The sequence below is a fragment of the Triticum aestivum genome, chromosome 1A (assembly GCF_018294505.1).
Source record: "Triticum aestivum cultivar Chinese Spring chromosome 1A, IWGSC CS RefSeq v2.1, whole genome shotgun sequence".
Classification (NCBI taxonomy): domain Eukaryota; kingdom Viridiplantae; phylum Streptophyta; class Magnoliopsida; order Poales; family Poaceae; genus Triticum; species Triticum aestivum.
In genome coordinates, this window is record NC_057794.1 from 426,627,362 (window position 1) to 426,699,450 (window position 72,089).

General features: G+C 44.9%; 1 long non-coding RNA gene across 13 annotated transcripts; it reads left to right on the plus strand.

The window, feature by feature from the left end:
• Window positions 1-24,185: 24,185 nt before the first annotated feature.
• On the plus strand, window positions 24,186-30,435 carry LOC123053853 (uncharacterized). 13 transcript variants are annotated; one of them, XR_006425948.1, is made up of 11 exons: window positions 24,186-24,483; window positions 24,557-24,663; window positions 24,787-24,866; window positions 24,958-24,980; window positions 25,232-25,303; window positions 25,425-25,544; window positions 25,646-25,765; window positions 25,857-25,897; window positions 26,513-29,286; window positions 29,396-29,500; window positions 29,985-30,435. It is a non-coding gene; the product is annotated as an uncharacterized lncRNA (long non-coding RNA). The 13 variants fall into 13 exon arrangements; XR_006425915.1 differs by having other exon boundaries at window positions 24,189-24,483; window positions 25,857-28,460; window positions 29,158-29,286; XR_006425958.1 differs by having other exon boundaries at window positions 25,857-29,286; window positions 29,396-29,514.
• Window positions 30,436-72,089: the final 41,654 nt, after the last annotated feature.

A 72,089-nucleotide genomic window follows, 5' to 3' on the forward strand; every position in this document is an offset into this window, starting at 1 on the left:
CGTCATGGGCCGACCAATGTGGCGTAGGAGAGAACCGAACGAAGGGACTCACCTCGACCCGCCGGACCTCACACGGTGACACACCCTCTGCCCCCACATCTCGTTATCTTCTCACACCCACACATACCAACACAGACACCACACACACACACAAAATATTCTCCTGGTGCCTCTATCCACTCCCCCTTGCATATACACACTCAAGGGAATCTCTCGCCGTGACGTCATATTTGTCTCTCTCTCTAGACCACTCTCATTTCTCGTGCTATCTATCCCACGCCCCCCTACCGGCCCCTCTATACATGCCTCTCTCGAATACGTAATACACACACATACCTCTCTAGGCCCTGCCAAATGCATCAACTACACATTCACACATGTTACATTATGTACCCCATTGATCTAAAAAGCCCTCTCTTCACGTTTATTTCGCATACAACATTCCTTTTGAATAAACTATGGCCAAAAAATTATTTTAGAATTTCTACATATATAGACCATTACAAAGTTATATGGAGGAGTATGAACGCTAATTTGCATTGCATGGTGCCCACAATGATATTTATTCCACTTTGTGAATTTTTATATTTTTATACTATATATAAAGTTAGTCATAATAAAGAGAAACGAAGAGCATCTCTCTCTCCATCGCATACCCCCCCTCTATGCCCCTTTCACATACGCACACAAACTATCTCCAGGTCCTCTAAAAGTAAGCCCCCAGCACATTCACGCATGTTTCATCTTTCTCTCGTCATATATACAGTGATGATCATTGTATTTGAAGCGAAAGCACGATACGTACATTGGACTTCAGAATCCACTCATTACGGTCACCATTTACATTTTGTGATTATTATACAGTCACTGGCTCACCGTACAACTCTATATTTGCTCTAGACATGACTAGTTGACCAGTTAAACGCTCCACGTGGCACCTCTAGTGTTGCATCATATTATCTCACTACCATTGGGCCCACCTGTCGGCTTGTATCTACTCTACATCTATGCTCTTATAAAATACACTCTTATAAAAAACAGAGTTGGTGTGTTGGTGTGCCTGCCATCCTGCAATATAGTCCGTCCGATTTACATCTGACGGATAGGAAAGAAACTATGGCAATTTTGCAAAAAGTTACCCACACACCTCTTCACATTTGCAAATAAGGCCTTCCGTCGTTCATCATTTTCTCTCACAAGATAAACTAGTCATACAAATGCATCTTGATGTTACGTGCAACGCATGGGCATCTTGCTAGTAAGAATGAAAACAAACGACAAAAAAATATTGGACGGTGGTTCGAAGTCATGACCGCGGGCACAGCGAACAAGGTGGCCTTGCATTGGTATGATGAGCCGTCTGTTTTAACACACACGAGCTGGTGTGGTGATTATACACACACGCACGCATGCACACGAACTGCATGCACACAACTCTCACACGAACACATGCACCCATGCACGCACGCACACAACGCTCACACGTACACACGCAGCCACGCACGCACGCACCACTCACACGCACACATGCATGCATGCATGCACACACCAGTACACCACACGACCAACACACACTCTCACGCTCAAGTGCTCAACCTACACGTGCATGCCCACACATCAGGCCCTGACAGACACATACATAACCAGGTGATTCCCGCGCACGTGTTGGAGTCTTGTCGCGCCTGCGTAAATTATTGTTTATCTAATCTTTTCCCTATGCAAACTGACAGGTGGGACCCACAAGGAACATGGTCAATTTACCTGGTCAACATGGTGCCACGCAGACTATTTGGCCGGTTAATAGAGTGCAATCCGATGCTGATCTGTGAGCAAGTGACTGTATAATCACCGCAAAACATATATAGTGAATGTAATTAGCTTATTCTGAAGTTCGGTGAACGTATTACGCTTTTCTCTCTGTAGACCCTCCAAAACTACATCTCTACACATTCTCGCATGTTACATCTAACAACTATGTGATACGTCTCCAACGTATCTATAATTTTTGATTGTTCCATGCTATTATATTATCAACCTTGGATGTTTTATATGCATTTATATGCTATTTTATATTATTTTTGGGACTAACCTATTAACCCAGAGCCCAGTGCCAGTTTCTGTTTTTTCCTTGTTTTAGAGTATCGTAGAAAAGGAAAATCAAACGGAGTCCAATTGACCTGAAACTTCACGAAACTTATTTTTGGACCAGAAGAAGCCCATGGAGTATTGGAGTTGGACCAGAAGAGTCCTGGGTTGCCCACGAGGGTGGGGGCGCGCCCACCCCCCTTGGGCGCGCCCCCTACCTCGTGGACAGCCCGGAGGTCCACCGACGTACTTCTTCCTCCCATATATACACATATACCCTAAAAACTTTGAGGAGCACAATAGACCGGGAGTTTCACCGCCAGAAGCCTCCGTAGCCACCGAAAACCAATCTAGACCCGTTCCGACACCCTGCCGGAGGGGGAATCCCTCTTCGGTGGCCATCTTCATCATCCTGGTGCTCTCCATGACAAGGAGGGAGTAGTTCTCCCTTGGGGATGAGGGTATGTACCAGTAGCTATGTGTTTGATCTCTCTCTCTCTCTCTCTCGTGTTCTTGAGGTGATACGATCTTGATGTATCGCGAGCTTTGCTATTATAGTTGGATCTTATGATGTTTCTCCCCCTCTACTCTCTTGTGATGAATTGAGTTTTCCCTTTGAAGTTATCTTATCAGATTGAGTCTTTAAGGATTTGAGAACACTTGATGTATGTCTTGCGTGGGATACCCGTGGTGACAATGGGGTATTCTATTGATCCACTTGATGTATGTTTTGGTCATCAACTTGCGGGTTCCGTGACCTTGGGAATCTATGCATAGGGGTTGGCACACGTTTTCGTCTTGACTCTCCGATAGAAACTTTGGGGCACTCTTTGAAGTTCTATGTGTTGGTTGAATAGATGAATCTGAGATTGTGTGATGCATATCGTATAATCATACCAATGGATACTTGAGGTGACATTGGAGTATCTAGGTGGCATTAGGGTTTTGGTTGATTTGTGTCTTAAGGTGTTATTCTAGTACGAACTCTAGGGCTATTTGTGACACTTATAGGAATAGCCCAACAGATTGATTGGAAAGAATAACTTTGAGGTGGTTTCGTACCCTACCATAATCTCTTCATTTGGTCTCCACTATTAGTGACTTTGGAGTGACTCTTTGTTGCATGTTGAGGGATAGTTATGTGATCCAATTATGTTATTATTGTTGAGAGAACTTGCACTAGTGAAAGTATGAACCCTAGGCCTTGTTTCCTAGTATTGCAATACCGTTTGTGCTCACTTTTATCATTAGTTACCTTGCTTTTTTATATTTTCAGATTACAAAAACCTTTATCTACCATCCATATACCACTTGTATCACCATCTCTTCGCCGAACTAGTGCACCTATACAATTTACCATTGTATTGGGTGTGTTGGGGTCCAAGAGACTCTTTGTTATTTGGTTGCAGGGTTGCTTGAGAGAGACCATCTTTATCCTACGCCTCCTACGGATTGATAAACCTTAGGTCATCCACTTGAGGGAAATTTGCTACTGTCCTACAAACCTCTACACTTGGAGGCCCAACAACGTCTACAAGAAGAAGGTTGTGTAGTAGACATCAAGCTCTTTTCTGGCGCCGTTGCCGGGGAGGTTAGCGCTTGAATGTATATCTTTTGATCTTGCAATCGAGTCTTTTAGTTTCTTGTTTTATCACTAGTTTAGTTTATAAAAGAAAATTACAAAAAAATGGAATTAAGTTTGCCTCATATGCTTCATCTTTTTAATATCTTTCGTGAGTATGATGGAAAGGAAAATTGTGCCAAAGTGTCAGAAGAAGAATGCATTAAAATGTTTGGCACTAAATATCTGAATGATGAGCATGATTGCAATGTTGTTAGTATGAACTCCTTGAATATCCATAGTACTAATGATGATTGCACTAGTTATGATGAAAATGTCTCCTATAAACATGTCAATTTTCGTGGAGTGCATTGGGTTTGCAAGTACATACCAAATAGGGAAGATAGATATTGCAAGAGGCATAAGCATTTAAAAACTAAATGGTTGCAAGAAAGGCTAGATGTTTGTGCTGAAAATTTAAATTTTCTTGGCCGTACTTGTGAACTTTGCAATGAACGTGGTCATTTAACCATCCGATAAAAATTGTTTCACGATCTATTCGTTTCCAAAAATTGTGATGACTTGATTTCTCTTGGACATCATAATGAACTTAGTTTGCTTATGAGTTACGAAGAAATGAAATGTATAACTAACTATCTTCCAGTATTTGCCCGTGATAAACTTCTTGGCTTTGATCTAGAGGAAATTTATATGTATTGTGCGGTGAATTGTATTGAAAATCCTTATATTGCCAACTACATAAAGAAAAGAAAAGACATAGAAGATGAAGAGAATACTAATGAAAGGGAAGAGACTTCCCCATACCCTCCTATTATTTCTTATGATGAATCAGGTAATGAGGAGGAGCCTCCTATTCAACCAATCTCGTTAATAAGGAGCTCCAAAAAGAGGATTGAACCCACACATGATGTGGTGAAGAAGACGAAAAGAAAAAGGAAGAGAGGTAAAAAGATATCTCTCCCAAATAATGTTGCTCCTATTACTATTGTGCCTCATGAAAATATAATTGTGGAAGATAATGATACTTCTTATGATCTTGAAAATCTTTTTGGCACTTGCTTGAAAGAATATGATAATTGTTATACTATTGGTGCTATCCGTACTATTAATGATGAGAGTGATTATGCTTATGATATGAAAAGGCCCAAGCTCGGGGATGCTATGCTTGATGAAGATGATGTTTTCGAGAATATATTTGCTGCAATTAATGTTTGTCCCAAGCTTGAGGAAGCTATGTTTAATGAAGATGATATTTTTAGTCTCCCAAGTTTTGATATGCAAATTTATAATGATGATAGCATGCCTCCAACTTATGATGATTATATTGATGAAAGTGGGTTTGGAAAAGTGTCAACTTTAGGAAGTAATGATCCCACTATTTTGGAGGATGTTGAATCTTATTATGATAATTATGAAAGTGGATTTGGAGAGGTCATGAATTTATTTAGTGATGATTCGACTATCGTGGAAGAGGTTTCAATCGATTATGATGAGAACAAAGTTGCTACTTATGATGATTATTGTGATGACACGTATGCTATAAAAAGTAGTGATGATTATATTTCTAAAACTTGTCATGATTATGATTACCCCTTTTCTAAAAATTACTCTTTTAATGTGGAAACAATTTATAGTATTCAAGTCTCTTATCATACTCCCACTATCCCGAATGAGAAGAATTCTGCTTATGTGGAGAGTAGTAAATTTTCTATGCTTGCAGATCATGAAAAGAATGCTCTATGTGATGGTTATATTGTTAAATTCATTCATGATGCTACTGAAAATTATTATGAGTGAGTAATATATGCTTGTAGGAATTGCAATAATATGAAGTTTCCTCTCTATGTGCTTAAAGTTTTGAAGTTATGCTTGTTTTACCTTCCTATGCAAGTTGATTCTTGTTCCCACAAGTTGTTTGCTCACAAAATCCCTATGCATAGTAAGTGGGTTAGACTTAAATGTGCTAGTCATATTCTTCATGATGCTCTCTTTATGTTACAATTCTTATCTTTTATGTGAGCATCGTTGAAATCGTCATGCCTAGCTAGGGGCGTTAAACGATAGCGCTTGTTGGGAGGCAACCCAATTTTTATTCCTTGCTTTTTGTTCCTGTTTAGTAATAAATAATTCATCTAGACTCTGTTTAGATGTGGTTTTATGCTTTTAATTAGTGTTTGTGCCAAGTAGAACCATTGGGAAGACTTGGGGAAAGTCTTTTTGATCTTGCTGTAAAAACAGAAACTTTAGCGCTCACGAGAATTGCTGCCATTTTTATTTGGAAAGTGCTATTTAGTTAATTATTTTTGTGGATGATTAATAGAGAAATTCCTCACGTCCAGCAATTTATTTAAGAATTTTTGGGGTTCCAAAAGTATACGTTTTATACAGATTACTACAGACTATCCTTTTTTTGATAGATTCTATTTTCTATGTGTTGTTTGCTTATTTTGATGAATCTATGAGTAGTATCGGAGGGTATGAACCATAGATAAGTTGGAATACAGTAGATATTACACCAATATGAATTTAGAATGAGTTCACAACAATACCTAAGTGGTGATTCATTTTCTTATACTAACGGAGCTTACGAGTTTTCTGTTAAGTTTTGTGTTGTGAAGTTTTAAAGTTTTGGGTAAAAATTCGATGGACTATAGAATAAGGAGTGGCAAGAGCCTAAGCTTGGGGATGCCCAAGGCACCCCAAGGTAATATTCAAGGACAACCAATAGCCTAAGCTTGGGGATGCCCCATAAGGCATCCCCTCTTTCGTCTTCGTTCATCGGTAACTTTACTTGGAGCTATATTTTTATTTACCACATTGTTGGGGATATAGCTATCAGTTATAACCCGCCCAGGAGGGGCCGGGTCAGTCCCAATGACGGGTCACAAAGGAAGCCCAGAAAATAGTCAAGACGATAGTTTATTAAAGTTTATAGAAGGCCTAAGCCCAGAGGCGGCTTAAGGCCCAATATTGTAAACCGCCATATGTACAGAAAGACTTGTAAGAAAAGGCATGTAAAAGAAGCCACCGAGCCAGACAAGCTTTATAAGCCGGCCGAGACTTTGTAGGCCGCCGGGCGTCAACCCATGTATATAAGGGGACGACCTAGTGGAGGCTTAGGGCAAGAAACAAGAGATCGATAACCAAGCCAGCGAACTAGCCTCTTGGTGATCAAAACCCCAACAATATCAACACAACTAGACGTAGGCTTTTACCTTCATCGTAAGGGGCCGAACTAGTATAAAACCTCTCGTGTCCTTTGTCTCGATTAATCCCTTTAAGCTTCCTGGTTGCGATGGCCCTACGACTAAGTCCTTCTGCTAGGACATCTACCGTGAGAATTCCACGACAGTTGGCGCCCACCGTGGGGCCAGCGCATGGTGGATTTGAGTTCTTGAAGGGCAACTTCGAAGGGCTCAAGGGATACGTTGTGGGCCGGATGACCAAGAGTCGTCGCGGCAAGCTCTACATCGACGATGAAGGATGGGGCCCCGAGGTTGGCTCAATTGAGTACGGGTACCGGGTCCCCTTTGGCGGGATTCATGTCTCCATTGGCCGGATCGTTGAATCAGGCCCTAAGCCGGACATCTGCACCAACATCATCGAGACGGCTCAGCGTGTGAGACCCGCCCAGGCTCGACCTGCCATAAACCATGCTTTTGTGGGTTGCATCCATGCAGGTGAATACTCGGAAGGATCAGTGGATGGTGGTGAGACGGCCATCTGTTCGAACGCACGTCATCAACAGGCAAGACAGACTTGTTGTATCAGCTGCTGGAGGGCATGCTTGGGGGCTGTTCCGATGGCAGCAGTATTCCGGACACCTTTGAGCCACCAAATCGAGATGGAGTTTTCATGGCAGGCACCCAGCCTGGGCAGAACTCCACGGCTGCGGCAGCGATGGCCACCGGGTCAGCAGCGGCCGGGTCAGGAGACCCCGCGTGCTCCCCGGCTCAGATACTAATGGACCTCACGGATAAGCTGATGACCCTGTTGACTGCCGTGGTGGAACCGGCGGATAAAGTTCAACATGATGCGCAGGTGGCACGGGTGCGTGAAGAGATGGCACAGGCCAAGGAAAACTTAGCGGCCTAAGAGGTCAGGTTGGCCGTGGAGCGGGCGGCTTTGGACGCTCGTGCTCAGCAGCTTCAAGGAGAAACGTTCCGGCTCTCGGTGGATCTAAATGCGTCAAACTAGGTCATGAGGAGAAGGCACCAGAAAACTCAATCACGTCTACCTCTGACGCTCGATCCTAGAAACCTTTTCCATACACCTGGGGCCGGTCCAAGTAATCCGCCGGAGGCAAATCGGATCACGACACCCGGAGCACCGGTTCAGCCACGGGCCATGGAACCGCCTCGCATGCATACCGCTCCGCCTCATTATGCACCAACCCCGCCGGGTCACTTCTGCAATCCTTTGGAAAACCTCATTGTTGCGTCGGCTCGTTTGGCGGCTCTACTAATGGAAGGTGACTCTCCGGCAGCAGTCGAGACACGAAGGGTGAGGGAGCTTCTTCAGATAGCTCTGGCGCAGCAGGATGCGTACTCTTACAGTCGAGACAGAATCCATTCAACCCCTTGCCCGAGCTGGAGCCCGAGCTATAGCAGGCATATGGACTCAGCTGAGATGTCAAGCAACGCTCAACGCCGCAACCAGCCGCGCAGGCAAGAGCCGGTGCAGGCGGGGGCCCTTAACTTAGCGGATCAGGAGAGGATTCGACAAGAAGCTGAGCGGGCGATTCAACTGGCAGCTGCGCAGGCGGCTCATCAGACTTTTCCGGCTTATCCAGCAACCCCCGTTGAGGCAGGAGTAGCCACAAGGACCGGAGGCGTTCCTTGCTTGGTGCCGGCTATACGTAATGAACGCTTACCTAAGGACTTCAAGGGACCTCGTAAAGTGCCTAACTACACAGCCGATTTGCAGCCTGGGGCATGGATTGAGAGTTATGAGATGGCAATGGAGCTTTTGGAGGTCAGCGATGCAGTGATGGCTAAGTACTTCACCATGATGTTGGATGGAACGGCTCGCACTTGGTAGAAAGGGTTGCCACCCAAATCCAACGGCTCATGGGCGGAGTTGAAGGCCCGGTTCATTCAAAACTTCAAGGACACATGTAAGCAAACTATGTCAATCGTTGACCTGTGTAACACCCATGATGCGGCTATATCTCCCACGTGTCGGAGCATGACTTAGAGGCATAACCGCATTGTAGGCAATGTCGCAAGAGGGGTAATCTTTACACATCCCGTGTACTGAATAAGAAAAGAGGTACATAGTTGGCTTACAATCGCCACTTCACACAATATATAAATATATCATTACAATCATCCAGATACAATCAAGGTCCAACTACGGAACCAAAAGAAAGACAACCCCAAATGCATAATGTCCCCAATCGCCCCAACTGGGCTCCACTACTGATCGTCTGGAAAGGAAACGTAGTATCATCCTGAGTCCTCATCGAACTCCCACTTGAGCTCATTCGCATCTCCTGGAATGGTATCATCGGTCCCTACATCTGGTTTTGAAGTAATCTGTGAGTCACGGGGACTCAACAATCTCACACCCTCGCGATCAAGACTATTTAAGCTTATGGGTAGGGAAAAGGTATGAGGTGGAGCTGCAGCAATCACTAGCTTATATGGTGGCTATCATACGCAAATGAGAGCGAGAAGAGAAGGCAAAGCATGTTTGAGAATGTATGATCAAGAAGTGATCCAAGTCTACTTACATTCAAGCATAACCCGAGACCATGTTCTCTTCCCAGTTTCTGCCAAAAGAGACCATCATGGCTACACACGCTGTTGATCCATTTTAATTAAGTAGAGTTTCAGGTTTTCTACAACTGGACATTAAGAAATTCCCATCTGCCCATAACCGCGGGCACGGCTTTCGAAAGATCAAATCCCTGCAGGGGTGTCCCAACTTAGCCCATCACAAGCTCTCACGGTCAACGAAGGATATTCCTTCTCCCAGGACGACCCGATCAGACTCAGATTCCCGGTTACAAGACATCTCGACAATGGTAAAACTAAACCAGCAAAGCCACCCAAATGTGCCGACAAATCCCGATAGGAGCTGCATATATCTCGTTCTCAGGGCACACCGGATTGTCCAAACTTCTGGTAGGCCATCCCAGAGTTGCCCCTGGTGGCCACTGGCGGCTGACAAGTTGGACCAACACTCAGAGGAGCACTGGCCCGGGGGGGTTAAAATAAAGATGACCCATGAGTCCGCGGAACCCAAGGGAAAAAGGCTAGGTGGCAAATGGTAAAACCAAGGTTGGGCCTTGCTGGAGGAGTTTTATTCAAGGCAAACTGTTAAGGGGTTCCCCTTATAACCCAACCGTGTAAGGAACGCAAAATCAAGGAACATAACACCGGTATGACGGAAACTAGGGCGGCAAGAGTGGAACAAAACACCAGGCATAAGGCTGAGCCTTCCACCCTTTACCAAGTATATAGATGCATTAAATTAAACAAGATATAATAATGATATCGCAACAATAAACACGTTCCAACAAGGAACAAACTCCAATCTTCACCTACAACTAACAACGCTATAAGAGGGGCTGAGCAAAGCGGTAACATAGCGAAACAACGGTTTGCTAGGACAAGGTGGGTTAGAGGTTTGACATGGCAATATGGGAGGCATGATAAGCAATTGGTAGGTATCGTAGCATAGGCATAGCAATAGAGCGAGCAACTAGCAAGCAAAGATAGAAGTGATTTCGAGGGTATGGTCATCTTGCCTGCAAAGTTCTCCGAGTTGACGTAAGCTTGATCCTCATAAGCATACTCAATGGGTTCCTCGATCACGTACTCGTCTCCCAGCTCTACCCAAAGCAAGAACACAAGCAAATGGAGACACAATCAACCACGGTGCAATGCGCAAGCAACATGATGCCAAACATGGCATGATATGTGGGATGTGATATGCACTGCATATGCGTGCTCCAGACGGGAAAGATTGAACCAGGCCTCAACATGGCAAACCAAGAGTGCCGCTAGATAGATGAGTTGATTTCGGTCGAAATCGATATAAAGATCACCAGAATCGGATGCACGGTTTGCAAAACAATAATGGCACAAAGCTGCGATTAACAACACGAGGCCATCTAAATGCATCAAGAAAAATAAGCTACTGCACTCTAACATAGCAACAAAGCACATGGCAGAGATCCATTCAAGATGCTTGACAAAAGATGAACACTGAGCTACGGCTAATTCACACAATAGCAGGTTCAAACAAGCATGGCAAAAGTGCAAAAGATATCAGGTTCACAGACTTGGTGAAAATTACAACATGACAGGATTTAACATCAGGAAGCAATGTTCAGAGCAACATAGCAACATGCTAACATATCATGGCAAAGCAAGGGATGGCATGAAACTACACAAAGCATACAACAAAAGTCCCTTACTGACCATAAGCCAAAAGGGATCAAAAAATACAATGGCACCCATGTAAACATAGCAAGTTCGTTAATAGATTCAGACTTGGCAGAAAACTGGAACATGGCAAAAGAGAGTTACGTAGGCATGTTTGCGAGCTCGATGCACTCACCACAAGGCATTGCATGAAAAGCTAAGCATACACCTAGCAAGTAGACATGATAAATAAGCTAACCATGGCAAGAACACTCTCATAGCATGCATGGATCAACTACAACAACCTCGTCAAAATTGATTAGCACGTAAACAATTTGCCAGGAACATTTTATAGCAAAAGTAGAGCAAGATTGAGTCATGCTAGGGTACTCCATAATTGCAAACAAAGACATGGACGGATATAGCATAACAATATCTCAAAAACATCCTTACTGAACATGCTGAAAAGAGGCATGGATCACTCTGTAGCAACATGAATACATGGCATAAAAATAACATCAGGAAAATGAGTTAGAAGAATTCTAAGTCCCTGAAATCAGCAACATCACGAGAGCTACTTTGCATGCTTGTGCTAGTTACCACAAAGATCACAAAAATACATGGCATACACCCCTGTAAAGATGGCATGGCACACAACAAAACACATGTAGGGCTCAAAATCATAGGAGGCACACATTAAACATGGCAAAAATGACAAATGTCCATAATCTGATAAGAATCTGAGACTAACATCATATAGCACTCTTGCAACAATATTTAGGGCATCAAGATGAACTCAAACGAACATGGTGCAATGGAATAAAATGAAGTGCACATCTAGACGAACAATTTGATATGCTACCCGCCCAAAACGGAGCCACTGATGCAAAGATATGACATGATGAAGTTAGCTAAAAATACTGGGACTTAGGCAGAAAATGGGTCAACCTCTAGGGTTTACTGTAGCGGTGGATCTAGATCGGGCACGGTTGACGAGGTTGGACGGGGAGCTCGCCGGAGTCGGCGCCGGAGCTCGGGGAAGAGGGCCGGCGAGGTCGCCGGAGCGGGGGACGCCGGATCCGGTCACCGGAGTCGTCGGGGCGGCGCGGTGCTGCTCCGGGCAGTGCGAGGCAGCGCTCCGCGGCAGCGAGGGTGGCGACTGTGGTCGGGGTCAGCGACGAGCGGAGAGGAGGCGGCGGTCGGCGGCGGAGGAAGCGATAGGCGGCGGCGCGGGCGACTGGGCCTCGGGGGCCAGCCTCGGGCCTGGCGGGCTGGGCGGCGGAGAGGCGCGGCGACGGCCACGTGCCGGCTTGCGGTTCGTCGGTGGCGGCGGCGCGAACGTGTCTAGCCCGATCGGACGCGTTCGGCGGCAGGAGGAGGAAGAGGCTAGGGTTAGGGGTGGAAATGATCCGGGATTTTCAGGGGAGATGCCTATTTATACATAGAAGGAGCTAGGAGGCTCCAAATTGAGCACGGTTTTCAGCCACGCGATCGTGATCGAATGACCGAGATGATGGAGGGGTTTAGGAGGGTTTTGGGCCACTTTGGAGAGGTGTTGGGCTGCAACACACACGAGGCCTTTTCGGTTCCTCGGTTAACCGTTGGAGTATCCAACAAAGTCCAAATGGCACGAAACTTGACAGGCGGTCTACCCGTAGTAAACCAAGGCCGCTTGGTAAGTGTCGGTCCAATCCGATAACGTTTAACACCCGCACACGAAAAATGGCAAAAGGGGACGCCGAAGGACATAGGAGTGCCGGAATGCAAAACGGACAACGGGGAGAATGCTCAGATGCATGAGACGAGCACGTATGCAAATGCGATGCACATGATGACATGATATGAGATGCGTGACAAGACAAAATGCAAAACAAAGATGAAACCCAACAATGAGGAAATACCATAACTTAGTGCCAGAAATGGCAATAGTTGGGATACAAATATGGCAGGTTACATATGGGGCGTTACAACACTCCACCACTACGAAAGGATCTCGTCCCGAGATCTAGGACTGGAATAACTCCGGATATTCGGAACGAAGGTGGTCCTCGCGTTCCCAGGTGGCTTCACGGTCGGAATGATGTGACCACTTCACTTTCAGGAATTTGATAGACTTGTTGCGAGTCTTGCGCTCAGTTTCTTCAAGAATAGCAACGGGATGCTCATGATAAGACATGTCTTCTTGGAGATCAATCTCTTCAAAGTTGATGGTGCGGTCAGGAGTCTTGAAACACTTGCGGAGTTGAGACACGTGAAACACGTCATGCACATTTGCAAAGTTGGATGGAAGCTCAAGTTGATAGGCGAGATCGCCTCTTTTGCCAATGATCTTGGAAGGACCCACGTATCTAGGGGCAAGCTTCCCTTTGATACCGAAGCGACGAGTACCTTTCATCGGAGAGACGCGGAGGTAGACATGGTCTCCGATCTCGAAAGCCAAGTCACGATGCTTGCTATCATAGTAACTCTTCTGGCGCGATTGCCCGGCTTTGAGATTTTCATGAATGACTTTGCACATTTCTTCAGCCTCTGTGATCAAGTCATTGCCAAGAAGTTGGCGTTCACCAGTCTCTGACCAGTTAAGAGGAGTACGTCACTTTCTGCCATAGAGAATCTTGAATGGGGCCTTGCCCGAACTCGCTTGGAAGTTGTTGTTGTAGGAGAACTCGGCATATGGAAGACAATCTTCCCACTTCATACTGAAAGAAATGACACATGCCCTGAGCATATCTTCAAGAATTTGATTGACTTGCTCAACTTGGCCACTAGTTTGAGGATGAAAATTTGTGCTGAAGCGAATGTTGGTGCCCATGGCCTTCTGAAAAGAATCCCAGAACTTGGAGGTAAAGATGCTTCCATGATTTGAAGATATCAACTGCAGAATGTCGTGTAGAGAGACAATCCTGGAGGTATATAGCTCTGCCAACTGAGCTGCTGTGATAGATTCTTTGATAGGGAGAAAATGAGCCACTTTAGTGAGCTTGTCTGTGACAACGAAGATAGCATCATTGCCACGCTTGGACTTTGGGAATCCAGTCACGAAGTCCATCTCAATATGGTCAAACTTCCATTCTGGAATGGCAAGAAGTTGGAGGAGACCAGCTGGCCGTTGGTGTTCTGCCTTCACTCTTCTGCAGACATCACATTCATTCACGAACTGAGCAATCTTGTGCTTCATTCAAGTCCACCAATACGACTGCTTGAGGTCATGGTACATCTTTGTACTTCCTGGGTGAATAGAGAGGAGTGAATTGTGAGCTTCGTTCATAATGACTTTACGAAGGTCACCCTTAGGAACAACAATGTGATCCTCAAAGAATAGAGCATCCTTGTCATCAAGGCGATGACACTTGTACTTGGGTTGGCTCTTGGCAATCCCAATCTTCACCTTCTTCACCATAGCATCAAGAAGTTGAGCTTCATGAATCTGATCTTCCAAAGTAGGAGAAACTTGGAGGTTGGCAAGAAATCCTTGAGGAACAACTTGGAGATTAAGTTTGCGGAAAGCTTCACCAAGCTCTGGTTGGTAGGGCTTGAGAATCAAATTGTTGCAGTAAGCCTTCCTGCTCAATGCGTCAGCAATGACAGTTCCTGGAGTGTATTCGATACTCGGATTATACTCTTGAATCATTTCGACCCAACGAGTCTGCCTGAGGTTGAGGTTGGGCTGAGTGAAGATGTACTTGAGACTCTTATGATCAGTGAAGATGTCCACTTTTCTTCCCAACAAGAGATGTCTCCATGTTAAAAGAGCATGGACAACTGCCGCCAACTCGAGGTCATGAGTGGGGTGGTTCTTTTCGTTGGGCTTCAACTAGCGAGAGGTATAGGCCACAACTTTCTTCTCTTGCATCAACACTGCACCGAGACCTTGAAGGGAAGCATCACAGAAAACCTCGAATGGTTTGGATTCATCAGGGGGAGTCGGAACTGGAGCTGTGACTAACTTCTCTTTGAGGGTGTTGAAAGCGATGTCACATTCAGGCGTCCAGACATACTTCACATGCTTCTGGAGAAGGTTGGAAAGAGGCTTCACGATCTTTGAGAAGTTCTCAATGAACCTTCGACAATAGCTTGCGAGCCCAAGGAAACTGCGGAGTTGCTTCACATTCTGAGGCGGTTCCCAATTCACAATTGCAGACACCTTCTCAGGATTAACAACTATGCCCTTGGCGGAGATGATATGCCCAAGGTAGAGAACCTCATCAAGCCAAAACTCGCACTTTGAAAACTTCGCATAGAACTGATGTTCTTTGAGTTTATCCAGCACCAATCTCAAATGCTTGGCATGATCCTCCTTGTTCTTGGAAAAGACCAGAATGTCATCGAGATAGACCAAGACGAAGTCATTCGTGTAGGGGTTGAAGATGAAGTTCATCATGAGAGAGAATGTTGGAGGAGCGTTGACAAGGCCGAAAGACATGACAGTGTATTCATAAGAACCATAGCTTGTTCTAAATGCTGTCTTGGGTATATCTTCTTCATGAATGTGAATCTGATGATAGCCCATACGGAGGTCAAGCTTGGAGAATACTTGAGCACCTTTGAGTTGTTCGAAAAGCTCATTGATGTTGGGAAGTGGTTACTTGTTATTTATGGTCTTCTTGTTCAATGGACGGTAGTCGACACAAAGTCGGTCCGTTCCATCCTTCTTCTTGACAAAAAGAACACCACAACCCCATGGAGAAGAACTTGGTCGGTTGAGACCCATACGCTCTTGAATATCGAGTTGTTTCTTCAGCTCCTTCAACTCTTCAGGTCCAAGCTTGTAAGGACGTTTGCAAACAGGTTCCGTGCCAGGCTCAAGATCAATGACGAATTCAACTGGCCGGTGAGGAGGCATCCCTGGAAGCTCTTCTGGAAAGACGTCTTGATATTCACAAACGACTGGAATCTGAGAAATGGCATCCAACTCGCCCTTCTCATTGAGAGAAAATAGTCGAATGGTATCATCACGAGCGACAAAGACGATCACATCCTCAGACGAGTGTGTCAATTGAATCTGCCTGGCAGCACAATCAAGCTGAGCCTTATGCTTAGAAAGCCAGTCCATTCCGAGAATAAGATCAATATCTGAGTTACCAAGGACCATTCAAGAAGACAGAAACTTATAGTCGCCCAACGTGATAGAAACATCCGGCACCACATAGCTTGCATGCAAGCATTTACCCAGTGAGACAACTGCTAACGGACTATGCAAATCTTGGAAAGCCAACTCATGCTTAGATGCAAATGGTCTTGAGATGAAACAATGCGATGCACCAGTGTCAAAAAGAACTTTTGCAGGGATATCGTTAACAGGAAGGTTACCCATGATCACTTCTGACGAGTCCTCTGCCTGAGCTGCATTCATCATGTTGACCTTTGCGAACTTGGGATTATGCTTGACCACTGCGGTGCTGGCAGATCTCATAGGAGGAGGAGGAAGACGCCTCTGGTTGAACCATTTGTTTGCATAGTGACCCTTTGTTGGGGAACGTAGTAATTTCAAAAAAATTCCTACGCACACGCAAGATCATGGTGATGCATAGCAACGAGGGGAGAGTGTGATCTACATACCTTGTAGATCGATAACGGAAGCGTTTGGTTGATGTAGTCGTACGTCTCCACGGCCCGACCGATCAAGCACCGAAACTACGGCACCTCCGAGTTCTAGCACACGTTCAGCTCGATGACGATCCCCGGACTCCGATCCAGCAAAGTGTCGGGGAAGAGTTCCGTCAGCACGACGGCGTGGTGACGATCTTGATGTACTACTGCAGCAGGGCTTCGCCTAAACTCCGCTACAATATTATCGAGGACTATGGTGGAAGGGGGCACCGCACACGGCTAAGAATATGATCACGTGGATCAACTTGTGTGTCTCTGGGGTGCCCCTGCCTCCGTATATAAAGGACCAAGAGGGGGAGGCCGGCCGGCCACATATGGCGCGCCAGGAGGAGTCCTACTCCCTCCGGGAGTAGGACTTCTCCCCCAATCCTAGTTGGAATAGGACTCGCGAGGTGGAAAAGAGAGAGAGAGAAGGAGGAGGGAGCCGGCCCCCTCTCTCCTTGTCCTATTCGGACTAGGGGGGAGGGGCGCGCGGCCCAAGCCCTGGCTGCCTCTCCTCTTCTTCCACTATGGCCCATTAAGGCCCATATAGCTCCCGGGGGGGTTCCGGTAACCTCCCGGTACTCCGGTAAAATCCCGATTTCACCCGGAACACTTTCGATATCCAAACATAGGCTTCCAATATATCAATCTTTATGTCTCGACCATTTCGAGACTCCTCGTCATGTCCGTGATCACATCCAGGACTCCGAACAAACTTCGGTACATCAAAATGCATAAACTCATAATATAATTGTCATCGTAACCTTAAGCGTGCGGACCCTACGGGTTCGAGAACTATGTAGACATGACCGAGACATGTCTCCGGTCAATAACCAATAGCGGAACCTGGATGCTCATATTGGCTCCTACATTTTCTACGAAGATCTTTATCGGTCAGACCGCATAACAACATACGTTGTTCCCTTTGTCATCGGTATGTTACTTGCCCGAGATTCGATCATCGGTATTCCAATACCTAGTTCAATCTCATTACCGGCAAGTCTCTTTACTCGTTCTGTAATACATCATCCCGCAACTAACTCATTAGTTGCAATGCTTGCAAGGCTTAAGTGATGTGCATTACTGAGAGGGCCCAGAGATACCTCTCCGACAATCGGAGTGACAAATCCTAATCTCGAAATACGCCAACCCAACATGTACCTTTGGAGACACCTGTAGAGCTCCTTTATAATCACCCAGTTACGTTGTGACGTTTGGTAGCACACAAAGTGTTCCTCCGGCACACGGGAGTTGCATAATCTCATAGTCATAGGAACATGTATAAGTCATGAAGAAAGCAATAGCAACATACTAAACGATCGGGTGCTAAGCTAATGGAATGGGTCATGTCAATCAGATCATTCACTTAATGATGTGATCCCGTTAATCAAATAACAACTCATTGTTCATGGTTAGGAAACATAACCATCTTTGATTAACGAGCTAGTCAAGTAGAGGCATACTAGTGACACTTTGTTTGTCTATGTATTCACACATGTATTAAGTTTCTGGTTAATACAATTCTAGCATGAATAATAAACATTTATCATGATATAAGGAAATAAATAATAACTTTATTATTGCCTCTAGGGCATATTTCCTTCACCCTTCTGCTGACACTTGTTGCACGTGACCTCTGAGAGAGGACGGTGATACGGAGCACTTGATCTTGGGGCATGAGATGAAGCCTTGTTCTGAAAGCCTGGGTTGGGTGGGTGGGAAGATCCATTTCCACCTTTGCTCTTCTGCTGATAAGGCTGACGGAACGGAGGAGGAGGAGGCAACCAATACTTTTGCTGCTTAGTTGCCACTTGAGTTGAGGAAGAAGAAGGAGTTGCATCCCTGACTCTCTTCTTGGAAGCATCACACTTGAGCTGAGCAGTCTCTTGCTTTAGTGCCATGTTGTAGAACTCATCGTACTTCTTCGGCTCAAAAAGCACAAGGGCTAGTTGCAGATCTTCTATGAGGCCACCTCTGAACTAATAAATCATGCTCTTCTCGTTAGGGACGTCTTGCTTAGCAAAACGAGCGAGCTTCTGGAACATGATGTTGTACTGGTAAACAGACAAGCTGCCTTGCTTCAGATTGCGGAACTCCTCACGCTTGCTCTCAACAACACTCTGAGGAATGTTGTGAGCTTTGAAGTCTTGACGGAATTCATCCCAGGTAATCACACGACCTCCTCTGGAATCTTTGTATTGCTGATACCACTCTGCCGCTTGGTCTTTGAGTTGGAACGAGGCAAACTTGACAAAGTCCTCAGGCCTGATGTTGCTGCACTCGAAATGTTTGCAGATATCCACGAGCCAATCATCAGCGTCTGTGGCCTCGACACAGTTACTGAAGGTCTTTGGCTGGTTTGCGAGGAACTGGTTGAGTGTACCAAACTGATTTTGGTTGTTGCCATTGCCTTGATTTCCTTGGTTGCGCTCTTGCAAGAGTTGCATAATCAGCTGTGTGTTGGCGTTGGTAGCGGCCATCACAGCTTGCCATGCCTCCGGAGGTTGAGGTGGTGGCGGCGGTTCCGGATTCTGATGCATTGGAGGAGCCATCCTGAAGAGGGTGACATCCGTTAGCATCTTGAAAGACATATATTCAAGCTGAATCAAATGGATCGAAATAGCAACATATAGCCTTAACATCCGAACAAGAATGAACGAATGCATTCCAAATTAAATGGTCACACTTCCATAAATTGAGAAGCCACTTAGATAGAGGTAGATGAATAAAACAACAAGGTACGGACATGAACAAATACTTGGTGAGGATTACCCAATCACAAACCAAATATCTACGGAAGAAATACTAGAGCTACATGAATTCCCACCTATGATACTCCCGAAATTTTCCCGGTTATGCAATCAGGTGTTGGGGATACAGGGGAAGCATAATATCTCACCCAAAACTAGCAAATCCTACATCCAGCTGTATCCATCCTTCAACACATAACCAAGAAACCTTCAGAAATCATTTACCTCAACCTTCAAAAAGCATCCGTTATACGAGTTATGGCAATACTCCCGAACTCCCGCCCTAGTACTGGGTGGCGTCGAGGTTATATCACCAACAACTGCATAAAGGAGATTTTCAATGTCGGCGAAACTCGGGTATTCCAGAACTGCAATGATAAAATTGTGACGACAACACCTCGGAGCTCAACTCCCCGGGACATTGGCACAACCCCTAAATGTCAGGAGGCACCAAGAACAATGTTCTCGTCACAAAACCATCGGAACGATTCCAAGATACCCGCGTGATCCTAAATTTTTTTAGTGAAATTTGAGAAGAGAAGAGTCAAAACTCTATGTCAGGATGCCTCACTAGAGTGACGAAGGGACTGAGGAGTAAAAAAGAATCCTACTCTTCGATATATATAATCCTAAAAGACTCAAAACATTTTTCTAGACTCAACAACGCCAACGATTCGATCAAGCAGGGGGCTCCTAAGTCGGGGAAGGCTCTGATTACCAGCTTGTAACACCCACGATGTGGCTATATCTCCCACGTGTCAGAGCACGACTTAGAGGCATAACCGCATTATAGGCAATGTCGTAAGAGGGGTAATCTTTACACATCCCATGTAGTGAATAAGAAAAGAGGTACATAGTTGGCTTACAATCGCCACTTCAAACAATACATAAATATAGCATTACAATCATCCAGATACAATCAAGGTTCGACTATGGAACCAAAATAAAGACAACCCCAAATGCATAATGTCCCCGATCGCCCCAACTGGGCTCCACTACTGATCGTCTGGAAAGGAAACATAGTATCGTCCTGAGTCCTCATCGAACTCCCACTTGAGCTCAGTCGCATCTCCTGGAATAGTATCATTGGTCCCTGCATCTGGTTTTGAAGTAATCTGTGAGTCACGGGGACTCAGCAATCTCACACCCTCGCGATCAAGACTATTTAAGCTTATGGGTAGGGAAAAGGTATGAGGTGGAGCTGCAGCAAGCACTAGCTTATATGGTGGCTAACATATGCAAATGAGAGCGAGAAGAGAAGGAAAAGCACGTTCGAGAATGTATGATCAAGAAGTGATCCAAGTCTAATTACGTTCAAGCATAACCCGAGACCGTGTGCTCTTATCGGACTCCGCCGAAAAGAGACCATCACGGCTACACACGTCGTTGATCCATTTTAATTAAGTAGAGTTTCAGGTTTTCTACAACCAGACATTAACAAATTCCCATCCGCCCATAACCGCGGGCACGACTTTCGAAAGATCAAATCCCTGCAGGGGTGTCCCAACTTAGCCCATCACAAGCTCTCACGGTCAACGAAGGATATTCCTTCTCCCAGGATGACCCGATCAGACTCGGATTCCCGTTTACAAGACATCTCGACAATGGTAAAACTAAACCAGCAAAGCCACCCGAATGTGCTGACAAATCCCGATAGGAGCTGCACATATCTCGTTCTCAGGGCACACCGGATTGTCCAAACTTTCGGTAGGCCAGCCCAGAGTTGCCCCTGGTGGCCACCGATGGCTGACAAGTTGGACCAGCACTCAGAGGAGCACTGGCCCGGAGGGTTTAAAATAAAGATGACCCTTGAGTCCGCGGAACCCAAGGGAAAAAGGCTAGGTGGCAAATGGTAAAACCAAGGTTGGGCCTTACTGGAGGAGTTTTATTCAAGGCGAACTGTCAAGGGGTTCCCATTATAACCCAACCGTGTAAGGAACGCAAAATCAAGGAACATAACACCGGTATGACGGAAATTAGGGAGAGAAGAGTGGAACAAAACACCAGGCATAAGGCCGAGCCTTCCACCCTTTACCAAGTATATAGATGCATTAAAGTAAACAAGATATAATAATGATATCCCAACAATAAACACGTTCCAACAAGGAACAAACTCCAATCTTCACCTGAAACTAACAACGCTATAAGAGGGGCTGAGCAAAGCGGTCGCCAAACAACGGTTTGCTAGGACAAGGTGGGTTAGAGGTTTGACATGGCAATATGGGAGGCATGATAAGCAATTGGTAGGTATCATAGCATAGGTATAGCAATAGAGCGAGCAACTAGCAAGCAAAGATAGAAATGATTTCGAGGGTATGGTCATCTTGCCTGCAAAGTTCTCCGAGTTGACGTAAGCCTGATGCTCGTAAGCGTACTCAACGGGTTCCTCAATCACGTACTCGTCTCCCGGCTCTACCCAAAGCAAGAACATAAGCAAAGGGAGAAACAATCAACCACGGTGCAATGCGCAAACAACATGATGCAAAACATGGCATGATATGCGGGATGTGATATGCAATGCATATGCGTGCTCTAGACGGGAAAGATTGAACCATGCCTCAACTTGGCAAACCAAGAGTGCCACTGGAAAGATGAGTTGATTTCGGTCAAAATCGATATAAAGATCACCAGAATCGGATGCACGATTTGCAAATGGCAAGCAAAACAATAATGGCACAAAGCTGCGATTAACAACAAGAGGCCATCTAAATGCATCAAGAAAAATAAGCTACTGCACTCTAACATAGCAACAAAGCACATGGCAGAGATCCACTCAAGATGCTTGACAAAATATGAACACTGAGCTACGGCTAATTCACACAATAACAGGTTCAAACAAGCATGACAAAAGTGCAAAAGATATCAGGTTCACAGACTTAGTGAAAATAACAACATGACATGATTTAACATCAGGAAGCAATGTTTAGAGCAAGATAACAACATGCTAGAGGAACATATCATGGCAAAACAAGGCATGGCATGAAACTACACAAAGCATACAACAGAAGTCCTTTACTGACCATAAGCCAAAAGGGATCAGGAAATACAATGGCACCCATGTAAACATAGCAAGTTCTTTAACATATTCAGACTTAGCAGAAAACTGGAACATGGCAAGACAGAGTTACGTAGGCATGTTTGCGAGCACGATGCACTCACCACAAGGCATTGCATGACAATCTAAGCATACACCCAGCAAGTAGACATGATAAATAAGCTAACCATGGCAAGAACACTCTCATAGCATGCATGGATCAACTACAACAACCTCGGCAAGATTGATTAACACATAAACAATCTGCAAGGAACATTTTATAGCAAAAGTAGAGCAAGATTGAATCATGCTAGGGTACTCCATAATTGCAAACAAAGACATTGATGGATATAACATAACAATATCTCAAAAACATCCTTACTGAACATGCTCAAAAGAGGCATGGATCATTCTGTAGCAACATGAATACATGGCATAAAAATAACATCAGGAAATGACAGAAGAATTCTAAGTCACTGAAATCAGCAACATCACGAGAGCTACTTTGCATGCTTGTGCTAGTCACCACAAAGATCACAAAAATACATGGCATACACCCCTGTAAAGATGGCATGACATACAACAGAACACATGTAGAGCTCAAGATCATACGAGGCACACATTAAACATGGCAAAAATGACAAATGTCCATAATCTGATAAGAATCTGAGACTAACATCACATAGCACTCTTGCAACAACATTTATGGCATCAAGATGAACTCAAATGAACATGGTGCAATGGAATGAAATGAAGTGCACATCCAGACGAACAATTTGATATGCTACACGCCCAAAACGGAGCCACAAATGCAAAGATATGACATGATGAAGTTAGCTAAAAATACTAGGGACTTAGGCAGAAAACGGGTCAACCTCTAGGGTTTACTGTAGCGGCGGATCTAGATCGGGCACGGGTGACGAGGTTGGACGGGGAGCTCGCCGAAGTTGGCGCCAGAGCTCGGAGAAGAGGGTCGGCGAGGTCGCTGGAGCGGGGGACGCCGGATCCGGCCACCAGAGTCGTCGGGGCGGCGCGAGGCGGCGGCGAGGGTGGCCGCCGTGGTCGGGGTCGGCGGCGAGCGGAGAGGAGGGGACGGTCGGTGGCGGACGGCGGCTGGGGAGGCTCGGCCGGCGGCGCGGGCGACTGGGCCTCAGGGGCCAGCCTCGGGCCTGGCGCGGCGACGGCCACATGGCGGCTTGCGGTTCGTCGGTGGCGGCGGCGCGGACGTGTCCGGCCCGATCAGATGCGTCCGGCGGTGAGAGGAGGAAGAGGCTAGGGTTAGGGATGGAAATGATCCGGGATTTTCGGGGGAGATGCCTATTTTAACCTATAAGAATGCTGGGCGACTCCCCATCAGGAAGCTCCCCCGATTTGCTCCTTCGTTGGCCGTTCGATCTGCCAGATTTCGGTCAACCGAGTCGTCCAGACCGTTACATCTTTACTGCACATTTTACCTTGCTATTATTTTTTCTCCTCCATGACTGATGGGCTCTCAGCACCTGTCTATTGGCTGGGTGAGACTTCCCCGCGTGAACCTTTCCCTACGCGCCACGCGTCGTGGGTTGCCTGGCTCGTCTGCAGTTGATTTTTTTTTTTTGAGGGGGACGTCTGCAGTTGATGGAAAGGATGAATCGTCGCATGCACACCCGCCGGTACCCTTTCGCACTATGACGAGTGGCCCGAGTTGGCTGATGGTCCTATTCGTCAGTGGTTTCTTTATTGGCTGGGTCAGCCCGTTGAACATGCGAGAGCGCTTTGGGCCAGGCCGCACTTCCCGCGCCGCGCGCGACGTGCCTGACTCCTTTCGCCCAGACGCCCAGCCCCACAGCCGCCGCAGCACTCCGCCCCCATCCTCCTGTCCTCCACCATGAGCGCCTCCTCCTCCGCCTCCCCGCCGCGGCCTCTTCCTTCCTTGGTCGGCAGCCACTGCATCTCCTCACCGTGGGGAGTGACAGTAGCGGCAGGGAGCCTCCCATCCCCTCGAGCCGCCGGTGCCGGATCCCGCTTCCGCCGTCCCCTTCGCGCAGTCCTCCGCGCCCGCCGGCCAACTACATGTGCATCACCCTGGTAAGTACCAGCCCATGCTCTGTTCTTATTCTCCGGCGAGATTTTCTCAGCTATGTTTCTTCTCCGGCTTGAGGGAGTGGATTTCCATCACTGGATTCTTGGATAAAACGAGGAGATGCAAGATAGTCCACAACCGCATGGGCCAAACCTACAGGCTATAGCTGGATTGGCCTTGTTAAGGTGCGTATAAAAATACAACGTCGAAAAAGTAGTTGATAGTTATTAGTTGATTCTCTAATCTGATCGAAATATTCTCACGAATGTTTCTTTAGTGATAATATATTAAGATCTGGAACATTGTAGAGCAACGAGTGACAAAAGTATTAGATGAGATCTGGAACAATGCAGCTAACTCTTGGTTGACTGGACTTATGAGGCGCAAGGTGATCTTCTTCGCCTGTAACAGGATGTATTTCTCTTTCATATTATTGAATACATTGTTAAGGATTGAATGTTCTATTTGGTACTGTCCAGATGAGTTCGTCCTATGCTAGAAGGTGAGCTGATCCCAACCTAGGCCTCATGATGCTCCTGTCCTGCATAAGTTTTTACTCTCCTCAGATTTTAGGTTGGGTGTATTAACATATATGCCACACACTAAATTTACATCTTAGTGTAAGAGTAAATAGGGATAAATCATTGCACCTTGTTAAAAAATTACAACGACAGAGAAGAAAGGAGTAGTTGATAAGGTTGTTGTGGTGTTTCTTTGTAAATAATGACATGCTAACTTGCTTGTTTAATTTAGGTGTGTGGGATATAGGAGATACAAGGAGAGATATTTCAGTTGCAATCCAGCTTTATTTCATTGTGAAACATGGTAGGCATGCATAGCGTGCTAGTCTTTTACTCTACAGTCCTGCGCCGCTGGTCAATTTTGATAGTTAGAATACATATATTGTACACTTTTACATTTGATAACCTGAATTCTTCAATGACAGAGAGAGCTACATGGAGGTTTCACTGAGGGAGATGGGGTTGATGGAGAAGAAGAGGAAACAGAGGCGGGTGTTCTTGCGGCGCTCGGCTGGTTCCAAGACCGTGAGGGGAAGGACTTCATGGTGCGTGCGTGCTTTGCCTTCGAACCAAATCGAACCCAATAGAAAAACACACGCACATGCATCTTTTCCTTGTCCCTGATGTTGTGTTGTGATTGTTGTAGCCTCTGGAGGGGAAAGAGCAGAGGATTCGGGAGAAGAAGCAACCAGAGAAGCCGGAGAACACGGCCCCTGTCCTGTATATCAGCCACATCCCCCATGCTTCTATGAGTACCAGATGCAAGGTATGTCTCTATCAGTAGAGCTTGGAGAAGTGCAGGTGATGCAAGGGGTCTGTTCCTAATGTCATTTTTGTTGGTTTGGATGGGTTTGCAGGTTTCTCAGTAGCTTGGGGCTATTAAGAAGATGGTCAGTTGGTCAGTATTGCCCGGAACTGCAAGATATCCTATACTGCATTATTACAAGATATCTGGCGATTTGTGTGTGTTTTCTGCAAGCCTCTAACATGCTGTTTGGTCATATATATGTAGACATGAAAATCTAAGCATTCAGATAGTTATAAGTACATATATTTCAGTTGCAACTAAACTGTACATGACGATGAATGAATATTAACTAAGTCATTCACACAAATAAAAAAGTATCACGGCAAGAGTGAATATCCAATTAAAAGTTCATGAAGTCAGACAGATAAAAAAGCTGATTCTTAAACACGAACAAATAGATAGAATCTCGCACAATTGCGACACCTTCGCCTTATCGTTGTTACCTTTTCTGCTTCCCTTCTCTTTATTCCCCTTAGTTCTGTTTATCCTACCCCTAGATCAAATATCATTTGGCGGGTGGATGTTAACTTCATTAGTAATGGTGCAACCAATAAATTCTTCAAACTCTTGTGGTACAGTTTATTGTTTTGCTGGGACATTCAGTTCGTTGCTTTCCATCTCTAGAGAGCACGCCTCATTCTGATTGTTTAGTTTGAATTAGCACATTGAGGACAAAACATCTCGTTTGTTTTCCATCTACTGCAGAACCTACTGGACAGAACAAAGTCGAGGGAAGAAGTATGCGAGTCAAGTATCTGTGATGACCAACTGATGAAAATCACATTTGAGTGGCCCAGTCGTTTGATCTGCTCCAACACTACCGTTCCGGCTTTCAGATTGAGTAACCTGTACCCACGTCTACTGCAAACCTACTAGACAGAATAAAATCGAGGGAATAAGTATATAAACTCGTTAGTTAATCAAGATGAATAGATTTGCCTATCTGCAGACAGCTCTGAATCAGTTTTTACCCTTTCTTTTCTAGAAAGATAAGAACAATACCCAGTACGATCCTCTTCTTCTGTACCAGCTTCACTGAGGCAGGGGCGGAGCCAGGATTTGAACATAGGGGGGGCCAAGCTAAGTTGACAAGAAAAATATCTAGTGCAGAAAAAAAACCCGTATAGGTGGTGCTTCGGTGCTATAAAAAGATCATTACATTTGAATTAGTTTAAATTTGCCTCCATGATTGCTAGTAAAAAATCTTAATATTAATAATTTCATCAGAAGGGGTCTTGGCTGCAAATTATATTATTATTTTTATGAGAAGGGGTTTCCCTCCGCCACATTTTATAAGAGAAATGAGGCATCTACTAATTATTTATCAATGTAGATTATCATGCCATGACAAAGCAAGCCGTCTCACATTTTACTTCTAAGACGGGTGTTCACAGTTTTAGTAGTAAAAAAAACACTTGCCGTTGAAATTGGGAGAGTTATAACTAGATGCAGCAACATGCTTCGAAATGAATTAATCTTGATGCTTGATGGTGTTTTTCTCTTCATAGCCGTTGAACTGAAGTTTCAGAATTTGTTGTACTGTATAAGTTCGTCATATGAAATATTTGCACCACATATAGGAACTAGTATACGATAATTTGCATCACGATGATTTCTTGAACAAGTAAAATATAAAAAATCTCACGGCATCACTGATCACCCAAAGAGAATAAATGAAATCTATAAATTACACACATACAAAAAAAGAATTGAGAATGATTAGAATATACTGTAGGATCTTAACCTTGGCAAGTTTAGTACGATTGGCTCGAGCCTAATGAATCAACGAGTGAAGCAACTACGTCGCCGTTTGAATCCAATCTGATCCTAAGTTGAGCAGGGAGGGCCAGGGGCACGCAGGCGGCAGGGGAGCGGATGGCAGCGGTGCAAGGGCTAATCCCACGCACACGCTAATCACGGGAGAGCGCCACGACCTACGAAACTACGGACGTGGCCATCTGGCCATTAATGGGCTTTCTCATGGGCTCTTTGCCGTTTTCCAGAATTTACCTTGAGGTGATAGGAGGGGCCAGGTACAAGTGTTCACCGTTGTTATCGCTAATTACCTCGTGGTGGCTGGTGACTGCTTGCTTGATCGTTAGGGGGGGCCAGGCCCCTGCTCGCCCCCCCTTGGCTCCGCCACTGCACTGAGGAGCCAATTAGTACAAAAATGTCTTTTGAATTTCATAGTTTTGGTCATGATGCCATCATACCGCATGCATGGTGCTTATGCAACTATAAGTCTATAACTACAGAAATGTACCTTTCTTTGCCTACAGCTAAATATGACCCGTCTTAGATGGTTTGGAAGAACTAATATATGTACTCTCCCTTTTGCCTACTTTTGGGTATGAATAGTTCAACTGATTTTTGGTGATTCAGATTATAGTATCCAGCTTTCCTGGCTCTATTTTGTGCATCTAAATTTTTTGTGTGCAAATATGTTCCTGAAAAGACATGAGTTGTATAGTTCAGCATCCTGCTTTGTGGTAGGTTGATAATATTCCATTTTTATGATTACCCTGCTTTAGATTATTCTTGTGTGCCTTGTGCAGCCTTTCCATTCTAGGCATCATTTCTCAATTGTTTGGGGTCCAATTCTACAAATGCTTGGATGTGTTGGTTCGGCCTTCTGTTAATCTCCAGATGATAGGTCAGGCAGGCAAGTTAATTCTCTAGTTTCTCATGATACTTCTAAAATCTATTGCATAGTAGGATACGTGCCTGAAATGTGTGCACACTTACAATTTCGGTTGTGGAGTTAAATTATAAATCGATTTGATACGATAGATATGTATAGAAAAAGCTTTCAACCAAGCAGACTATTCTTTTAGTATATAAATAGTATGGCTATATACACTGAGTGCAAAAGCTATTTGTTCGCCACTTAAGCTTATATATTTTCTTTAGCTATCGTCCTTTGACATTTTCTTTATGCAATGGTTGGTTGATCAAGCCGAGGACTTCCCTGCGGTGCTTGGTTGGACCATGTTTCATTCAGCTAATAAAATAGTATATATGTGTGTGTGATTGGTTCATCAATTTTCAGAAACATTTGTTGCCCAGTAGCTTCCAAATAGCAGTTTTGCTTTCTTTGTTGCACCTATATACTTGCACCTTACAACAACCATCATGTTCGCAAATCGTCTCTATTAATGTCCTTTCTTTACTCATTTAGGACTTATGAGTTGATTAATATGTCACTCTCAATAAAGTGTTTTCTTTAAATGAGGAATGACATATATAATTGGTTCTATTATAATAGCTAGCATTCATCTTTTCCAAATAAATTGTACTGCCTTTTGCTTTATCTCTTGGTATATTTTTCATTGCTAACAATTGATCTGTAGAGATGCTATTCTGTCAAGATTTTCTGCTATCAAATAATTCATGGCCAGCTACAATGTTTACCCTTTTATGTAACTATTGAGACCCTCTCAGCTGTGCGATGTAATCTCAGCTCTCAGGCGCTAGATTATGTATGTACTTGCCTCTCGTTATGGCGCTCACAATGCTTCATGTTTGTTTACCTTTCTCATTTCGGTGCTGTCCTGTAATAAAACAAGATATTTACTCAAATCCTTGCAGGAATAACTAAGCCTTTCAAGGATGTTGCTTGAAGATGGAGGGATCTTTCCCTACAAGTTTGTTCTTTTTGTTGTTACAGCAAAGACTACTTCCTGGGTTGTCGAGGTGAGCTGTATGATGTAAGCACTTATGGAGGAGAAAAAATTACTTAGAATTTGACTTCTCCTGCATTTATAGGCTAATCAAGTGACCTTTTGTCAACTTTTATGCAATCTGGCTCTCCAAATTTTGTGCTTGCTCTGAACTCTCAAAATTTGTGCTTTGTTGTCCTGTGTTGATTAGTCAAATCCTGGTTTTGTCTTAAAGACTATACCCAGCCATGTCCTAGGTTTTTCATTTTGTATGAATTTCATGTTTCACTGGAATATGAGAATACACCAACTGGAAGAACTGTTGAGCAACACATTTTCATGGGATTTTATATGTTGTGATGTCTGATTTTTATCTCTCTTCTAGTTTACATAAAGAAGCCTAGGTAAGTACTCAAGAATTTTGTTTTCGTCTATATTGACAGACTTTAGGTATTTTTTTAGAATGATTCTGAAACGAGGTCACTCCTACTGATCTTGCTCTTCGTGTCCGGTGGCAGGATGCTAGGTCAAGAATGCAGGGTGGGCGAAAGAAAATTGTGAATGCTTTTATCTCCGTGGTCATTTGGAGCATATGGAGGGACAAGATAGCGGGCTTTAATAGTGTCTTCGCGCTGCTCCAGAGAGTCATCGATCCTGATACTAGGCAGTAGGCTCGTGTGAGCTTGGGTCATTTGATCATCCCCGATTGTGTAAAGACTCCTCTGGAATATATGCAATCCTATTGCATGGTTTAAAAAAGAATGATTCTGAAACGGGTGTAAAGCAGTGTACGTGCTTGGCAACAGCTAAACCTACTAATATATGGAATTTTTTTCAAAGCACACATGGTGTTAGTGGGTCTCTGCTCCAGTTGGCGCAACGGGTGGTATCATGCCCATGCCTATATGACACGATATACTTCTTTGTAATGTAATCAGTTGTGCATGTCAATGGAAGTGGTTTAAAGCATGTAAGCTGATGCATCTTGTGCTTGCTTGTCACTATTTGTACTAGGCAAGGTCTACAATAGATTATATATTCATTCAAACATGTACTTGGTTTGCTTCCTTTTCCTGCTTGAACATATGTAAGTTCTTATTATCTTTACATGCTTATTTGGTGAGGAAGCCATCACCATCTAATTCATTCATATTATTTCCTTTTTAGTTGTAGTGATGCAAGGTATACCCTCCCTTGGAGAAAGAAAGATATTATGTGATCGCGTGATTGAATAGTAGGTAGCTAAGGAGACGAGCCATTAGTTTGAGTTCAGGAAGAGGTGACAGCGCATGGGAGCTTGGTAGTAAGAAAATGTGGTTTGAGGTGCTTTCACATTTTCCTGAAATTTCTCATTAGTATGTAGAGTTCAAGTAAACCATAACGAACCTGGAGGTTTATCTTATCTATGTTTGTACCCATGCAAATTTTGAATTGTTTACTTTGATGGTTTATCGACTGTTAGAATATAGTAGGTTGTGTTCAACGTGCTCACAAAATTGAATAGAATCCATTCGATGTCGAATTCAGATTAAATCTATGGACTAGCTCATTCAGGTATTACAGGGGAAAACAACATTTGTTTTCTGGATTCAGTTTTGGTTCTTTTTGTAAATATGGTCGAATAGTGATCTTAATGAAACATTGCATTTTTTCCATACAAGTCGCTGGTATAATTTGTACCTAGCAAATAAATTTGTGTCACTATCTATTTCATCAGGTAAAAACACCAACATGTTGTTTGAGATGCATGTATCAGTTGTAGCCAAGATGTGCGTATGATGATGTATTGCTGACCATGGAGCCAACTTAGAGACTTGAGACGTTGCCACTTGCTCCTACCACCATGCAAGTGGTTGATGCTTTAGTGTTGAACTGTTGATGAATCCCTCTTTTCTCTTTAATCTATGTGATGATGTCCCTTGCCATAAATACTTGTTATGTAGATTCAATAGAAATGATGATTTAGCCATGTTTGATAGTTATAAAACAAATGTCATAGATGATAGCTATTACTGTTATGGAGACGTTTCAAACTATTGTTCATCTACTATTCAACGTTTGATGCTCCTTCATTATTTTTATATAGAGGGGCTAAAGCTCCGATCATACATGTTTGCTCAAACCTAAAGCTCCTAACTAATGAAAATATTTTGAAAGCACTCATGATTTTAAAGGTACATATATTTTTAAACAAAAGCCTATGTATTTTTTGCTCAAACACATAGTCACTGAAGATGCAAATATTTTCAATACGAACATGGTTACAAATGGGTCTTTGCGAACATGGTAGCAAATATATTGTGCTATCAAATTAAAATGTGTATATACATCTCATTGTAGATAACAATCCACCATGTTTCCTATTAAAGGGGATTAAACCATGGATATGCTTTTCATCGCGCACATGGATTTAGCGTGCCTCTGCGCCATTTGGCGCAACGGGTCCACTAGTTTATACATAGAAGGAGCTAGGAGGCTCCAAATTAAGCACGGTTTTTGGCCACGCGATCGTGATCGAACGACCGAGATGATGGAGGGGGTTTAGGAGGGTTTTGGGCCACTTTGGAGAGGTTTTGGGCCACTCTGGGGAGGTGTTGGGCTGCAACACACACGAGGCCTTTTCGGTTCCTTGGTTAACCGTTGGAGTATCAAACAAAGTCCAAATGGGACGAAACTTGATAGACGGTCTACCCGTAATAAACCAAGGCCGGTTGGTAAGTCTCGGTCCAATCCGATAATGTTTAACACCCGCACACGAAAAATGGCAAAAGGGGACGCCGGAGGACATAGGAGTGCCGGAATGCAAAACAGACAACGGGGAGAATGCTCGGATGCATGAGACGAGCACGTATGCAAATGCGATGCACATGATGACATGATATGAGATGCATGACAAGACAAAATGCAAAACGAAGACGAAACCCAACAACAAGGAAATATCATAACTTAGTGCCGGAAATGGCAAGAGTTGGGATACAAATATGGCAGGTTACATATGGGGCATTACAACCTGACTAATTGTAAACAAGAGGAAGGTGAGTCCACAACCCATTGGGTGCGCTGGGTCAAGGAGATAATTCATTCATCTGATAAGATGCATGCCGGCTCGGCAGTCTTAATGTTGGAGAAAAATTTCCGTTTTGAACCTCTGAAGAAAAAGCTGAGGCGGCTTAAACGTGACTGCAATGACATGGGCCAGTTGATGGCAGCTCTCGTCAAGTATGCTGATTCTGATAGTACCAAGGACCCTGTGTCTGATGAAGAAAAGACAGGGAAGGGAAAAAAGAATGGCAACGGCAAGGGTCACCAGCATAATCCGGCAAATCAAGGAGGTAATAAACGTAAGACTGACGAATTTGTGGCTAACACCAATGCGCAGGGCAACAATCAACGGCGCAAGGGTAGGCAACCCCCTCGGTCGGGCGGGTCAGGTCCCACCCTTGAGCAACTATTGAATGAACCTTGTCCAAGACATGACACCCGGGAGAAGCCAGCCACCCATCTGTGGAAGGACTGTACAATCATGAAGGCGTTTAAAAATTCAAATGCTTTTGATGGAAGTCACGGCCCTGGCGGCGGTTTAGGCGGAGGCGGCTTTCATGGCCCGGGTGCCGGTTCAGGTGGAGGCGGTTTTCACGGTCAGTGTCATACGGGTAACCAAGGAGGTTACAATCCACAACCCGGCCAAGGTAATCAGCAGCAATCCGGATATCAGAGCAACCAAAAACAGTTGAATAGTGGGCAATATCATGTATTTACCACTAGCTTGTGCAAAAGGAACCAAAAGCTTCACAAGAGGGCTGTCAATGCCGTTGAGCCGGCGATTCCACGTTACTTACGGTGGTCAGAACAACCTATTGTGTGGAGTAGAGAGGATCACCCTCCCCGGGTTGATAATCCGGGTCACTTGGCCTTGGTAGTAGCGCCTCAGGTTGGTGGATATAAATTCACTAAAGTACTCATGGATGGAGGCAGTAGCATCAACATCCTTTACTATGAGACGTTTCGTCAGATGGGGTTGACTGATAAGAGTCTTAAGCAATCCAACACTATTTTTCATGGTGTGGTACCTGGCAAGTCGGCATACCCAATTGGTAAGATTGAACTGGAAGTAGCCTTTGGGGATGAATATGATTCCAGAGCGGAGAAATTAACCTTTGAGGTGGTTAAGATCAAAAGCCCATATCAGGCTTTGTCTGGACGGCCGGCTTATGCCAAGTTCATGGCTCGGCCGTGTTATGTGTATCTGCAGCTCAAGATGCCGGGTTATAAGGGCACCATTATAGTACATGGAAGCCGGAAAATAGCTCTGGAGTGTGAAGAAGGAGATGCTGCATATGCCGAGTCTGTTTGTGCAACAGAGGAGCAAAAGTTTTATAAAGATAATGTTGACCTGGCAGACATGATGTCACTAAAGAAGCCAACAACGGAGCATGAACCGGTGTTGAAATTCAAGTCAGCTAATGACACTAAGACGGTTGATTTTGTGCCAATGACTCATCCAAGCAGTTCATCATTAGTGCCAATTTGGATCCAAAATAGGAAAGCGCGCTCATCGAGTTCATCCGTGAGAACCAAGACATCTTTGCATGGAAACCTTCTGACATGCCTGGTGTCCCGAGAGAACTCGCTGAGCACACTCTCAATATTGATCCAAAGTTTAAGCCGGTCAGACAATTTCTCTGACGGTTTAACGAGGAAAGGTGTAAAGCTATTGAAGAGGTGGCCCGGCTATTGGCGGCCGGGTTCATTGTGGAAGTCTTTCACCCAGAGTGGTTGGCCAACCCGGTGCTTGTACTAAAAAAGAACGGCACCTGGCGTATGTGTGTGGATTACACCGATTTAAACAAGGCTTGTCCAGCCGACCCTTTTGATCTCCCCTGTATTGATCAGATCATTGATGCTATGGAGGGTTGTGCACGTTTGAGTTTTCTGGATGCTTATTCAGGTTATCATCAGATCAAGATGGCAATCAAGGACCAGGAGAAGACAACTTTCATCACTCCATTTGGAGCCTTTTGCTGTGTGTCTATGCCCTTCGGGCTTAAGAGTGCCCATGCAACTTATCAACAGTGTATGCAGAATTGACTTCACAATCAGATTGGGCGTAATGTTCATGCTTATGTGGATGACACAGTGGTAAAGTCCAGGAAGGAGGAAACCTTGGTCACAGATCTGAAAGAGACATTTGATAACCTCCGGGTCTACAAAATGATGCTTAACCCGGCCAAGTGTGTTTTTGGAGTCCCAGCTAGCAAGCTCTTGGGTTTTTTGGTGTCCAACTGAGGTATTGAAGCTAACCCAGAGAAAATTAAGGCAATCACATCCCTGGCCAGGCCAACATGCATCAATGACGTTCAACGGCTAGAGGGTTGTGTTGCTGCTTTGAGCCGGTTCATAAGCCGGTTAGGGGAGAAGGCGATGCATTTGTATCAGATGATGAAGAAAACAGATGATTTCGTTTGGAGCGATGCCGCGAACTCTATTTTTGAGGATCCGAAGAAACAGCTTGCTGAGCCGCCGGTCCTAGCTGCTCCAGTTGAGAAAGAGCCACTATTGTTATATGTAGCCGCCAACTCACGGGATGTTAGTGTGGCAATTGTGGTGGAACATAAGGATGTTGGCAAGGAACATCCGGTTCAACGGCCAGTTTACTACGTCAGTGAGGTGTTGATTGAATCTAAACAAAGATATCCACATTGGCAGAAGCTCGTGTATGGGGTGTTCATGGCGAGCCGGAAGCTCAAACATTACTTTCAGGGTCACCCAATCACTGTGGTTAGCTCTGCTCCTTTGGGAGACATCATTCAAAATAGAGAAGCCACTAGACGAGTCACCAAGTGTGCCATTGAGCTTGGGTCTCATGGGTTGAAGTATGTACCACATACTGCGATCAAGTCTCAAGCACTGGTTGACTTTATTAATGACTGGACAGAGATGCAGATGCCGGAGGAGAAACCAGACAACACATATTGGCCTATTCACTTTGATGGGTCCAGACAGTTGGAAGGCTCGGGGGCTGGAGTTGTTTTAACGTCCCCTCGAGGTGAAAATTTTTGTTATGTGTTGTGGCTGATGTTTCCTTGCACTAACAACGCAGCGGAATATGAAGCGTTGCTCCATGGTCTTCGAATGGCTAAAGAGTTGAGCCTGAGCCGGGTCCGGTGTCTTGGCGACTCAGATTTGGTAGCTCAACAGGTGTTAGGCAAGTGGGATTCCAAAGATCCTCCCATGGCGGCTTATCGCCGTGAAGTTGACGTTGTTGCAGGGCACTTTAAAGGTTATTAGGTGGAGCACATTGACCGTAGGAAGAACGAAGCGGCCAATGCTTTAAGCCGGTTGGGATCTCAGCGCAAGCCGGTGCCACCTAACACCTTTTTGGATATTTTGCATAACCCGTCTGTTATGTTGCCTATAGAATAAGATCTAGCCGTTCTTGTCCCGGAGGCGCAGTTGGTGGCGGCTCTTCACGTCATTCCAGATTGGACAGTGCCGTTCTTGGCTTACATGACCCGGGGCGAGCTGCCAGCGGATAAGACCCTGGCCCGACAGATAACCCGGCGGTCTAAGTCAATGACGATTTCTGACGGAGAACTATACCATCGCAGCGTCTCTGGAGCGTTTCAGCGGTGTGTTTCCCCTGAAGAAGGCCAAGAAATACTTCGGAGATCCATGAAGGCGATTATGGTCATCACGCCGGGTAAAAATCTTTGGTGGCCAAATCTTTTCGTCATGGCTTTTACTGGTTGACGGCTCACGCTAATGCAGAAGATTTGGTTAGTAGATGTGATGGATGTCAAAAATTCACACGACGAGCACATGTGTCGGCTCAAGAGCTGCGGATGATTCCAATCACTTGGCCGTTTGCGGTCTGGGGGCTTGACATGGCTGGACCTTTCAAAAGGTCTAAGGATAAAAAGACACATCTTTTAGTGGCAGTTGACAAATTCACAAAGTGGGTTGAGTCAGAACCAGTGAGTAAGTGTGATGCGGACACAGCGGTTCAGTTCGTGAAAAAGGTGATCTTCCGTTTTGGTTTTCCACATAGCATTATCACTGACAATGGCACTAATCTGTCCCAAGGGGCTATGGAGGAGTTCTGTCAGCGCAAGCATATCCGGCTTGATGTTTCTTCAGTAGCTCATCCTCAATCCAATGGTCAGGCTGAGAGAGCAAATCAGGAAGTCTTAAAAGGCCTCAAGCCCCGGCTTATGGTTCCCTTGCAGCAAACGCCGGGTTGTTGGGTAGAGGAGTTACCCTCGGTGCTGTGGAGTATCAACACCACCCCTAACAGCTCTACAGGTTATACACCTTTCTTCATGGTTTATGGAGCGGAAGCAGTGTTGCCTAGTGACATCCATCATGACTCGCCCCGTGTGGCGGCTTATATTGAAGCTAACAATGAACAAGCCAGACAGGATGCACTTGACTTGTTAGATGAGGAAAGGGACTTAGCAGCGGCTCGATCAACAATTTATCAACAGGACCTGCGCCGTTATCACAGCCGCCGGGTTAAGTCCAGGACTTTTCAAGAAGGTGACCTGGTGCTCCGGCTCATCCAGGATCTGTCAGATGCACACAAGCTATCCCCACCTTGGGAAGGACCCTTTGTGGTCAGCAAAAACTTAAACAACAGGTCATATTACCTCATTGACGTTCGAGAGCATAAAGACTCACGTAAGTCAGAAGAGGAGACCCGCCGGCCGTGGAACATTGCTCAACTTCGGCCATACTACACCTGAGCCACCGGCTCTGATCATGTACATACTTTGAGGTTGTATATACTATGATAAGTAATAAAGTAGGATCATCGGTCTCTTTTCTTTTCAAAGATAACGCATCTTTACTATCTTTACTACTATTTTCAAATGACTATTAAGGAGCTGATCATATTTGAATCAAGTCTAACCTTTTTTGGTCCGGCTTATGATCGTATTCGAATCAGGGTCGTTAAAAACCTCTCAAGGTCACTTGGGGGCTCCCTATTCAAACATAGGTCATATTTGAACCAAAGAGAACATAACTGTCGTAACCCTCTTGATCGGCTCAAAGCCAAACTCACTAGGGGGCTTCTTGATCGTATTCGAATCATAGCTTAACCCCTTTTGGGTCTGTCGTGGATCGTATTCGAATCAGGGTCGTTAAAAACATGTCAAGGTCATTTGGGGGCTTCCTATTCAAACATAGGTCGTATTTGAACCAAAGAGAACATAGCTGTCGGTACCCTCTTGATCAGTGCAACGCCAAAGCCACTGGGGGCTATATGATCGTATTCGAATCTTAGCTCAACCCCTTTGGTTTGGTTTACTGATCGTATTTGAATCAGAAAACCCCAACCTTTAGTTACAAGGTTAATTTTGTTTACCATCTGTTATTTGTCTTATTAGTTTTTTGTCTCAATTTGAAAATAATCAATCATGGTCTTTTCACCGGCTTGACTATTTGACAACAAGCCGCCAGGGCATGATAATCATCAGGTCTTCAGAAGCACTGACTTCTCGTAAAGACTTGATTATCAACCTCATCACCCGGGTCATATAAACCGGTGGTCCGGTGGTCAAAATACAGGTATGGCTATTGTTTATGAACAATTTCCTTCTGGATTAATCGAAGGTTATTTAAACCTTGTTTTTCTTTTTTACTTCTGGTTCTGTTTTCTACTATGATAAAAATATTGGCTATAAACCGGGTGTTATGACCCATTCGGTACTAAGCCGCCAAGCCAGTTTTTTCCTTTTTATCTACAGGAACAGAGTGGAAAATATTGCAGGGACAACCATAAATATGATGCATATATTGACATCAGCAAACACAGAATCACACACGGTGTCTTATGCACAATGGCATAGGCAAATTATGCAGTGCTTTCACAACTAATCTATTACAAGGCTTTTAAAAGCCCATGAAGATGATCTTCACTCATCCCTCGCCGGCTCACCGCCTTCTGCTAATTGGAAGTTAGGTTTTGACCAGTCAAAACCGTCTACAACAGTAAATTCTGCTTCTTCATCAATCAAGCCGGCTGGATCAATATCCGGAGCAAAAGTATGTTGACGAACCGGCGGTATAAGGTCGGTCACTTTGTAGGAGGGGGTCGCCATCTTCTTATTGTCCAAGTCAAAACTCGGCTAGTATTTATCGATATTTGTTTCATCTCCAAGAATGGTGGCCTGAGGTCGCACCTCCCACACGCAAGCAACGAAGTCATCCTGTTCAAACAGTGATCCGTCTTGCTTTACCGTGGGGTACCCTCTGGCTACATCCACCGGGTCTAGATCTGGCACCCAAGCCTTGGAGCGGCTTAGGGAAGTTAAAGCCCCGACTCTAGCACAGGAGCGCTTGACTTCTTGGAACCTGGCGGGTAAGATTGACAACTTCTTTAAGACATCACTAAGCCGGTTGGGTCCTTCATTGGCAGGAGAGATAGCGGCAAGTGCCCGTTGTGCGCCAATGTACAATTGTTCCACTAAGGTATACACCGCCTTCAGTTTAGTCACATTGTCTTGATTCAGGTTCTTGCTTCGTGGGCCTGCACATGGTTTTTTAAACAAAGGGCCAGCTAGTGGTTTGTATTCCGGATCAAAAGAAGTTCAAAAAGGTCAGTACAGATGACTTACCGAAGATGGCAGACACCATTTGAGGCACCCGGTCTTTTAATCCGGTCAACTCCGTCATAACCTCTTCAAGGGTTGTTTCAGCTTTCTCGGCGTGTTGTGTCAGCAGCGTTTTTTTCCTCAGCCCAGGTTTTCTTCTTGACAGTCAAGCTGGTTTTCAAATTTTCCGTCTCAGCAAGACTCAGTTGCAGCTTGGAGTCAGCAGACTTGATTTCTGCTTCCTGATCCACCAGCCGGGTCTTCGCATCAGTTAATTGCGAGCTCAGTTCAGATAAGGCATTCTACAGAATGTACACACATGTGTCAAGGTTTCAATTAAAATCCAAGAGTCAAGATTCAAGTCTCAAGTACTTTTGCATTGCAAAACCACTTGACACTTGGGGGCTAATGTATGCAAAAACAATTTCTTATGACTCTAAAATACTTCAAGTCCCAAGTACTTTACAAAGTAACAACACTTGGCACTTGGGGGCTAATGTATGATATTCAGCAAAGTCTCTCAAGGTTAAGCCGGATTACAATATTTGTGGGATTCGGTACAAGATAGTTATGAAATTCAAAGTACCGACTCATTTATGGTTAAGTGAACCGGCCCTTGGGGACTACAGGTGAAGCTTTGTTCTATTTTATTGGACTTCAGACAGATCTAAAGGTAAAGTCTTAGCCTATATCATAAAGTCTATAGATCATTCCGATTTTCTCATAACCTGAAGACTTTGGGGCTGGTAGAATATAAGTAAGCCGGAAGAACATACCTCGTACTTCAGCTGCAACTGCTTGACCATTTCGATCTCTGAGTCACAGTTGGATTGCACATGGCTGAGATAGCTGGATAATATGTCATTGGCATTCAGATGGCCATAATTCGAAATATCAAAACACATTTTCTGTCTCTCCAACGCCTCTTGTTTTGCCGTGTGACGAGCCAACACGGGGGGATTCCCTGGCTCAACAAAGCGGCTTCCGGTGATTAGAACGTCTTGCGCTAACGGTGATGGCGGGTTGGCCGAACTAGATGGTCCAGTTGTAGAAGGATTAACGGTGGTATCTTCAACTGACGGCTCAGGAGGATTTACTTCAGCATTGGCAGCCGGGTCTTCTGGTGCTTCCATCTGAGGGGGAGAAGGTGGCATGGCCGGTTCAGATGCAAGAACTGGCGGGTCATCCGCCGGCCTGGTCACCTTGGCCTTCTTGGATTTGGCTTGGCCACTAAGAAATATATTATGAAATAGTCAGTATAAAAAAAGAAGTTTGAAAGACACGGAGGAAAGATGTTTTCTTCCTTACCCAGGGGCAGTCTTAAAGGCTGGGAATTGAGTTTGAGATGAGTCGCCAGAAGAGCGGGACACCTCCTGCAAAGATAAAATAAAGTTAGTAATACAAGGGAGAAGATCCATTAATGGAAAGTAAAAAGCGAAGGACTAAACCTCATTCTGGCGCTTTTGAGGAGTTTGTTGAAGAACAACAAGCGGTTCATCGACGTTCCGGGCCTGCCGGCGGCTCTCATGTTGCTGCTTTTTCAAAAGAAAATTAGGGTCCAAATAAGCCAAAGGGTGTGAAAACCTTACTTTCCGGGTTACGACTCAAAGTTTCTGTCTTGGCAAATGGGCTGAGTCGGAGGAAACAGTTACCTCTTCTTCCACGGCCTAACTGGCCCCCGTGTCGTCCTGGCAATGATCAGTGTTAATAAGATTGTTAAAAAGCTGGCCAAGGGAGTCAAGGGCTACCTCCGACTCAGAAGAATTATCATCAAGCTTCAACAGATCTTCAGCGGTGCTTTTCTTTTTCTTCTTAGATCTCCGGGTCGTCTTCTTGGCGATTATGGCGGTGGCTCTGGATTTCTTGGCGGCTTCGTGATCGTACTTGGCTTTCCAGAAATCAGATTTGGCCTATAAACAAACAAGCAAGATGAAAGGACATGCAAGTATTTAAAACAGCTGAGGAAAATGCAAAGAGGAAGAGGGCAGAGGTTCTTTACCTCTGGCACCGGGTTAAGCTTGCAGAAAGGGTTTAACCCCACTTTACTGTAGTCTTCGTATTTACTGTTCACCAGAAGAGTTGACATTGAAACAATATCTTCTTCCGTTAATTGAACAGAGCTGTGACGAAGAGAGTCATTTGGGCCTCCACCATATTCGTACATCAGTTTGGATCGGCGGCTTAGAGGGATGACCTGCCACGCAACCCAGCAACGGGTTAAGTCAACTCCGGTTAAACTGTTCCCTAATAAAGCGTTAATCCTTTTAATGGATGGTATCAGCTTCTTGCGTTCGACGGCAGTGAGCTTGTCAAGGAGTGCAAATTTGGAGTCAAGACGCTCTGCGCGATAACCCAACAGTGGACGCTCATTTGCTGGTGAAGTGTCTTGACAATAGAACCAAGTCTAATTCCATTCCTTGGGATGACTCGGCAAGACTAGTAGGGGGAAGACGACGCCTTGTTAATGCTGAATTGAGATACCTCCAAGTTCCAGGCTAGGGCCATTGGTGCACTCATTCTGGCAGTTCAGCTAAAAATACTCTGTAAAGAGTTCCACAGTCGGTTCTTCTTGAAGGTACATCTCGCAGAGAACTTGGAAGTTGCAGATATTGGATATGGAATTAGGCCCGATGTCTTGAGGGTGGAGTTTGAAAAAATGGAGGACATCTCTGAAGAACTTTGAGCCGGGTGGGGAAAAGCCATAGTTCATGTGATTGGAAAAGACGATAACTTCACCATCTTTTGGATTGGGCCATTCCTCCTCCGGGTCACGCGCACGATATGACATAACATTCTTCCCTGGCAAAAAACCTATGGTTGAGGGAACCCAATTGCAGACAGTTGGTGCTTTGGATGGCATGATGTTCAAAGGATGAACTGAAAAGAAAGCAACATACCAGCTTGATTCAATGACAATGGTGAAGTAAATGATGATGATATAGGGGAGTAATGGCGAATTAAGTAAGGGATAATGTCATATAAGGAAAAGTAAGCCGACACAATAAGCCGCCATGACTACAGATATTTGAGAAAGCAGATTCAGCTAAGTGTTGAGACAAACAAGTTTCCCAAATTGCGTGGTATTATTCCAGATCAAATGGCTGTTCAAAATGGAAAAATTCTAGACCTAAAAGTTTAGCGTAGATGAATTTCTAAGTCCTAATTTCCAACAAATTCTCCAGGCATAAAAATTAATGTAATTTAAAATCTTCAAATGAAAAAAAGATATTTGAAACTAATTGCCGGTTTGATGTGTTTTAAAAATGTACAACCCATTTCTCATTACTAATGGGCCATTTTCTCGGCCAACCTAATGAAAGCTCTCCTCGTCTTGAAAGATTTGCAGCCCAACAGGCCTGACAAAGCGACTTACTTGGCAAATCACAAAAAAACTGGGCTGTGGCCGTGGACCCAGCTGTCAGCCTCTCCACGTATAGTACTCTTCCGATGGAAGTCGTTCCTTGACCACGTTGACCACACCGCGCGGAGAGCACCACGGCGGTGGACGACGTCGAGGCCTAGGAAGGGGACGACGCGGCAGTGGAAGCCCGCGCGGAGAGGACTACGAGGGTTCACAGGTTCGGCTGCGGTGTGAGGCTGCCGTCGCCGCAGGGCTTGGCCAGCGGTGGGAATAGTAGGGGGCGGTGAGGCCTCTGCGGCAGCACAGCCGGCCACGAGAGGCAGGAGCATGCGGCACGACCGGCGCTGCTTTGGGCAGCTGGAGCAAGAAGACCAAAGGTTGAAGAAGCACTACCGCCGTTGGATGGACATCGTACGGTCACTGGAGCTAGAATCATTCATATTGACTAAGTTGACAAAGCCCTTCGTCCCCGTCAACTTAGTAGGCCCACAAGTCAGCCTCCCAGCAAGGTGGGTCCCAGCTAGCTGGGGGAGTATTCATTTTTTTATGCGTAATAAGGAGGCACTTCCGGTGGGTCCGAGCTGACAGCGGGGGGAATGTTTTCTTCGCGAAATACGGTGGCCCGTCCGGTGGGTCCCAGCAGTCAGGGGGAAATGATTTTTTCGCAAAATACTGGTGGCCCGTCCGGTGGGTCCCCGCTGTCAGGTGGAGGAATAATTATTTTCCGCGTAATAAGGAGGCACTTCCTTGCGGCTGCTGTGGACCCAGCTGTCAGCCTCTCCACGTACAGTACTCTTTCAATGGAAGTCGGTCGTTGACCACATTGACCACGCCGCGCCGAGAGCACCAGGGCGGTGGACGACGGCGAGGACTAGGAAGGGGACGACTCGGAGCCGGGGAAGACGCAGAAGTGGATGCCCACACGAAGAGGAGTATGAGGGTTCACTGGTTCGGCTGCGATGTGAGACTGCTGCCACCGCGGAATAACAGGGGTGTGGGTGAGTAGAGGGATGGACTGGCCAGCGGTGGGAGTAGTAGGGGGCGGTGAGGCCTCCGCGGCATCACAACCGCCCATGGGAGGCAGGAGCACGCGACACGACCGACGCTAGTTTGGGCGGCTGGAGCAAGAAGACCATAGGTTGAAGAAGCACTACGGCCGTTGGATGAACATCGTACGAGAACAGGAGCTAGAATCATTCATATTGACTAAGTTAACAAAGCCCTTCGTCCCCCTCAACTTGGCAGGCCCACAAGTCAGCCTCCCACTATGCTGGGTTCCAGCTGGCAGGGGGAATATTCATTTTTTGTGCATAATAAGGAGGCACTTCCTTGCATGCGAAGATAGCTGGTGGGTCCGACATGTCAGCGGGGGGCACTTTATTTCACGAAATACAGAGGCCCTTCCGGTGGGTCCCAGATGTCAGGTGGAGGAATCATTATTTTATGCATAATAAGGAGGCATTTCCTTGTGTGCGGCCATGGACCCATCTGTCAGCCTCTCCATGCACAGTCTACTTCCGATGGTGTCGATCGTTGACCACGTTGACCATGCCACGCCGAGCGCATCCAAGGTGGTGGACGACGGCGAGGCCCCGGACAGCAACGAGCCGGAGATGGGAAGACGCGGGAGTAGAGTCGCAGACAGAGAGGTGTACGAGGGTTAACTGGTTCTAGTGCGGTGTGGTTCGGCAGTTGGTGGAGAAGAACAGGAGGTGTGGAGGGGTGGAGGGATGGCCTGGCCAATGGTGCAGTAGCGCTTCATAGCGAAGCGTGCTAAGCAGAGCTGCTAGCAGCAGGAGGCGGGAGGTGGTCCCGACGGCGCTGGAGGAAGAAGACGAGAGATTGAAGATGGATGCCGGTCGTTGGATGTAAATCCAACGGCTAACATGTCAGAATCATTTGTTGACTAAATTGACAACGACTTGCATTGGCTTCGACCTATTGGCCGACATTTCAACCTCCAAAAATGTGGCACGTATTCAACCCATTTTTCAGAATTTACAGTCTTTTTTTGCGCGGTAGAATTTACAGTCAATTTGATCTTTTTTTTTGAATTACAACCATTAGCTGGGCTGGGTGAACAAATAATGTAGCGTCCATGCGGCCCGTTTATTTTATTTCCTAAAAAATTACAGGCCATTTGCACTTTCTCGAAATACACGATTTTGCTGGGCTGATTCTAATTATAATGTTGGGTTGGGCCAACAATCTTATCAAAAAATAAAAAGGGGCTAAGCATTTTTTTATAAATATATTTAAATAATAAGTGATATTATTACATTCGTCCTTAAATCTTACCAAACTTTTGTACACAATCACTAGGATTTTCTTGCCAAAACAATCCAGGATTTTATTTGTTAAGAAATTATTTTTATAAGTTAATAAGATGTGGGATATTGTTTTCTTACATATGTAAGTATCTGTTAAATATATGGTGACAATAAAAATAATATATAATAACATATAAAATATATTTTTTAGAAAAACAGGGAGCATCTCCCCGGTTCCATTGCTGAGAACGAAACCACAACATATTCTGATATAGCAGCTCAAAGAGCAGTTCAAAAGCAAAGGTAGAAAAGCTACAAACTAGGGGGGGTGGATGAACAAGTTCTCTGAATAACACAAATCACCCGAGCGGTGCCAAAGGCAGAGTGGATAGAGCACTCAAATGACACAAGGAGGGTCCAGCGAAGCCTTCATGGTCTTCAGCCGAGGGGCCGTGTCAGCCTGCGGCGACCAGTAAGCAAGCGGAGACACCAGGCTGGAAGGCGTAGAATGGTGGATGTCCCTCTTTTTCGGTGCCAGGTGCCCATCATCTTCATCAGAGATCTTGAGACGAGCCCACGGGTCTAGCCCCAGAGCAGGTCGAGCCTTGTTCAGCCACAAGTGATCGCCAACGGTTTCTGGAGGGATCTTGTTAGGGTTTCCACGAAGCTCATCAACTTATCCTTGTCCAATCCGGAGGAGAGAACCGCCCAGTTCCTCACCATGTTCCTGATCAACCTCAAGACATGCGGAATGGAAATCCAGGAGGTGTTACTGAAAATCATAGAATTTCTATATTTCCAGAGGCACCAAAGGACAGCTGAGCTAACAGTGTTTAAAACTGAGCACTTTTTGGTAGCAATCCAGAATCTGGCGACAGATTCGAAGGATGAGCCAATCTGACTAGAGAAATATTCCTCAATGTGGGCCTAGAGATGTTTAGCTACTATACATTCAAAAATAGGTGAGAACAAGACTCTTGTTCCAAGCAGTAAACACAATCAAGGGGTTTGATGATGCATCTCTTCCTAAGGTTATCCCTAGCCATCAATTTGTTTTTGGAGAGAAGCCAGAGAAATACATGAATTTTAGGGGGAACTCTCAATTTCCAGACAGCAGGGATAAACATGGGTTGAACCCCTCTAAAGTTGATAACATGATAGAGGGAGTTGGAGGAATACTTCCCCTTATTGTCCAGCTGCCAAATCAGGGCATTCGGCTCGGCAGTAAAGATAATGCTTTTGGCAATTTCCTCCAACTGGAACCATTGTTCCATGAAACTATCACTAAAGTTCCTTCTAAAAGAGAGTTTTAGGCATTGACCATCCCAAACTTCATTGACACTTTTGTTAAGCTCATTGCGGACAGAGTAAATAGGCCAAAATTGGACTGCTAGGGGGGATGTGCCAAACCAAGTATCTTCCCAGAACCTGGTTCTGCTCCCATCCCCTATGTTCCATCTGTAGCCAAATTTCACAGCATGCATAATAGATTTTAATCCTTTCCAGAATCTAGAGGTCTTAGGTTTGGAGGAAGGGACAAAAATATTAGGTTTATTTCCTAGGTATTTATGGCAATAAGAAGCTTCTAGGGTTTCAGGTCTTCCTCATAGAATCTTTTAATCCAAGACCCTAGAAGACAGATGTTAATTTCTTGTAGGTTAGGTATGTCCAGGCCTCCAAAATCTTTTTTCATAGAGACTAGGGCCCAATGAGCAAGGTGTAGCTTCCTATTTCCCTCAAAATCATTCCACAAGCAATGAGACATCTGAGAATCGATGAGGTTCACTGCCCATTTAGGGAACTTGAAGAAGGAGAGGAGATACACTGGAATGCTATCCAAACAAGCTTGTATGAGGATCAATCTACCTCTGTAAGAGAGAAGTTTGCCCCTCCACCCAGCAATCCTCTCTTCTCAGTTTATCATAGTGGAGAGGGATACCTAGGTACTTAATGGGAAAGTTATCTTTATTACAGACTAGAATAGAGAGGAAGTCAGCTAACTCCTGATCATCCATGTTGATAGGGATGAGTTCACTTTTAGAGTAGTTGATTCTCATGCCTGAGATTTGTTCAAACCAGGTTAGAACAGTTTTCAGATTGCTAGCATGTGTGGAGTCATTGTCTAAGAGAAGGATGGTATCATCTGCATATTGAAGGCAGATGATGCCACCAGGGCAGACCTCAGGACAGAGCCCTGCAATCATACTATGATCAACAGCTTTGCTCAGCATTTTAGTAAGAACGTCCACTACTAAATTAAACAAAAGTGGGGAGATGGGGTCACCTTGCCTAAGGCCTTTACCAGCAAGGAAAAAAATTACTTCCACAGTTATTTAACTTGACCCCAACAGACCCTCCATGAGTAAGTTGCTGGATCCAACTCTCCTCTATGAAAGGCTTGGAAAAGATCTAAGAGATCATTTTTCTCCAAGTCCAAAAATGCTGGTAAAACAAGAAGGGAATCCCATCAGGACCAGGAGCCCCATCAGGATAAGAGCTAAAAATGGCTTCCTTCACCTCTGTCTCTGAATAAGGGGCTTCTAGCAGCTCATTTTCAGTAGGAGAGACTTTTTCAGAAGCAGAGAAAAAATTGTTTTGTAGAGAGAACCCAGAAGGGTTTTCTTTCTTAAACAGGTCTTTGTAGAAGTCACTAGCCACTTTCAGCATCTCATCTACCTCAGTAACAGGGCCATTAGGGCCATCAAGGGAGTGAATGAGGGTTTTCCTCCTCCTCTGGTTAGCTACTACATGGAAGTAAGCAGTATTTCTATCACCCTCCTTAATGTTCCTATCTCTAGACCTTTGGTTGGCTTTGATTTCTTCTTGAAGCCAAATTTTCTTGAGCTCTCCATGGACAAAGTTTAATCTATTAGTCTCAGCCTCAGAGAGGTCAGTGGTTTCTGCCTTAATATCTAGAGAATCAAACTCAAGGAGGAGAAGCCTTTTGTATCTTCTAAGATTAGCTTCCTCATTGGAGTTCCACCCTTTGGTAGTTCTTCTAAATCTCCTGATTTTGATCTACCAATTTTCTAGGGGCAGCTGCTCCCACTAGGCTCATTCCAGATTTTCTTGACTAGCTCAGTAAAATCTTTTGTAAGCAACCAGCACTTTTCAAATTTAAAACTATTGCTCTTTGGAGTTTGGTTAAGACCAGAGTCCCAGAGCAAAGGAGTGTGGTCACTACCACATCTGGGCAGAGCTCTATAACTAGAAAGGGGAAAGAAACTATCTAATTCCGTGTCACGGAAAATTCTGTCAATGGTGGACATAATCCTGGAGCAGCACTTCCAACATATCTGGTAGAACTGTGGGTTTTCCTTCTGACAAGGCAGTTCTCAACTTTATGGGTAACCATTTTGCAGATAAAATAACTCTTGGGCTTGACACATTTATCCAAATGATGCCCTGGTTCCCCATAGTTCTAGCAGATCACCGCAGAGTATGCCATAAGGCCCGGAGCAGGGGCAGGAGCAGTTTTCTGGATCTCCTATCTCTTCTTTTGCTGGTTCTTGCCTTGAGATTTCCCACTGATCTGAGAGTCAGAACCACCAGCAGATTCATCTTGGGCAATTACAGGAGCCTGCCCAGATTGTGCCCCCATTTGGGGCGGAGGTGGGTCGTACCACTGCCCAACCGGCGCTCCCCGCCATTGTGATAGGGGAAATTCATCGGAGTTCCTGGTTCCTTCTCATCCTCCAGCCAGATGTTGTCTCTCAGGAAGCAGAAATAACCACCAGACAACTCAATTGAAGTAGATTGCAAGCCTAATTTCAATCTTCTGCAGGTTTGGGGAAGAGGTAAGGTAGGGGATCCACCTGCTCCGGCTCCGGTGGCATGCTGGTGGGCACGAGTCCAGTCAGGCATTCCCATCTTGCAGCACGGTGTGGATCTCCTGAATTCACTTCTCCTTTCGCCCATCGAACAAACATAATCGGCGGCTCACTGTGGTGGGGCATCCTGTGCTTCTCCAAGAAATCTCCTTCGGAGTAGATCCGCAGGGCTAGATTCAGCAGCTCCCAATCCACATGATCCTTGCACATCCGAGCATACCTGCGCGAGTGAGAGAATGGATTCGGTCCCTCCTCGGCTTCCTCCCTCGCAGCTTCCTCCTCTGCTTCCCTCCATTCACGCATGCACTGGGTCCAGGAGAGAGCGTCGTCACGGATCCGCATCGCCCGCTCCCTCCATCTCCTCCCTCGAGTCTCCCGCAGCACCGCCGGCGCGACGGAGTCGAGCGGCTGGAGCATCCGCGGGAAGGCTTTGTAGACATGTGGGAGATGCATCTTGTACATCTGCCTGTCTTCCAGCCATTCCCCCGTGGATATGGTCGGCGACTCCATGGGGCGCGCGAGCGGACTTGCTGAGGGGGGCAGGCGCGCCCGGAGTCAGGAGGCGGGGGGTGGCGGCGAGATCTATTTGCCAATTACTCCCTCCTTTTCGGTTTATAGGGCTCAATTCAAAAATCTCACCAACCAAGGTAGATGATGAATGGTGGAATACTTTTTGTAGTTTGCAAAAGCACCTAATTAATGCACTTGTTTTCCTCAAAAAATTATGTTTATCAATGCATAAATTGCAATGCATGCATGCATAAAGTACATGCATTGGTCAATTTTCTCTTAATACTTGCATGCAATGATTTAATGCACCTTGGAATCTGAACATGTGATGGAAAACAACCAAATTGAGCCTTATAAAATGGAAAAACTAAAATTTTGAGATAAGCCCTATAAACCGAAAAGGAGGGAGTATGTGAACTAAACAGTCAACATATAAAATAATTTAAATATATATAATATAGTTAGAAGGGAAACATAAGTTGGACCTGGCGTTCCTATTCTTATATAGAAAAATAGAACAGACCTCTGCGTTTTCTTCAAAAAAATACATAAATTGGGCTGCCAAAAATAAAACCTCGGATGGGAGGTCCATAGGCCGGTCGATACATGACGGCTCTAAGAAAATACAAACAGGCCTATGGACCTCCCATCCGAGGTTGTGGGCTGCGCATGTTAAAAATGAAAGCCTAGACGGGGCAGCCCAAAACCACGTCCAACACTTGCCAAAACTTCGTCCCTCGTTTTCTCTGTGTTTCGCACACTCGACATTGTGTGGGCATTTTGACTGTGCATCATATGAAGATGTGCTATGCATGAATGTTAGTCAGCATGATGTTAACTGGCTGGTAGTTCCATTTTCGACCATGAATAAAACTTCCGACCTGATGTTAACCCTGTTTGAAAAGGCCGTGTTAATATAAATGCTCTGCCGCTGAAAGTTGCAGTTTCTTATCTAAAACTGAACTTGCAGTTTCTTATCTGAAACTGAAACTTGCAGTTTCTTTTCTGAGAATCACATTGTCTGCACTTTTATATTCCTAAGAAACTACATTTTTTAAGTGCTAAAAATAGATCTCTAGAATTCATAAAATACTTTATATGCTCAATACTACAAATCTAAAATTCAAAAGACATTCATATCTGAAAGTAGTCTCAAAATACACAACACAAAACACAATTCACAACCTGCAAATACTGACAACCCTAAGCTCCTCCTGACAATTCACAACCTGCCCGACTATTGGGATGGGGGGGGGGGTAGCCCCCTCCTATTCCTCGGCAGCAGACAGCTGCCCCATGAGACGATGTGAATGGCGAGGGAGACGATGGTGGGGAAGCATCATAGGGCCAACTGCTTTTCTCCTCTTGCAGTTGGGTTCGGTCGACGAAGACTCCACCGGCTCGCTCTGGCAGGACACCCTCACAAACGGCATCCTGTAGATGCTCGATCCTTCAATCTCTGGTGGATGCTCCATCTGGGATCGATACTCCCACCACCACTCCCTCACGATCGGATTCGGTGACCATGGCCCAGAGGAGCAGCTCTATGTACTCCGGAGCGACTCCCTCCGGGAGTATTGCCGCCTTTTCGCTCTATTGCAGATATTTGGCCATGGATGTCGCCGTCGCCGCTAGTTGGTCCTTGTTGTCAAACCAATACTGTATCTCCAACATCCTAGCTAGCTTCACTGGGTCGCCGTCTATGATCCTCACGTATCGGTTGTACTCCTCCATCGATCTACTTCTCCACAGCACCTTCACTCGCCGGCGGTGGTTTTTGAATGGAAGAGGAGAGGAGCAGCGCTAGTTTTGGATTAGAACGGGAGAGGAGCGACGCTGGTTTTGGACTGGAACAGGAGAGGAGGGGCGGTGGTTTTGAAATGGAAGAGGAGAGGAGCGGCGCTGCATTTAGATTGGAACAGGAGAGGAGCGGCGGTGGTTTAAGAGGAGAAGAGCGGAAGAGCGGCGCTGGTCTTGGAAGTATTTTTTGTTGTTTCGCGTATTTTGGGTCAAAGTTTGACCACGTACTGTATTTGACAAGCAAAATGTGAATGCATGTCACCAAAAATTGTATCGTTTGGTTCGTATCTGAATGTACTTTCAAATTATACTCCCTCCATTTTTGTATACAAGGCCACAAACTCATATTACAGGTACCAAGGTAAAAATCAATGCTATGTTTAAGTCAATGTTGCAAGCTAGCTTGTCACCTTGATTGTCGTGTTAATTAATGTGGTTTTTCTCTCCCAAGCACAACAAGCCAACCCTCTTACTCCTCATTGGTTGATTAATGTTGGGAATGCAAGCTAACCTTCTCACTCCCGCATGCACACAAGGGATATTAATGTCCTCGGGTGCTAGTACGAGGCAAACGCCATCAATTTTGCCTCGATTAATGTTAGTGGCCTTGTATAGTTGCAAATTGTAATTTTGATAGTGGCCTTGTATACAACGTATAACATATATTTTATGTGCGAAAATCATGGTCAATTATGACCCAGAATAAAAGGGAGACTAGTTAATGTGGGGTCGCTTTCTTAATTGAAGGGTAAATTGATTTTGATTTTGATCCAGTCAGAGCGCGCCGGCCCTCTCGTCCAATCCTAAATCGCTGCCGCACGCTCCTCTCCCTCTTCTCCATTGCAAAACCACCTCCTCTCCTCTCCATCATCTCCATTCCAAAACCACCGTCTCGCCTCTCCCTCTTCTCTATTGCAAGACCACCGTCTCTCCTCCGTTTTCTAGACGCTTTGCTCCATGGCGCGGGCGCAATCCATGGATACAAAATTAGTATACTGTATACTATTTAAAAGTCGAGGGCGGGGCTTTTCCTGCGCGGTAGGCGGCGGGGCAGTTCCGCCTAGTCGGTTCGACAGAGACGCGAGAAGACGAGGGAGTAGGCTGCTGCAAACGTAGGGCTGTGTGATTTGACAGCGAGTTACTGCTGGACAGGTGGGGCCCCGTGATTTGACTTGCCATTATCATTTTAACTGCGGTGCTACGACCGGCGTGAGTCTCCCAGATTCCTGACCACCTCCATATAGTTGCCTCTCCCAATGCTCCACCATGTAGTAGAGGCTGGCTCTTGCATGAGATCCCACTTCTCCACTTTTTCCTTGCCTCTCTTTCCTCCACATATGCAAAATGCCATGTAAAGCGCACTATTGTACTTACTTTTACTTGCTCCTACAGGTGCTTAAGCTTGCCACATAGGCATAAAGTCTGATGTGGCAAGTTAATCAAGAAGAGAGAGACTAGTTTGGTGACCCAAGGAAGAAACGGTGCTAAGCGCGTGTACCTAGGTGAAAAGACAATTTTGAATCTATAGCTAATTAAATGAAGCAAACTTAGCAACACCATTTCATTGGAAGAGGTCACTCCTTGGCAAATGCAATAAATACACGCGCTTATCACCGTTTCTTCCTTGAGTACGAAGAAAGAGATAGAGAGGAGTAAAAAAATACACTTATAGCCAACCTTGTTGTAGTATGAGTGACTAAGTGATGACTATGTATGACATGCCAACATCAGATAGCCTAACGCACCATGTTAAATCTCCAAGGGCGCGACCGCGCGAGCGACGCGACGGTCGTGGTAGGTGCGACCATGATATGGGCTGCTGGCAGCCCTTGGATCTGAGATCAAACGGTCGCATGCTAAGTTACTGAAAATTTGCAGAATAACCCTCCAGGATAGGATATTCACCCATAGGTCTAGAATCACGCCATGCAACCGTTCGATCTCAGATCCAAGGGCTCTCGGAAGCCCGTATCATGGGAGAATGGAAAGCCACTACCCTGCGTTCGCACGCTGGCAGTTCGCTCCTACTCGTCCCCGCACGTCCTTCAATACTACGGCGGTTCGCTCCTAGTCGTCCCGTCCATTCACATTACGGCAGTTCCACTAATCCTAACCCTCCTCCCAAATCCATGGCGTCCCAAATCTCCACGATCGGCGGTGAGTACAAGGTTAGAACCATCACCGGCGATGAGTTCGATGTCATCTACACCCGTTCTTCCGCGACGGTGAAAGGATGCCTTTCTCGCTTCAGACGCATGTTCGAAAACTCAGATGATGAGTGGGTCGCTGGGCTAGATGTTGAGTACACCACAGTCCTGGGACGAGAGAAGGATCTAAAGGACGAAGAGAGGAAGAAGCCCGCCGTGATCCAGGTTTGCGTACATAACGTTTGCTTGGTCTACCACATATGCCATGCCGACGTTGAGTGCCAGGATTTTAAGAACTTCCTCAAGGACAAAACAGTGAAATTCTTTACTATAGACTTTGGTAACGACAAAGAAGTCCTGCGTCGGATAGGCCTCGTTGTAGGCAACACCTTCGACCTCCAGAAGAATCGGCTGGTGTCCTCTCGTCAGCCTTCAATGCTGACCCTGGCAGGAGCCATGGTTCATCCTTCGTACGGTAAACTGGAGAAACCTCATTACACGTTTCATCGTCATGCATGGCAGCGGAATGTACTAGATATAGACCACATCCACTACGCTGCAATGGATGGCTACCTTTGCTTCAATATCTACAAGGGTTGGATGAAGAGCAACAACCAAGTGTGCGGTTCAAGCAAAGAAGTATTGGCCAAGAGGAAGAGGGACAAGGACGAAGTCGAGGACGTGGACGAGGACTCCGAGTAAGGTGGCAGTGTCGTTGCTCATGGTGGTTCTAATGCAGTGTCTATCGGAATAGTTGCAAAGTTTAATTTCAGGTGTGCTTAATTTAATTTGAGGGGTGTGTTGTGCTGAGCCCCCAGCAGAACTATGTTATGTTTCTTCTCGTTACTTTAACTCTTCAGTACGTACATACTAGTATTTCTTACATTTCATCTTTTAGTTGGTATAGTACTACCACTCGTTTCTTCACATTATATACGTACAATATATATGGCCAACAACATATAGCCAACAGTTTAGTTGTCAAAGAATTTCAGGGTGCTTAGTTTTGTCAAAGAATTCCAGGATGCTTAGAGGGTGCTTGGATCCAAGGGACTTATTTTAGTCTGACTAAAAATAGTCTCTTTAAGAGGCTAAAGTTCTAAGCACCCCTGACTAAAGAGGGGCTAAAACTAGTCTTGAGACTAAATTTTTTTAGTCAGGGGTACCCCTACTAAAATGTGGATTAGTCCTCTCTCTACTCATTTAACTCCTCTCCTTTAACACAGGCGAGTTCTGGATTGGAGGGTTTGGAGGATAATAAATGCTCATTAACTTGATTTTATCCTTTTTAGTATTTGGATCCAAGCATGGGTGAGGCTAGCATGTTTTACTCCCACTACTTTTAGTCATGGGACTAAAACGTATCCAAGCACCCTCTTAGTTTTATTTGAGGGGTGGGTTGTGCTGGACACCATTATTGTGACTAGCCTTTTTAATAGTACTATGTGCATAATTTGGCGATGAGCGCTCTCTATATGTACCACCTTTTTTAATTTAAAGTTTTGCTCCATGGCGCAATCCATCGATACTATTGCTGTACAAAAGTATACATTTTTTGAAAGGCTAGAGGGCAGGGCAGTCTAGCTTGGTCGGTTTCAGGAGAGGCGAGGGCCTTTGTGATTTGACAACTCATTATTGCTGGAAGGAGCAAAGAACAGTGCGGTATACTCAAGTTTTCCACTGGAGTAGTACTGCGATGGAGGAGCACGAAACACGGCAGCCCAGTGCCATATGGCGATAAAAAATGATCCAATTTTCTAGTCATCTTATTGTTAGCATTGTTCTATTCATTCCCTCAAAAAAACATTGTTCTATTCATGCCTCACAGAGAACGTGCCATGTGCGGCGAAACACCCGAAGCAAAAGATGAAACACAGAAGCAAAAGAAGAAGGAAGATTATCACCCCAAATGATCTAATTCGCCGCGGAGTCGTACCTACTTCTTCATCGCCTCCACGACCTCCATGTCCTTGTGTGTCTCCTCCGCCATCTTCATTATTGTGTCCATGACGCGACATTTCTCGACGCGAGCCTTCATCATTTGTTCCACGGCCATATTACGTACCTTGACAGCAGCCGGGTGCTCGATGTGGAGCTTTGCCAACTCTTCCTTCTGTTCCATGGCGAGGTCATGCAGCATCTTCATCGAGGAACTACTATTCTCATGCAACTTCTTCCAGCCGGCGTTCTTCTCCTTCAACAGGTCGATCTCGTGGCAGAGCTTCACATTGTCCTCCCGAAGTCGCAGGATTTTGCCGGTCGCCTTCTTCTCCGAGGCAATGCTCTTCTTCAGCAGCATCACCAAGCCGGCGGTCAACTCCCCCTGCTGATTGAGCTCAGTGGGCATGTCGTCGAGGCTCTCCTTTAGCAACTCCATCAAGCCTTGGATGAACTCCTTCTGCTTATTGAGCTGATCGGGCATGCCGTCGAGGGATAACGACTCCAGCTCCGCCGGCTCGGCATGTTCGCCTCCGCGGCTAGGGCGCTCCTGGGAGCCATCGCCTGCCCGTGAGAGATCTTTCGAGGTTTACGCGTGGCGGCGAGCCCTCTTTTTTTCCGCAGCCTTGGTTGCCGCTCCCTTGTTACGAGTAGTTCTCGACCTAGAGCTCTGCTCACCGGCCATGGCAACGACGGACGAAGAAGAAGCACTTATGAGGAGGAAAGGTAGAGTGATTTTCGGTTAGGTAGTTCCCCTTTTTATAACCTAAGTACTAGCACTAGTACTAATACCTGCATAGTGGGAACACGTTCAGGTTTGGTACGTACTACTAGTAGGTGTGAGCAGGCTTTCGAATGTGATGGGAACAAGGTAAATATTAATTGATGCTTTTGGTTTCGAGGCCCGAAACGGCTCCCGATGAGTTTAGCGGAACATAAATTTCAAGTGCTACACTGCTCAAATGCGTAAATATTATGTTACTGTCAAAAATTGGCACAAAATACGAAGGAGAACAATGGAAGTACTACTAGCAAACCATGATTTAACTACTCGCATGCGCGCAGTGGAGTAATAATGTCTTTCTTCCGCCCCGACGTCCACTCAATTTGCATGCGCTGTATTAATTGACCATCAATGAAGTGAACGACTTTACACGCGTCAAATTATCACATGGGGTGGATCTTGGTATAAAATTGCGTCCGCCCGTGTACCCGCGTGTGCGTGGGAGGAATGAGTGCATGCATGGTGTGCGTGCACATCTTCGCTTCATACATGTACCGCCAGTATGGCTCAGGGAGGACGAGTACATTCTTCTGGAACCAGCAGCGCGTCACTGTGATCAATCCACGCAAGGAGGTCTGGACAACGCCTACACATGTGCCATGTGGCTTCATGAACTATAAGAGAGACACTGTGTAGCGTGCCATTGGTATTATAATTTACGTGTTTTGCACATACTTGAAGTACTAGTAAGGTACATGTGCATTGCACACATCAGATTTTGCAACCAAATTATGAATAAATACCACACTATAGCATGTAAGCTCTGAGTCATATATGCCTGATGTAGCCCTTCGTTTAATTCTTATAGTTCATCTCATTCAAAATCAATTAGTTTTTATACAAAAGCTAAGAACGCGGGAATAGGAAAAACATGGGATTATAGTGGAATGTCGTCTTGAATCCTACAGAATTGTACGAGTGTTTGATTGTGCATAGGAAAAACGCAGAATTCTTTCAAAGAGGTTTGAGTGGATGGGATGTTTCCTATGAAATCTAGTGCAAATGAATCATATGGAAAAATTCCTATGGTTTACAATCCTACAAATCAAACAACCAAGATAGGAAAAATTCCTAATGATTAGAATCCTCCAAAAATTCCTTTGAGAATCCTTTGAATCAAAGAAGCCCTTAATCTATTTTATGATTCATGGAATTGTGCGTTGTAAAGCATAAAGTAAAAACAAATAATGGCAATTCAACTAGAAAAAAGTTTGGGTAGTTATGATACGGAAGATTCTAGAACAAAAGAGAACCACTGTTGTTTTGAGGTTTGTGCATTATGCTTAAGTTCAACCATGGAGTCTGCTAGATTGTACATGTGGCAAAATCCGGTGGGGGGCTAGAAGATGGTGCGAGGGGCTGAGTGGAGGGAGACTATGAAGGAATGCACAAGTGCGAGATCGATATTTAGAGAGAGGGGGCGAACACGTGCGCTGATGCGCGCAGTGGCGGAGCCATGAAAAATAAATGAGCTAGGGGGCCAAGCATTGCTAATCCTTTACGAGGAGGGTCAATTCATGAACTTAAACAATTTTTAGCAGCAATTGTCTAATGATCACATTCATATTAGCCTTGATATATAGTGATGTTAGGGGGGGGAGGGGGCAGGGCCCTTACTGCCCCTGTCTTCGCCATTGCGCACGCGTCTAAGAGATGAAGCGGAAGGCATGGATGATGAGAGGGGGATGTTGGATACATAATTAATGTGGGTGTATTAGCTATATATGTTAATCCTATATAGAGAGGCATAGATTGATCAATGTGGACGTGGGAAAGAGGGTGAGACCTCACTGGATATATCGATTGATCGGTTTGTGGGGAAAACTACGAAAGACCTAGCTATATACACACATACATAGAGAAACATCGATCGTTGCGCATGCACGCGTGAGAGATAAAGAATACCCGATATGATGGAGAGGGGGATGTGTGTTGCTGTGTGCCTTCATGGGAGACCGACCTGAGCATGCAATGGATAATGCCGACTGGTAGTGTGTGTGCATGCATGCATGAGAGAAAGTTAGTGGTACAATTATAAAGAGAAGACTACTGTGTGTGTAAAAGAATAGCTGAATAGGTGAGGTCACAATCAATGTAAAGTTGAATTCAAATATTTGAATAAGAGATCCTGATGTTTGAAACCCATGCATGCATTAATATAACGAAGATCTGCGCGGTGTGGTTTGGAAACGAGCATGTTGTAATGTATACACATTGAACAAGGTCAGACTGATTTGAATTTGAGATACCGATGGCAGACATCATTTGGCCACGTCGCATCCGTGCATGGACACACTATTCTAATTGGAGATGATGGACGGCTTTTGCATCACATATCTATATCTATACCCCTATATATATTTTATATTTTATATTTTTTATTGTGTGCGGGTAACTTTAACTTTGAAAGATGGTCGTTGGATGAGGAGAATTCGATGGTCCAAAGATGGCAAATTTGAGCACTACTGGCCGTTGGATATCATCTAGATTCCACCAGATTTCGCCACATATATAATCTAGAAGACTCCATGGTTGAACTTAAGCATAATGCAGAAACATCAAAACACAAGCACTTCTTATTTGTTCTAGAATCTTCTGTATCAGAATTGCCCAAATGTTTTTCTACATGATTTGCCATTATTTGTTTTTACATTATATCTTACGATGCACAATTCCATGAATCTTAAAATAGATTAGCTTTCTTATAAAAACTAGATGATTTTGAATGAAATGAACTATAAGAATTAAACGAACATCTACATCATGCATATATGACTCAAAGCTTGCATGCTATAATGTGGTATTTATTCATAATTTGGTTGCCAAATCTCATGCGTGCAATGCACGTGTACCTTACTCTAGTCTAAATGGTGTTTGTGTGTGTGTGTGTTGTGCGTGTTGATGTGCAAATTGTATTTTTTGGGTACACGTTAAGCTTGTTCTTCCGAAATTTCAAGCCGTGCCTTGTTATGCCGAAAATTCAAGCTAGCGTCTCTGTCTATCGTTCTGTGAAACTCCCGCCTCTTCAACCCGCACCTTGTTAGCCCGAAATATTTAAGTGTTGGGGAACGTAGTAATTTCAAAAATTTCCTACGCACACGCAAGATCATGGTGATGCATAGCAACGAGAGGGGAGAGTGTTGTCTACGTACCCTCGTAGACCGACAGCGGAAGCGTTAGCACAACGCGGTTAATGTAGTCATACGTCTTCACGGCCCGACCGATCAAGAACCGAAACTACGGCACCTTCGAGTTTTAGCACATGTTCAGCTCGATGACGATCCCCGGACTCCGATCCAGCAAAGTGTCGGGGAAGAGTTCCGTCAGCACGACAGCGTGGTGACGATCTTGATGTTCTATCGTCGCAGGGCTTCACCTAAGCACCGCTACAATATTACCGAGGATTATGGTGGAAGGGGGCACCGCACACGGCTAAGAAAACGATCACGTGGATCAACTTGTGTGTCTATGGGGTGCCCCCTGCCCCCGTATATAAAGGAGTGGAGGAGGGGAGGGCCGACCCTCTCTATGGCGCGCCCTAGGGGAGTCCTACTCCCACCGGGAGTAGGATTCCTCCTTTCCTAGTCCAACTAGGAGTCCTTCCATGTAGTAGGTGTAGGAGACAAGGAAGGGGAAGAGGGAAGAGAAGGAAGGAGGGGGTGCAGCCCCTCCCCCTAGTCCAATTCGGACTAGGCCTTGGGGGGGCGCGCGGCCTGCCTCTCCCTCTCCCCTAAAGCCCAATAAGGCCCATATACTTCTTCTCCCGTATTCCCGTAACTCCCCGGTACTCCGAAAAATACCCGAACCACTCGGAACCTTTCCGATGTCCGAATATAGTCGTCCAATATATCGATCTTTACGTCTCGACCATTTCGAGACTCCTCGTCATGTCCCCGATCTCATCCGGGACTCCGAACTCCTTCGGTACATCAAAACTCATAAACTCATAATATAACTGTCATCGAAACCTTAAGCATGCGGACCCTACGGGTTCGAGAACAATGTAGACATGACCGAGACACGTCTCCGGTCAATAACCAATAGCGGAACCTGGATGCTCATATTGGCTCCCACATATTCTACGAAGATCTTTATCGGTCAGACCGCATAACAACATACGTTGTTCCCTTTGTCATCAGTATGTTACTTGCCCGAGATTCGATCGTCGGTATCTCAATACCTAGTTCAATCTCGTTACCGGCAAGTGTCTTTACTCGTTTCGTAATACATCATCTCGCAACTAACTCATTAGTTGCAATGCTTGCAAGGCTTATGTGATGTGCATTACCGAGAGAGCCCAGAGATACCTCTCCGACAATCGGAGTGACAAATCCTAATCTCGAAATACGCCAACCCAACATGTACCTTTGGAGACACCTGTAGAGCTCCTTCATAATCACCCAGTTACGTTGTGACGTTTGGTAGCACGCAAAGTGTTCCTCCGGTAAACGGGAGTTGCATAATCTCATAGTCATAGGAACATGTATAAGTCATGAAGAAAGCAATAGCAACATACTAAACGATCGAGTGCTAAGCTGACGGAATGGGTCAAGTCAATCACATCATTCTCCTAATGATGTGATCCCGTTAATCAAATAACAACTCTTTGTCTATGGTTAGGAAACATAACCATCTTTGATTAACGAGCTAGTCAAGTAGAGGCATACTAGTGACACTCTGTTTGTCTATGTATTCACACATGTATTATGTTTCCGGTTAATACAATTCTAGCATGAATAATAAACATTTATCATGAAATAAGGAAATAAATAATAACTTTATTATTGCCTCTAGGGCATATTTCCTTCAGTCTCCCACTTGCACTAGAGTCAATAATCTAGTTCACATCGCCATGTGATCTAACATCAATAGTTCACATCTTTATGTGGTTAACACCCATAGTTCACATCGATATGTGACCAACACCCAAAGGGTTTACTAGAGTCAGTAATCTAGTTCACATTGCTATGTGATTAACACCCAAAGAGTACTAAGGTGTGATCATGTTTTGCCTGTGAGAGAAGTTTAGTCAACGGGGCTGCCATATTCAGATCCATAAGTATTTTGCAATTTTCTATGTCTACAATGCTCTGCACGGAGCTACTTTAGCTAATTGCTCCCACTTTCAATATGTATCCAGATGAAGACTAAGAGTCATCCGGATTAGTGCCAAAACTTGTATCGACGTAACCCTTTTACGACGAACCTTTTGTCACCTCCATAATCGAGAAACATATCCTTATTCCACTAAGGATAATTTTGACTGCTGTCCAGTGATCTACTTCTAGATCACTATTGTACTCCATTGACAAAATTAGTGTAGGGTATACAAAGGTCTGGTACACAGCATGGCATACTTTATAGAACCTATGGCCAAGGCATAGGGAATGACTTTCATTCTCATTCTATTTTCTGCCGTGGTCAGGCTTTGAGTCTTACTCAATTTCACACCTTGTAACACATGCAAGAATTCTTTCTTTGACTGTTCCATTTTGAAGTACTTCAAAATCTTGTCAAGGTATGTACTCATTGAAAAAAAAACTTATCAAGCGTCTTCATCTATCTCTATAGATCTTGATGCTCAATATTTAAGCAGCTTCACCGAGGTATTATTTGAAAAAAATCCTTTCAAACACTCCTTTATGCCTTGCAGAATAATTCTACATTATTTCCGATCAACAATATGTCATACACATACACTTATCAGAAATGTTGTAGTGCTCCCACTCACTTTCTTGTAAATACAGGCTTCACCGCAAGTCTGCATAAAACTATATGCTTTGATCAACTTATCAAATCGTATATTCCAACTCCGAGATGCTTGCACCAGTCCATAGATGGATCGCTGGAGCTTGCATATTTTGTTAGCACCTTTAGGATTGACAAAACCTTCTGGTTGCATCATATACAACTCTTCTTTAAATCCATTAAGGAATGTAGTTTTGTTTATCCATTTGCCAGATTTCATAAAAATGCGGCAATTGCTAAGATGATTTGGACAGACTTAAGCATCGCTACGAGTGAGAAAATTTCATCGTAGTCAACACCTTGAACTTTGTCAAAAACCTTTTTCGAGAAGTCTAGCTTTGTAGATAGTAACACTACTATCAGAGTCCGTCTTCCTCTTGAAGATCCATTTATTTTCTATGGCTTGCCGATCATCGGGCAAATCCATCAAAGTCCATACTTTGTTCTCATACATGGATCAGATCAAAGATTTCATGGCCTCAAACCATTTCGCGGAATCTGGGCTCATCATCGCTTCCTCATAGTTCGCAAGTTCATCATGGTCTAGTAACATGACTTCCAGAACAGGATTACCGTACCACTCTGGTGCGGATCTCACTCTGGTTTACCTACAAGATTCGGTAGTGACTTGATCTGAAGTTACATGATCATCATCATTAGCTTCCTCACTAATTGGTGTAGTAGTCACAAGAATAGATTTCTATGATGAACTACTTTCCAATAAGGGAGAAGGTACAATTACCTTATCAAGTTTTCTACTTTCCTCCCACTCACTTTTTTCGAGAGAAACTCCTTCTCTAGAAAGGATCCATTCTTAGCAACGAATGTCTTGCCTTCGGATCTGTGATAGAAGGTGTACCCAACAGTCTCCTTTGGGTATCCTATGAAGACATATTTCTCCGATTTGGGTTTGAGCTTATCAGGATGAAACTTTTTCACATAAGCATCACAACCCAAAACTTTAAGAAACGACAACTTTGGTTTCTTGACAAACCATAATTCAGATTGTGTCGTCTCAACAGATTTAGATGGTGCCCTTTTAACGTGAATAAAGCTGTCTCTAATGCATAACCCCCAAACGATAGTGGTAGATCGGTAAGGGACATCATAGATTGCACTATATCCAATAAAGTACGGTTATGACGATCGGACACACCATTATGCTGTGGTGTTCCAGGTGGCATGAGTTTGTGAAACTATTCCACAATGTTTTAATTGAAGACCAAACTCGTAACTCAAATATTTGTCTCCGCGTTCAGATCGTAGAAACCTTTTCTTTTCTTGTCACGATGATTTTCCACTTCACCCTGAAATTATTTGAACTTTTCAAATGTTTCAGACTTATGCTTCATCAAGTAGATATACTCATATCTGCTCAAATCATCTGTGAAGATCAGAAAATAATGATACCTGTCGCGAGCCTCAATATTCATCGGACCACATACATCAGTATGTATGATTTCCAACAAATCTGTTGCTCGCTCCATTGTTCCGAAGAACGGAGTCTTGGTCATCTTGCCCATGAGGCATGGTTCGCAAGCATCAACTGATTCATAATCAAGTGATTCCAAAAGCCCATTAGTATGGAGTTTCTTCATGCGCTTTACACCAATATGACCTAAACAGCAGTGCCACAAATAAGTTGCACTATCATTATTAACTTTGCATCTTTTGGTTTCAATATTATGATTATGTGTATCACTACGATCGAGATCCAATGAACTATTTTCAATGGGTGTGTAACCATATGAGGTTTTATTCATGTAAACAGAACAACAATTTATTCTCTTACTTAAATGAATAACCGTATTACAATAAACATGATCAAATCATATTTATGCTCAACGCAAACACCAAATAACACTTATTTAGGTTCAACATTAATCCCAAAATTATAGGGAGTGTGCGATGATGATCATATCAATCTTGGAACCACTTCCAATACACATCGTCACTTCACCCTTAACTAGTCTCTGTTTATTCTGCAACTCCCGTTTCGAGTTACTAATCTTAGCAACTGGACTAGTATCAAATGCTGAGGGGTTGCTATAAACACTAGTAAAGTACACATCAATAATATGTATATCAAATATACTTATGTTCACTTTGCCATCCTTCTTATCCGCCAATCACTTGGGGTAGTTCCGCTTCCAGTGACCAGTCCCTTTGCAGTAGAAGCACTTAGTCTCAGGCTTAGGACCAGACTTGGGTTTCTTCACTTGAGCAGCAACTTGCTTGCTATTCTTCTTGAAGTTCCCCTTTTTTCTTTTGCCCTTTTCTTGAAACTAGTGATCTTGTCAACCATCAACACTTGATGCTCTTTCTTGATTTCTACCTTCATCGATTTCATCATGAAGAGCTTGGGAATCGTTTTCGTCATCCCTTGCATACTATAGTTCATCACGAAGTTCTACTAACTTGGTGATGGTGACTAGAGAATTCTGTCAATCACTATCTTATCTGGAAGATTAACTCCCACTTGATTCAAGCGATTGTAGTACCCAGACAATCTGAGCACATGCTCACTAGTTGAGCGATTCTCCTCCATCTTTTAGCTATAGAACTTGTTGGAGACTTCAAATCTCTCAACTCGGGTATTTGCTTGAAATATCAACTTCAACTCCTGGAACATCTCATATGGTCCATGACGTTCAAAACGTCTTTGAAGTCCCGATTCTAAGCCATTAAGCATGGTGCACTAAACTATCAAGTAGTCATCATATTGAGCTAGCCAAATGTTCATAACGTCTGCATCTGCTCCTGCAATAGGTCTGTCACCTAGCGGTGCATCAAGGACATAATTCTTCTGTGCAGCAATGAGGATAAACCTCAGATCACGGATCCAATCCGCATCATTGCTACTAACATCTTTCAACACAATTTTCTCTAGGAACATATCAAAATAAACACAGGGAAGCAACGACGCGAGCTATTGATCTACAACATAATTTGCAAAATACTACCAGGACTAAGTTCATGATAAATTTAAGTTCAATTAATCATATTACTTCAGAACTCCCACTTAGATAGACATCCCTCTAATCCTCTAAGTGATTACGTGATCCAAATCAACTAAACCATGTCTGATCATCACGTGAGATGGAGTAGTTTCATTGGTGAACATCACTATGTTGATCATATCTACTATATGATTCATGCTCGACCTTTCGGTCTCCGTGTTCCGAGGCCATATTTGTATATGCTTGGCTCGTCAAGTATAACCTGAGTATTCCGCGTGTGCAACTGTTTTGCACCCGTTGTATTTGAACGTAGAGCCTATCACACCCGATTATCACATGGTGTCTCAGCACGAAGAACTTTCGCAATGGTGCATACTCAGGGAGAACACTTCTTGATAATTATTGAGAGATCATCTTAAAATGCTACCGTCAATCAAAGCAAGATAAGATGCATAAAAGATAAACATCACATGCAATCAATATAAGTGATATGATATGGCCATCATCATCTTGTGCTTATGATCTCCATCTTCGAAGCACCGTCGTGATCACCATCGTCACCGGCGCGACACCTTGATCACCATCGTAGCATCGTTGTCGTCTCACCAATCTTATGCTTCCACGACTATCGCTACCGCTTAGTGATAAAGTAAAGCATTACAGCGCAATTGCATTGCATACAATAAGCAAAAATAAGTTAGACGTCCTCTACTTTGTTGTTGCAAGTTTTACGTGGCTGCTACGGGCTTAAGCAAGAACCAATCCTACCTACGCATCAAAACCACAATGATAGTTTGTCAAGTTGGTGCTGTTTTAACCTTCGCAAGGACCGGGCGTAGCCACACTCGGTTCAACTAAAGTTGGAAAAACTGTCACCCGCTAGCCACCTTTGTGCAAAGCACGTCGGGAGAACCGGTCTCGCGTAAGCGTACGCATAATGTCGGTCCGGGCCGCTTCATCCAACAATACCGCCGAACCAAAGTATGACATGCTGGTAAGCAGTATGACTTATATCGCCCACAACTCACTTGTGTTCTATTCGTGCATATAACATCAACACATAAAACCTAGGCTCGGATGCCACTGTTGGGGAACGTAGTAATTTCAAAAATTTCCTACGCACACGCAAGATTATGGTGATGCATAGCAACGAGAGGGGAGAGTGTTGTCTACGTACCCTCGTAGACCGACAGCGGAAGCGTTAGCACAACGCGGTTGATGTAGTCATACGTCTTCACGGCCCGACCAATCAAGCACCGAAACTACGACACCTCCGAGTTTTAGCACACGTTCATCTCGATGACGATCACCGGACTCCGATCCAGCAAAGTGTCGGGGAAGAGTTCCGTCAGCACGACGGCGTGGTGACGATCTTGATGTTCTACCGTCGCAGGGCTTCGCCTAAGCACCGCTACAATATTATCGAGGATTATGGTGGAAGGGGGCACCGCACACGGCTAAGAAAACGATCACGTGGATCAACTTGTGTGTCTATGGGGTGCCCCCTGCCCCCGTATATAAAGGAGTGGAGGAGGGGAGGGCCGGCCCTCTCTATGGCGCGCCCTAGGGGAGTCCTACTCCCACCGGGAGTAGGATTCCTCCTTTCCTAGTCCAACTAGGAGTCCTTCCATGTAGTAGGAGTAGGAGACAAGGAAGGGGAAGAGGGAAGAGAAGGAAGGAGGGGGCGCAGCCCCTCCCCCTAGTCCAATTCGGACTAGGCCTTGGGGGGCGCGCGGCCTGCCTCTCCCTCTCCCCTAAATCCCAATAAGGCCCATATACTTCTTCTCCCGTATTCCCATAACTCCCCGGTACTCCGAAAAATATCTGAACCACTCGGAACCTTTCCGATGTCCGAATATAGTCGTCCAATATATCCATCTTTACGTCTCGACCATTTCGAGACTCCTCGTCATGTCCCCAATCTCATCCGGGACTCCGAACTCCTTCGGTACATCAAAACTCATAAACTCATAATATAACTGTCATCGAAACCTTAAGCGTGCGGACCCTACGGGTTCGAGAACAATGTAGACATGACCGAGACATGTGTCCGGTCAATAACCAATAGCGGAACCTGGATGCTCATGTTGGCTCCCACATATTCTACGAAGATCTTTATCGGTCAGACCGCATAACAACATACGTTGTTCCCTTTGTCATCAGTATGTTACTTGCCCGAGATTCAATCGTCGGTATCTCAATACCTAGTTCAATCTCGTTACCGGCAAGTCTTTTTACTTGTTTCGTAATACATCATCTCGCAACTAACTCATAGTTGCAATGCTTGCAAGGCTTATGTGATGTGCATTACCGAGAGGGCCCAGAGATACCTCTCCGACAATCGAAGTGACAAATCCTAATCTCGAAATAGGCCAACCCAACATGTACCTTTGGAGACACCTGTAGAGCTCCTTTATAATCACCCAGTTACGTTGTGACGTTTGGTAGCATAGTCATAGGAACATGTATAAGTCATGAAGAAAGCAATAGCAACATACTAAACGATCGAGTGCTAAGCTAACAGAATGGGTCAAGTCAATCACATCATTCTCCTAATGATGTGATCTCGTTAATCAAATAACAACTCTTTGTCTATGGTTAGGAAACATAACCATCTTTGATTAATGAGCTAGTCAAGTAGAGGCATACTAGTGACACTCTGTTTGTCTATGTATTCACACATGTATTATGTTTCCGGTTAATAAAATTCTAGCATGAATAATAAACATTTATCATGAAATAAGGAAATAAATAATAACTTTATTATTGCCTCTAGGGCATATTTCCTTCATTAAGATATATCTTTGTCTCGTTGTACTCCGACAACTCCCTCCATCTCAACCCGCGCCTTGCTATTCCGAAATTACAACACGCGTGAAAACTCCCACGTCCTGTGAAATCCCGACACGCGAAATGCCCGTGGTACCCCTGAACCGAAAGAACCGCCTCAAATCGGTGGGGGTACTTTCGTAACTTACCCCACATTTCGGACAAGCGTGTCTCTAAGCCATGGTTCCCCACTGCCATCCCATCCGCCCACCCATTCGTCCGCCACACCCTGCTGGAGCCTCTTCCCCGACGACATCGTCCACATCAACACCTCGACGTCCCTCATCCACTATTGTGGTTTTGTCACGGCAGATGTCCTAGTGAAAGGACTTAGTCGTGGAGCCATCGCGACGGGTTAGCTTGAAGGGGTTAAAGCGGACACAAGGACGCAAGAGAGTTTATACTAGTTCGGCCCCTTCGATGAAGGTAAAAGCCTACGTCTAGTTGTGATGGAATTGATGGGGTTTCGATGACTAGGGAGCAAACAAGCTTTGCCTATGTCTCGAGTTGTTGTCTGTCTTTGAACCACCGCCGGGTCGTCCCCTTATATACACGGGTGATGCCCGTCGGTTCACAGAGTCCCAACACCGGTCCATATTCGTATCCGGGTTGGTCTCTCCCTATTCCTAACTTACAATACAAGTTTATATAAAAACGCCGGTTTACGGCTACAAGTCTAAAACCGATCACGGGCCTTTGGCCCTTGTCTGTCTTCTTGGGCTTTAGTACTCTTGAATTACTGATGAAGTTGACCCGGCCCAGATATGCCGGTTTACACCCAGCGGTAATATCCCCAACATTAGGCCCCAGATTGATTTGAACGGGTTCATGTCAATCCTTTAGCAAAAACTTCATCTTCAACATCTTCTCATAAATTGGTAAACCGCCATGATGTCATCTTCTCTGATTGCTGTAAACCGGAGTGATGTCACCTGTCATAACAATTCTTATCCATTATGCTTCCTTGATTAATAAACCTGCGGAAATCGAAGCAACAGCTCCGTTTCGTGGCCCCTTGAATGTCATGCCTGACACGTGTCCTTTTACCTTATAAATAGGACCGAAGGGTCATTTCCTTTCTCCCCTTCGTGCCTTTCTTCTTCGTCTTCCTCGCGTCGCCATCCTCGGAGCTCTGCCGCCGCCGTCAACTTCTGCACCAACCTTGGCCGCTGCATCAACCTGAACGCACCAGAGCACCGCGGCAACCTTCCGCGTCTTCCTCAACTCTGGTAAGCTTTCTGCTCTTCTCAATACAGATCTGTTCTAGGGTTTCCTGCTCTTCTAGTGTTCATCGCCTGTTCCGTGTTCATACGATAGCTCCTAGATGCATTTGTGAATCCTTGCTCTGTGTAGCGGTAGGTTTTAGCATCTGCCTTCAGTTTCATGCCTCAAGTCCATAGATCTATATGTATCTCTACCCATTGATTCAGTACTGTTCTTTTTCTTTTGAACCTTGAATATTTTCCTTCCTTTCTGAACTTGCTTCAGATCCATTGTTGCAGAGAAGTCTTGTGAAATCTGTTTTTGGAAACTTACTCATCTGCTTCAATGTTTAGACCAGTCGGTTTAACTTGTAGAAAAAATTGCCAAACCGGCATATACCATTAGACCCCTTGTTGAACCGCCAGTTGTTGCTGCTTCATAAAAACTTCGGTTTAGATAGATCTGTCTCCGGTATAACATTTTTGAACCGGGATTATCTACCTTGTAGATTTCATCATGGCCAAGCAAGTATATGAGTGCAACTGGGTTCCTTCTCGCATCACAGAGGCTGAATTGAACGATTTAGTCCTGATCGTCGCCTTAGGTAGTAAAGATACCATCCATTGGAGGGCTCCTGGCAATGAATGTCCTCCCACACCTTAAGAAGGAGATGTCGTTGTTTTCGTAGATCACTTAGCCCGGGGCTTTAAACCGCCCGGTTCTAAATTTTACCGGGACGTTTTAGCCGATTTTCAACTCCATCCACAAGACACTGGCCCCAACTCGGTCACAAACATGTGTCATTTCCAAGTGCTCTGTGAAGCGTTCTTTCAAGAGGAGCCGATAGTGGAATTGTTCAGAGACTGTTTCCATCTAAACCGCCGTACTGAATTTACAGATGGTTCCAATATGGAGTTGGGTGGCGTAGCAATTCAGAAAAGGAAAGAAATCACATGCCCTCACGCCAAACTGCACAGCCACCCCAAAGAGTGGAATCAAACATGGTTCTATTGCAAAGACACCTCCCCTGCTGGTGAAAATCCCTTGCCTGGCTTTTGTCCAGAGCGGCTCAGTAATACACACCCCTTTCCACAAAGGTTGACTGCCCAGGAGAGAAGCAAATATGCTCCTCAATTATCGAAGCTTAGAGCCTTTATGGCCAACGGTTTAACAGGGGTTGACCTCGCCCGTTGCTGGATATCGTGGAGCGTACTGCCCCTTAGCCAGTGCTTCGGTTTGATGTGTGAGTATACTGGCAATGTTGATGACCCACTGTGACATTCCAACATCCAGCTCACCGATGAAGAAATCACAGAGGCTGTGAATAAAATGTTGAATGAGCCGGAACACATCTGTGCTAAAACCGGCCTGCTTCCCTTTTGTGCCACCAACAAGCCGCCAGCTGTAAGAGTTTGACTTTTCTTTTTGCTAAATCTGCTATTGATATATCTGGTCATTGTTTAATATCAGTGTTTGTGTAACCAGGGCAATAATCCGTTTTGGAGCAAGAAACTGTCGCAGGAGAAACCAGAAAAACCAGCCAAACTGGAAAGAGCAACCCGGCAAAAGACTAAAGCTGTGAAGAAGACTGCCCACAGGAAAAGAACCACTGCATCCTCTAACCCGACCCCTGATGATGACATGGATAATCCGGACCTTGAGGTAGAACTTGACTCACTTGGCTTATTCTTCATGTGTCTTATTGATGATGATATTTGTCAGGATGATGCCGAAGCCAGCCATGCTGATGCTGTAGAGGTAATTATTCTCTCTTCCGATTCAGAACCTTTGCATTCACTAAAAATCTGTCAGGCAAACCGGAAAGTTAAATTTTCTCATCCTCTTTCTTATTTGGATCCCAAATTTCTTATGAAGACCCAACAGCATGAAGCTCGTCGCACAACCCGGCACAGCGGCCAGGTAGTTACCTCCGCCGGTTTACTGAACAGTCCAGTTCGGAAACGCCATTCAGAGGTCTCTAATTTGTTTGCCAGTGCTTGTCCTAAAGCGGGCTGCTTTCGTCAACCTCTTAATCCATCTGACTCCGATTACCAGGTTACTTCTCACTCATCTTCTGGCGAGTCATCAGCTACTCAGCTGCCACCGCTCAAAATGGTGCTTGGGTAAACTATACTTATCATAATATTTGCAGCACATCGCCTTGGAACATATGCTGTATTTGATTTTGTTATTCGTTTCAGGGCCAAACCTAGGCCAAGCAAGAAGGCTCGCCTAGACAAAGCGGCCGAAGAAGATGCCGTCCTTAAACCGGGCAAGACACCAGATCCTGAAGCGGCTATTCCTGAGGATATACCCAATGATCCACCACAGCAAGACGACAATCTTATTGCTGAAGACACACCTATTGATACCTCAAATCCTGTCAATCAGCCCACAAGCTCTATCCGGAATGAGACATCCACTGGTCCAACAAAACCTACTAACAAGCCAACAGCCCCAGTGCAAACCGGCAATACCAAGGATGATGAGGTTGTCATTACTGGCACTGGCCATACAGAGCCAAACAATCCTGTCGCTTTGTCCAAACACTCTGCCAAGGAAGAAGTTGCTGCCTTTGGTAAAGGCAAGTGGAATGCTGATCTGGCGACTTATGCTGCTCTAAACGCCCAAGATATCCATTCCGGCTACCTAAACCGGCTGTATACCAGCCGTGACTATGAAGCCGGTCTGGTTAACATGATGAAAGATAAATATGAGGTAACTTCCATATGCTCTTTCCTGTTTGTATGCTTCAATTCTTGCTGACTCTCCTAGCCCCCAAGGGCCGGTTTGTAATCTTCTTTCAAACCGGGACTTACTAATATAAATCTTAATGTTTTGAAATTCGCCGATGTAGCCCCCAAGGGCCGGTTCAACTTAGCATAGTTAAACCGGGACTTTAAATAATTGAGATTATCACATCAAAATACATACGAGCGAATAGCCATTAGCCCCCAAGTGCCAAGTTGAATACTTGTAGTGATCTTGGGACTTTGTAAGCAATTGAAAGATGAAGATCAAATATGCATTAGCCCCCAAGTACCAAGTGCATAACTTGTTATGCGGTTGGTACTTTAATCCTTGTACCGTTTTGCTGAATCGTATAACTGTCTGCCTGCAGGCTGAGCTGAAGAGGAAAGAAAGCCAAGTCGTCGATCTCCAAGAAAATGTGAAATCCCAACAAGCTAAAACCTCGAAAGCCAAAGAGGAGTTAACCAGCGCTTTAAGCGCCATGGAACAGCTCAAGGAGGGCTTTAAGAAAGAACAGGCAGATTGGATTACTGAAAAATCCGCTTTAACCAAACGAGCACAAGATGCTGAGGCTGCACTTAAACCGGTATAAAGCGGCATGTGCACGCCATGCCCAGTGCTATCTTTGGTAAGCTGGTTTGATTTCTAGATTGCCTCAACCGTCTTATAGAACTACCATTTTGTTAATCCTTTTTGGCACTGCAGGGACACACATTGGACATCTGGGGTCGGATGTGCGGAAGAAATTGAAGGCCGCCTATACACTGATCGAACAACTGTATACTGGTGCACAGCGGATCATCTGTACTGCATCCCCCAACAAACCAGTGCCCACTTTGATTCAGGACACTCTGCAGAAACTGGCGGTGCTTCCTGCTCTGGTTGGAGAACTGAAGAAA